At 34.0% G+C, this 71,675-nt stretch overlaps 8 protein-coding genes and 1 non-coding gene across 10 annotated transcripts; 2 read left to right on the top strand and 7 right to left on the bottom strand.

Moving 5' to 3' along the window:
* Positions 1–1,191: 1,191 nt before the first annotated feature.
* LOC116015177 (nudix hydrolase 9) lies at positions 1,192–7,765 on the bottom strand. Of its 2 annotated transcripts, XR_004097562.1 has the most exons (10): positions 7,558–7,765; positions 7,400–7,474; positions 7,081–7,137; positions 6,703–6,785; positions 6,317–6,375; positions 5,943–6,091; positions 5,117–5,260; positions 3,928–4,086; positions 2,875–3,085; positions 1,192–1,626 (listed from the first exon to the last, which is right to left on the bottom strand). XR_004097562.1 is itself a non-coding variant. In XM_031255205.1 (9 exons), the coding sequence occupies exons 1-9, from the start codon at positions 7,627–7,629 to the stop codon at positions 3,002–3,004; spliced, it is 882 nt and encodes a 293-aa protein (XP_031111065.1). In that variant the 5' UTR covers positions 7,630–7,765; the 3' UTR covers positions 2,735–3,001. The 2 variants fall into 2 exon arrangements, 1 of the variants encoding a protein (XP_031111065.1); XM_031255205.1 differs by lacking the exon at positions 1,192–1,626 and having other exon boundaries at positions 2,735–3,085.
* Positions 7,766–12,786: 5,021 nt separating this feature from the next.
* Positions 12,787–14,576, bottom strand: LOC116016612 (3-ketoacyl-CoA synthase 12-like). The gene has a single exon (XM_031256959.1). The coding sequence runs from the start codon at positions 14,358–14,360 to the stop codon at positions 12,960–12,962; it is 1,401 nt and encodes a 466-aa protein (XP_031112819.1). The 5' UTR covers positions 14,361–14,576; the 3' UTR covers positions 12,787–12,959.
* Positions 14,577–20,246: 5,670 nt separating this feature from the next.
* Positions 20,247–22,536, bottom strand: LOC116016611 (exocyst complex component EXO70H1). The gene has a single exon (XM_031256958.1). It carries the CDS (start codon positions 22,259–22,261, stop codon positions 20,396–20,398), a length of 1,866 nt encoding a protein of 621 aa, XP_031112818.1. The 5' UTR covers positions 22,262–22,536; the 3' UTR covers positions 20,247–20,395.
* A 7,169-nt stretch (positions 22,537–29,705) lies between these two features.
* On the bottom strand, positions 29,706–29,777 carry TRNAH-GUG. The gene has a single exon. It is a non-coding gene; the product is annotated as a tRNA-His (tRNA).
* Positions 29,778–30,605: 828 nt separating this feature from the next.
* On the bottom strand, positions 30,606–31,334 carry LOC116016183. Its single transcript, XM_031256347.1, has one exon. It carries the CDS (start codon positions 31,332–31,334, stop codon positions 30,606–30,608), a length of 729 nt encoding a protein of 242 aa, XP_031112207.1.
* Positions 31,335–41,802: 10,468 nt separating this feature from the next.
* LOC116017126 (probable aquaporin TIP1-2) lies at positions 41,803–43,098 on the top strand. The gene is made up of 3 exons (XM_031257657.1): positions 41,803–42,008; positions 42,093–42,343; positions 42,524–43,098. Exons 1-3 carry the CDS (start codon positions 41,876–41,878, stop codon positions 42,896–42,898), a joined length of 759 nt encoding a protein of 252 aa, XP_031113517.1. The 5' UTR covers positions 41,803–41,875; the 3' UTR covers positions 42,899–43,098.
* A 2,522-nt stretch (positions 43,099–45,620) lies between these two features.
* Positions 45,621–46,916, top strand: LOC116017125 (probable aquaporin TIP1-2). Its single transcript, XM_031257656.1, has 3 exons — positions 45,621–45,826; positions 45,911–46,161; positions 46,342–46,916. The coding sequence occupies exons 1-3, from the start codon at positions 45,694–45,696 to the stop codon at positions 46,714–46,716; spliced, it is 759 nt and encodes a 252-aa protein (XP_031113516.1). The 5' UTR covers positions 45,621–45,693; the 3' UTR covers positions 46,717–46,916.
* A 1,193-nt stretch (positions 46,917–48,109) lies between these two features.
* LOC116017021 (very-long-chain (3R)-3-hydroxyacyl-CoA dehydratase 2) lies at positions 48,110–50,678 on the bottom strand. Its single transcript, XM_031257526.1, has 9 exons — positions 50,522–50,678; positions 50,368–50,453; positions 49,932–49,979; positions 49,745–49,833; positions 49,447–49,500; positions 49,271–49,338; positions 49,111–49,160; positions 48,934–49,022; positions 48,110–48,471 (listed from the first exon to the last, which is right to left on the bottom strand). Exons 1-9 carry the CDS (start codon positions 50,581–50,583, stop codon positions 48,367–48,369), a joined length of 651 nt encoding a protein of 216 aa, XP_031113386.1. The 5' UTR covers positions 50,584–50,678; the 3' UTR covers positions 48,110–48,366.
* Positions 50,679–59,321: 8,643 nt separating this feature from the next.
* Positions 59,322–60,854, bottom strand: LOC116015276 (transcription factor MYB59-like). Its single transcript, XM_031255308.1, has 3 exons — positions 60,679–60,854; positions 60,399–60,528; positions 59,322–60,166 (listed from the first exon to the last, which is right to left on the bottom strand). Exons 1-3 carry the CDS (start codon positions 60,791–60,793, stop codon positions 59,593–59,595), a joined length of 819 nt encoding a protein of 272 aa, XP_031111168.1. The 5' UTR covers positions 60,794–60,854; the 3' UTR covers positions 59,322–59,592.
* Positions 60,855–71,675: the final 10,821 nt, after the last annotated feature.

The following is a 71,675-nucleotide window of genomic DNA, read 5'->3' as shown; positions in this document are numbered from 1 at the left end:
TTATCATTTTATTTATTATGAATAAAAATTTTCTGGGCCGACGCATCAAACATAACGTTGGATGTTTACGTTTGACTAATTACCACATTGCCCGCAAATTGAAGTCAATGTTCTAACGAGTATTTAATGCTTCTTGTGTGTATCATTTATTTCAATATTTCAATAATTACCACTTGGAGATTATTATGGTCTTTTTTAATAATAAAATTCTGAAAAATATTAATTTAATATATAAAATGTTCAAATGCTTAATTAAGAAAAATTGAAAACCATGTCAGAGATGTAGTATCAAGCATGTTTATGAAAATTCAAGGGAACAATTTGCCCCTCACTTGTGTATCTTTGATACTCTATATCCATCTCTACATTTTTTGGATGATAATCACTACCTGATAATGTGCTCTGAATAAATTCTCCTTGTAAATTTAGCCAATAAAGGATAGATAAACTAACTTAGACATCCCCATCTTGCTATTGAAGGTGGATGTCATTTAACTTGTTTGGTCAAGATTTATGTGACACAATCTTTATTTTTTATTGCATTGTATACAAAAGAAAAGGAAGAAAATCAAAAAAAAAAAGAGGGAGGAAAAAAAAAAAATTACAAGTGTGGCATTACACTGCTAGACAATTAATGTTTAATCCTCTAATTAAAGGTCGCTTTCAATTGTCAGTCAAATGATACTTTGTGTATGCTAAAAGGGCTAATTTTCCAGTCAAAGCTTGGCAAATGAAAAAACATTTCATTTAACTTATAGGAAAATAAAAACCAGACGACTAGCTGTCTTCGTATGGTCGGATGGTGGCTGTCTCCGTCCATTTGAAAATAATATATTTAACAGAAATACTTTTCATCCTTATAAAAATCACACAATTTCCTTGATGTGATTATTTTTTTCGTTTTTTTTAATTTTAAATCATAACTTACTACAAATTACCATATCATGAATGTGCAGTATTCTCAAAATGGACCATGTATCAAAATATAATGAACAAATAAAAATAAATGTGTATCAAAGTCCATCTTACAAGGTGAACCCCACGGTGCACAATATAATTTGCCCACAATTGTATCACAAATGACAAATCACAACGGTTCGATAAATAATTTATGATAATAAAAAAAAAAGAAAATAATGTAAAAAGATTAAAAAACATGTTGGTTGATCGACTTGGACTGAAATAATTCCATTGGCAATAATCACAGAGCGACTAAAATCATTTCATATGAATCATGCATGAAACATAAAACGCAGAACAGCTAAGTTGACCGAGGAACCTTATCACAATTAAAGAACCAAAAACGTTTGAACTGAAAGGGACATCCACAGACTTACCTGGTTCTTTATTGAGACATTGAGCTGATCAAGCAAATTATCACTAATAAAATTTCTTTCATTTACACTACCCACACTGCACATATAATAATAGCAATAAGAACGAAATTAATGATAATGAAAGCACCTGGTAGTCATCATCATCGACTAAATTCTTGAGAGAGACGTCCTGGATCTGCCTCTATGTGATTCCTTTCACACAAATGCAAATGGCATCCGTTTATTAAATGAAATATGTTCATACTACACCAGCCTAGCTACCACCACTCAAGCTCATCAGTCCAATAACCTACTTGGAACAACAAAGAAATCACAGCTTTAATGAGTCAAAATTTCAGAAATTGTTTAATTATAAATGTTCAATGGACTGACCAATAACCCAACTGTGTGAATTATATATCTGCAATTAAATGATATCACCATTTAACAGTTCTCAACAACCCCAAAATTAACAATTATATATTGTAGAATTGTACCTAGACCTCTAAATGCTTCTGGTTGACCATGATGAACTAACCTCCATAATTGACTGAGAAACAAACAAATCGTTCGGACAACTGAAGCAAACTGCAGTATAGAATGTTTTCCTCATAGGCTCATCCAAAAATGGATATTTGATTATGGGCAGTGTTCACATACTAGTCATGACAAACATTAGGTCCAAAAGGGTTAGCTTAGCTCTGGACTTATCCCTAGATTTGGGGAACTCTCCCAATGCACAAGGTTCAAACCTAATTAATAGAAATGAACAAAATAGCTGAGGGTTCCAAAAAATACAAAAGAGAAACAGATTTATAATTTGTAGATCTGTAAATACCTGCCTCCAACAATGGTGAATCTAGCACATTTTGACTACTCCTGAACATTCAACTTATCAACCAAGAACTATGAAACACAGATTTTCAAGATACCCTCTTTTCACTAGCTTGGATAAACTTAAATAATTGGAAATGTAACATTGAGTTACCAAGATAAAATCAAGAATATAGTCATAACTTATGAGTTTCAGTCGTAGCTTTCTATTTGTCCTAAAAGTAGACCCAAAAACAAAATACCCATGGTAAATGCTCCATAGATTTTTTAGAGAACTCTATAATCCCATTGAACAAAGTTAAATTTCAACATCAAGGAGTAATTACATGTGCTGGGCTCTATAGAAGTCTCTCTCTCTCTATATATATATATGTGTGTGTGTGTGTGTGTGTGTGTGTGTGTGTAGACACACACACAACTTCAGCAAGCTGGGCTCATGAGATAAAATATATCCAATTGCTGAATTGATGTACAATAAATGAATCAATGCTTTTATGACTAAGGAAAGGCACTGACATATACACCAAATAAGTATTTTTAGTAAAATTTTAGTAAATGCATGATAAAGGGCTTGAAGTAATCAATGAATCACCATCTTGACTTTGTCCAAGGAAATAATTAATAACTAATAGCATGGTGCAATTGCATTTGCCATCAATTTATACAGAAGAGCAATAGATTGACATGCCAACATAAGTTTCTGAATTGATGTCATGATGTGTACCTGTTTACCAACTGAGTGGCTGACATAGGAAGAGATTTTCATAGAAACTCACAGTTACATACTAATAGATCAGGCTTTATAGGATAGAAAAACCATTAAGGTTTGATTCCACAACATTAGTTCTCTGTCAAGGCTTGTGCATTAATTTGTACAGTTCAAGTCCTCCTCTGTGGCACCCTGGCATTTTATTTCCCATGCTCTCCAAATCACTCTGATACAAAGAACAGTTCATGAATGAATATTAACAATCCAATAGAGGGAAGACAACATGGCAGGGGAGAAAAAAGAGAAACATGAGCATATTTGTTGTTGTTGTATTAGTTGTTATTATTAACACAATATTAATTTAGATCAAGAGAACTAAGCACTAAAGTGTAGTTCCTTGTCAAGTACAAGTACTCAAATTAACATCAATTAGAAATGGTGAACATGGCATTAAGTTTTTTTTTTTTTTTTTTTAAGGGAAAATTGCATTTTTGGTCCTTCAGTTATACCTGTGGAACAAACTTAGTCCTTGAGTTGTACGCACGACCATCTTTAACCCCTAAGTTATGTACGAAGTGGCAATTTTAGTCCCTTGGGGACAATTTCCACCACCAATTTGTCACTTAATAAAGTGGCTGATTTGGTCCTACAAGGACTAAAATCGTCACTCCATGTATAACTTAAGGGTTAAAAATGATCACGCATATAACTCAGGAACTGAGTCTGTACCATGGGTATAAGTGTATAACTAGAGGACAAAAAATACAATTTTCCCCCCCAAAAAAAAGGATTTAAAAAGAAGCTTTTAAACCAAGTTATAGTTAATGAACTTCAATCACAATGTCTATAATGAGCTTCATTTCCAGTTAGTATTCTTGTATCCAAAAGATGACTTCCTATGCTGGTGTTGTTACCCAGAAGGTGGAATTGCAAACATCTTACTAAAGTTCTACTAGTAGAACAAGCTAAATATGCCATCAAATGTGTATATTGGTTAATAGAGATAAAATAACATCAGAATTTGAGATGCCAAATGAAACACAATTAAAAGGAGATGCATAGATTAACCATTGAAACAGCCTGCAGTTGGGTTGATTCAAAACTGTCTTCTGCATTACAATATAGATGCTGAATTTCCTTTGACTGAAGATTGCATTTTATGAAGAAAAAAGCAGTTGGTCTAACATTCAACACCCTTCGTGATACACCAATAAAGACAGGACTGAACTGCAATCAGAGAAAAATGCATCAGGGACCACTGAAGTTGGAACTTATAACAGCAATCTTGCATGAAAAGTTGCAAAAAAGTATTTTTAGTATGCAGATCTCACAGTCTCCCTACAATAGGAGCATGCAATAAATGTTTCCATAATCGAAACAGAGATCCTTTAATAATTTAATAATCGATTGATCACTAAGTCCATCCATGGCCAGATATCCAGAATTAATTTCCAATTACCTAACAAAGTAAAAATAAAAAGCCAATTTCTTAAAAGCAAGTTTTTGCACTACTGAAATTGGAAAACAGAATACTTATATTATTCTAAAATTAATTTTCATATCCTCTCTATAATTGGAAATATCAATACTTCCCACCCAATTTCCAGTGAAGTTTTAATTCTGCCAAGGTTAGAGAGGCAATTACAAGAAATTAGGTAAATTCTAAGTTGTTATCACCAATAACTGCTGAGGAGCAGGGTAGATTAACACTTGCCTAGGCGGAAGGCATTTATTCAAGGGACACAAGACAGCATCAGGCTTATCACTAATGCATAAGATATAACTTCTTTTCTTAAGTGGGACAAAAAGCCCCTTTTTGTTTAAGACGGTGATGATTACAACTCAACCACAAAGATTATAACTGATGAATGCCCAGCAATTACAATTACTAAAGCCTCAAGTACAATTAAAGTCTTATGCAATACTCCAAATTAAATTGGGATCAAACACCCTAAATGCGGAGGGATAACGTTCAACTCCCATCAATGTTCCAGGTGGGAGTTGAACCCATGAGCTCTCCAAGTGGAGAGGTCATGGGACCTCCACAACCTTTTTGCAATTAGGACAAAGGCCTCATTAGCATAAAAGGGCCTAACATATAGGCACAGTAACATATATAAACAGACACTAGAAAAAATACAAGTGAACAAATTTTAACCAAAAACAGAGTTCTGGCAAGTAAAAATAATGGAACAGCATTTAAAAGGGAGAGAGTGTGGGTGTGTGCGTGCAAAATGAGTTTCCATAATCCACATACAAGATTCACTGCAGGCACTCCTGTTTCTTCTACAACTTCACGGACAATGCTATCAAACATTTCTTGAGAAACCTTCCTGTTAAATATATCACTGTGATTCAGGTCCATATCACTCTTATGGCATGTCACTCCAACCTCATTGGGCTGTTAAATTGCAAAGTACACCTAATCAACCAACAAATATTTGGAGAGCATAGATAAAGCATAGAGAGTGTAGCTAATCTAAGTATCTAACTAGAAGAAGTGAAGAACCCTATAATACCCAGTGCAATTGAGGATTTCCAAGTACAGCATAACACTGAAAAGCCTTTAATCAACTGTGACTGACAAAGTCAATATTTATTGTCTAGCAAATAATTAGATATGGACACCCTTTATAGAGTTAACTCATGAAGAGCGCAGGTACAAGAAACGTGAATGAAATAGAGAACACAAATTCTAAATTAATACGAATAACCATTATTCCAATCCTAAGAGAAATTCTACTACTCAAATTGTTAGTAATGTGCAAGTGGAAAACTACATCAAAATAACTACCAGTAACTATTTTTTGTGGTTACGACTGTCTCACATAGCAAATTGGAATGGCAGCATAGGGAGGACAAAGAAAACCATGTGGGAGGACTGAGGAGAATAGAAGATGGCATGTGAAATAAGTGAATGTCCAGATTCTCCTTAATTTGACAATGCTTTGGAAATTGAGTCCAATATTTTATCTTAGCCACATGGCAAGGGCTGCAGATTCACAGAACATGCATATAAGAGTGTGAGATTCTAAAGTTTATCCTGCAACTAATTCTTTATGACACTAGAAAATCTTATATACCTCTGGATGGCCTCCAGGGAAAACAAGATATCCTGGAAATTCTCCCACCCTATTACTTCTTCTAAGCACAAGTATCTTGTTGTCAGATGTCTCAACAATTGCACCATTGCCAAGAGGACTTGATGTATGCTGACACTGCTTGCAGTCATCTAATGTGAAGGAAGGAATTGTTTTGAGCACATAACTGGATTATATACTTAATAATTATGTCATTCAGAAAAACAAATCATGTGGCATAGGAATGCCACATATATGCATATATCCATCAAAACTGGAAATTATAAATTTGATGCTATTGGGCACTTATGCAATACAGAGATAGAAACAGCAGACTGTTGAAGAAACAAACAACATGAATTTTATTCAGTTTCTACCTTCAGATTGAACAAGAAATCTTTCCCACAAAGGACTCAAGTTGGTGCCCACAAATGTCCTGCATAAAAAGGTCATATTCAGTATAAGAGGATAAGTTCTTTCAAAGTTTCATGATTTTAATGTTGTCCAAGGAAAAGTTGCAGAGAAACATTGTAACATGAAGCTGACCAGTGAAATAACTGTTACAAGTAAAATGCATCCACTTAGACTGAAATAGAGCAATGTAATCCACTTTTACCCTTCTCAAAGAGTACCTCCCCCAAAAAAATACAATTATAAGCTTGCAGCATCCCCACACCCCAACCCCAATATTTATTTACTTGAGAGATACAAAGGGAATGTTAAAGGGGCAGTGAATAAATTGAGGGAAGAGACAAATGAGAACCTATAATCCGTCAGACCAAGATGAAGGGAAACATGGGGCTCTTGCTGAGAATCATTCATGGAATTGAAAGTGAATCCTCCATACTGAAACAATAAATTGTTTTTTTGTAAAGAAAAATAAGGTTTACAAATCATTGAATTGTACACATCCTGTTAAGAATTTTAATAGATCATTCAGGATGCCAAAGTCTTTTAGTCACCATCTCTACTACTCTCCTAGAAATCATTGCAATTGCAAAGATAAAAAAAAAAAAACAGTGGGGATCTAGATGACATCATAATGTTTGGTTAAATATAAAAAATGAGAACTGATCAAACAAATCATCAGCATTTCCTAAATTGCAGGATTTGCAACCAATGGAAGAGAGAAGTGGCATACCCTAAACTTTAGACCATTGAACAATGACGGGCTTTGTTGAACTCTTTGGTCCCATATCTAACAAAAAAACACACACACACTCCAGTAAGAGTTAGAAATCATAATGTGTCAGTAGGACAAAAAGTTTCAGTATGCTTGTACAAAAAAAGAACATAAATGAACTATACTTATGATGAGCGGCAGAATATAAAAGATTATACTTTGCATACTCAATGAGATAAATCAATCATCTTACATTTGTTGCAATAAAAGAGGCAATGGAATTCAAAATTGTGCTTATATTCACAAAATATTCAAGCAAAGAGAAGAAAATTATAACCTCAGAAATGGAACTTTCCAATGCAGGATCTGGATGCAGAATCCTATCGTAAGCTTGATCGAAAGCCACTGACATCTTTAATCATTCAAAATCAAAATCAATATACAAAATTATTCTTCTAACAAAGAACATAAATGCAAACACTTATTAAGCTATACCTGAGCAGGGGAGATACCGGAGGGGCACGAGAGCAGAAGCTTGAATTCGTGACTTTCGATGTTCTTCTCCATTATATTGAGAATTTACACTCTCTCCTCTAAGCTGTTAGATCAAATTTCTGATTAAAATAGAAATACTCCGCTCCGTAGAAATTTGAAGAAGACGAATGCAATTTTAGATATGGCAGACTGGCAGTTGATTGAGAGAGCAACTGATGCACCAAACAAGTATGAAGTACCACTCCGTTTTTAATTATAAGCCCAAAACCTTTTCTGAGAAAAAGAAGCCCAAAGCCTATTTTTTGACAAATTTTACTACGGACCATGGTCCAATACTCCAATGTTACATTGTAGCGTGTGAATCAATGCATGAATTTTATTTTATAGACACACTAGGTACATTATAGTAACTCTAGATTAAAGCATCATTTTAGTTACACTTATTGTCTTAGTTAGTCTGTTATTGAGTTTCATTTTATACATACAATAAGTTCGTTATAACAACACTAAAGTACTCTGTATCATTTTAATTCTAAAACACATTTAGTTGGCAATCTACATACTTGTATAAGTTATGCTATTCAATTTCATTTTATACATACAATAGGTTCATTATAGCAACATTAAAATATTATTTTAATTTTACTATAAATTCATTTAACAATATACATATATGTTTGAATTCTGCTATTCAGTTTCATTTTATAAATACAACAGATTCATTATAGCAACAATAAAGTATTATTTTAATTATGCTACAAATTTATTTCACAATGCAGATGTTTGTGGTTTATCACCATGGTATGCAGAATTGTGTGGGACTCCATAACCTCCATTTTTGATGTAGTTAAATGGGCTAGCATTCTACCAACTTTATTAAAATCGATTAAACAAGTCAAGTTTACTGGTAACAAAAAGTTACTAGTAAAATTACAGCCACTGATAATAAAATCGCCACCACCAAGTCGACTGGGCTGGTTACCTTCTTCCGATAACCAGTTCAGTCACCTTCTTGAAGAGAAAGGCGACTGATGTGATCGGCAACCCGACATGGTCACCTTCTACACGAAGAATGGCGATCGGTGACCATTCGCTAGTCGCCAATTTTATTATAAAAAATTTCTATTAACCTGTTATTTCATGTGGCTAACTGATTATTGTGTCAAAATACACCAAAATGATAAGTTGAACTATTTAATTGTATCTTTTGAAAGTTCAATGGCCTAATTAATTTATCATGTAAAATTCAAGGGTCTATTTGACACTTTTTTCAAATTTATATATAAATATGTGCACTATATAATTTTATAATAAATTTTATCAATTGAACGTTCATGGATTTAAATTTTATTACAAATTAATCCAATAAAATCAAATATTAAAGTATATATAAATTTATATTCGTACTATGTGGTACTTCTTAACATTAAAAACATTATCCACTATTTAAATACGAGTATAGGGGAGAAAAGGACCAAACTCATTGTCGAAAAGTCAATTTTGGTTGCTTTCTTCATGTATTGGACGATCAATGGGGAAAAAAAACAAACAAAACAAAACAAAAATATGTTGTGACCTGTATCTGGACAAATTATAAGTGGATGGTCTATATTGTAAGGTAAATTATTGATACATGTTTATTTTTTGAAAATATACATGTTTATTTTTAATATATTACATGTCATTTTTTTTAAGGTAAAACCTTAATTTATTAAATCATAATTCAAGCAGTTTACAAAATAAGAAGGAGGAATGTCAAATCATTCATCGCAACCTGACAAAGAAAAGGCCTCCCTCGCAACAGTGTAGTAAATATTATACCTAAACATATTAAACCTATTAAAAATGAATATGCAATATTATACACTAAAAATGAACATACATTATACAAAAAATTAAATGAACATGTATGACATTATTGGCTTCTCGATCTTGCAATTCAACATGGACCATAACAATTGTATGTTGTATTTGTGGGTAGTTACATTGTAATTAATTTTACATTTCTTAGAATTAATTATGTCATGCAAAAACTCTCATTGTTTTAATCAACCGTCAATAATTTTTCTTAACATACATTGAATCTTTGCAACAAGCTATCACTTTCTTGATCACTATTGTTCATGTAGATCAAACAATAATCACTTATTAATTGGTTTGATTAGAATAACTACAGTTATTCATTTGATCTCAGCTGCACAAATTTATTGTTGATGAGAATTAATTTGTCTGGTTGGTACAATATAATCCTAACAGGTAGGCTTAGAAATCTTGGAAGCTAGATGCAATATTTGGAAAATATATCATTAATATGAGCGAACATTAATAGATTGGTTGGATGCAATATTTCAAATTTCAATTTTTGGAAGTTTTATGAGCGAAAAAAATATATCATTAATATGAGCGAATATTAATAAGTTGGTTGGATTGACAAGTCTAAAATCGTCCTTTCCTGACATTGTCTTAATTGCCCAAGTTGAATTGGCAAGCTGGCTTTACGTACAAAATAAATACACATGCCCAAGCTAGGGCAGAATATGTTCCTTCAGTAGGGTTAAGTGTTTCCTAATATATGTACCAACCAAAGAGTAATATAATTATGATTTATTTAGTAGATACACATCGCGGTATTTATTGGTACACATTAATTAACTTTCTTTTTTATATAGATGTTTTATCCTTAGATCACGTTTTCATTTGGAAAGCATTTGTCTAACCTCAATCATATCGAATTCTAATAAAAGTTTTGATAGTCACATTTTATCTTGATTCGTTCAATAATGAATAAAATTTCACTTTCCAAACTTATCATCTTATATATAACCTTTTAGCCCATCACAAACATCATAAGCTAGCCATGATATATAGCTTACAACTCAATCGTCAAACTAAATGCGATACACTCCTTACAAACAACTTGCCATGGCTCCTTCAAATTGTCCACAAACATTATCGTCGACATTAATCTTAATGAAGTTAACAAGGCTTACAACATCCAATTCAATGATATATATTAGAGTATTAGACCACTTCACAAAAGGACTCCCAACTTGCCCTAATTATTCCTAATGAACTCGTTGTAGACATACATAGGAGGTAAATCAAACTAAATTAGTTTCGAGACTCAATATCACATTATACACTTCTATGCTCTTCTCGAACCCCTACATTTTCGTTAGAAGCAAATCTTAAGTGAAATTTTTATCCACTAAACCAATATCCCGAAGGTTTTCTTGGTTATTCACACAGCCGCAAACATCATTAGCGAACGACATAACACTCCTAGAGCACCCTCGGCCGGGTTGGGCTGAACGAGTTGCTGCAGCGCGATGCGGCGAGCATTGCATCTAGTAAAAGTCGTTAGCTTCTTATCTTTGGGACCGCATGTCCCTCCCTTTCACCAAAAAAAAATAAAAAAAAAATAAAAAAATTAGCGAACAACATATATTGCAGGCTGGGGGCCGGATGCCATGTTCACGGCACCATAAATGGGATGCTTTAGCACAATCACGCACTGCATGCATGCACTGCTATTTCAACCACCCCTCCCCTCCCCACCCCCCACCTAAAACAAACAATAATATTCATTAAATTTCGGCTCTCAACTAGGGTTCGGAGAAAGTAGGAACGGATAAGGTTATACTCTGAGCAAATCTGATCTCCACAAGAAAACTTCCACTCTATCTACTAGTCCAAGGCAAAATCCAAAAGTTTGTTTTTTATTTTTTTGGGATACATTAGTTTTTCCCAACTTAAGCAGTTACGTACATACACTAGATTAATGGGATTTGAGTCTTCCAATGACCCACATGTCTTCGATGGGAATCGAATCGCTATATATTGAAAATTTTAACTAAAATGACAATTTTGAGTGGTTATTTTGTAGTGTAAATATATGTGAGGTTCACGTCTGATTTGGGTCGGATTAAAGTATATTTACACTCTTCATAGTGAAACAAAGAAATTGATATATTGTACACTCAAAATGAGTAATAGGTGAATAATAAATTAATTCTCAAAATAGACCTATTTTAGAGAAGTGAAAATTTTTGTTAAGCACCTTTCGGTGCTGTGAGATTTACTCTTCGGTGGTATTAGTATATTAGCACTAATCGGTGCTAATTAAAGCAAAGAGCCGTTTGGTGCTTTATTTCACCATTTAGTGCTTAATTAAGCACCTTGTGGTGCTTTAAGAGTAAATGTCTTACTTGCCGGGGTGTGGGCGGTCTTTGGGGGGGATTCAACCTTTTTAAGAGAAAATAAGAGTAAATGTCTAGCCAAGGATCTTGTGGTCCAGTGGCATCAAACTTTTTTTTTTATACGGGAGGTGGTGGGTTCGAGCCTCAGTGGAGGCAGATTTTTGTGCGATACTGCATTGTAATAGAGTCAGTAGTATTCAAAAAAGAGTAAATGTCTACTTACGAGTACTTCTTTCATAGCACCTTTTTGGTGCTTTTTATAACACTTATGAGAGGTGCAAGATTTTAACCTTTTAGATGTGAGTGAAAGGTTGTGACTTCTCGGTTAATTCCGAAAGGTCTAAGAAGTTAATTTACTTCTAGAATCGTATGAGCTTTTCGGGTACTCAGGTATTTCGAAATAAGTTATTAATTGGTTGGTACGAATTAATTATATAATTAATTTAGTAACTATTGATATTATTTTAATAATAAGTATGACCATTTCAAACGTTATAATTCGATTATTAAATTGGATTTGTGTCATACTAAATGCTAAGATTTATTACATCCCCTATATATACCTTGTGCGTGGGCAAAATTTTACAAGGATTGAAAAATCATTTTTCTACTCATACGCAGGGCCGGTTTTTTGATTTGCGAGGCCCTGTGCGAGTAACTAAGTGAGGCTCTATCAAAGCATAAATAAACTGCGAATTGAAGAAAAATTGCAAAAAGAAAAATGCAAAAAATTTAATTTTGGGTCAATATAATCGCAAATACATATACTAACTATTATGTCAGGACTGGACTAGGGGCCCTGTGCGGTTGCACATCTTGCACGCCCTAAAATCCGGCCCTGCTCATACGTTGTCTTCTTTCTCTCCTAAAATCCGATCCTTTGCCCATTCATTCCATATATTTATTTATTTTGTAAAATTGACTTTTTCGCCCAACATGAATATGATGTTCTACCATCTTAACATCACATTTATTGACTTATTTTTCATGGTATTTCGATATGACACTTATTTTGACCATATATAGGATAGAATAATAAATTAAATCCACTCCAACTTTTATTTTACATTTATAATCACCATATATCTCACACTTATAACCAGGCCAGTGAGGCCACTATCATCAATCAATACACTATAATAAAATTGAAAAGTGGGGGAAAAAACAATCGAAATAAAATTTTGGAAGAGAGAGAAAATAAAATCAGGGGAGGCGATAGTAATCTGGGAGAGAAAAGCTGGCAGGATCTGCATTATGAACCCATCCATATTTGTCCAAGAAAGGGTTGATTAGGGTTTGTGGTGGGTAGCTATCAATGCAATCTTTCCAGACATTTGCGTCTTCCAAATCTCGAACCACTTCCCATACACAACTGTTGCACTTGAACCCGGCCCCGAAGCTAATCATGAACACATTATCGCCTTTCTTAAGCCTCTTCTTGGCTTCCATGTAGGCCAGCACGTACCAAAGGCTCCCAGCAGAGGTGTTCCCGAATCTGTGGAGGGTCATTCTGGCCGGCTCGAGATCGTGTTCGCTCAGGTTGAGGCTCTGCCCGATGCCGTTGATCACCGCTTTCCCGCCCGTGTGGATGCAGAAGTGGTGGACCCCGGTTTTGAAGTTTATAACCGCCGGGCGTGCTGTTCCGCTTTTTCCGGAGTTTGTTGGGATTTTTTGGAGGAGTGCGTAACGGACGAGCTCCCGGACAGGTAGGATTTTGGGGGCGATTTCTTTGAGATTCTCTAAGAATGCCACGGTGGCGGCTTTTGGGAGGGTTTTGCCGAGGTGGAACCCGAGTTTCCCTAGCTCGTCCTCCTTTTGTATGCAGCAATTATAGGATTCGTCTTTCGCGCCGTGGTGGGTCCGCACTAGGGTTTTCAGCTTGAACATGGCTTTATGGTGTAACGCCGGTTTGTTTGTCAAGAGAATAGCGCAACCGCCGGACCGGAATAAACAGTTAGCGAGAATCATGGACCGGTCATTCCCGGAATACCAGTTAGGACTCAGGCACTCCGAGGTTACAACTAGAGCGGAGAGGTTTTCGCGAGTTTTAAAGATGTTTTCGACGATGTTAATAGATATGAGGCTCGCGCTACACCCCATGCCGGAGAGGTTATAAACCTTGATATCCTCTCTCATTTTGTACCGATTGATAATCCGCGCGGATAACGACGGCACCGAAGCGAGCATGGAGACATTCACCACCAAAACATCAATCTCCGACCCACAAATCCCTTGTCTCTTCAACATCTTCCCAATGCTGTCGTGGAAAAACTCTTCCATCTCCGATATCCCATCCTCGTACGCCGGACACGTTTCCCGGCCTTGGAACACCATCCTCGGCCCGTACGTTTCCTCGCCGATCCCGGAACTCACGATGGCCTTCAACAGGAACTTGTACTCGCTCAACCCAAGATTCTTGTTCCTGAAAACCACCTCCCCACTAAGCTTCGTGCTCAGCATTCGATCGTCGGTCGGCTTGTAGCACTGATAATCAAGAATGTAACACGCTCGGCGCGTCCTTAAATCTATCATCTTCTTCAGGGAGAAGAAGATACAGAGGAGAGGGAGAACGTAGAGTACTAGAACGGAAATAATGGAATCCATGGGAAACCAAGAGAGATGAGGTTATGTTATTGTTGGGTTTTTATGATAAAAATCTTTGTGGATTTATAAGGGGTACTTCATACTTGTGTTATATTATATTAGGTCGTCACTTTCGTGTCATGTTGCATTTTTGACTTTGGGAAAGCCTGCTTGGCTGGCTAATTGGCTCCATGCCTTAAAAGTTTCAACTCCCACCAAGACTGATGGGCTGTACGTACTGTGCATTATGCATGATGATTACTCAAGTTGGCACTTATTTGTGTTATAATGGTGGAAATCATAATTAGACAAATTTCATTTGGAGAATACCTATATGATCTTATAGTACAGATTAGGAAAGTTGAACCAGACATTTAACAAACTTTTTTTTTGAAAACAGACATTTAACAAACTTAATTAAGGATTTAAGGTATCTAGGCTAACAGGCCGGCAACATATATAAGTTTGAATGCGAAAAGACATACATGTGATGATATCCTACATTATATGCATGTGGCATTATATATATATGCATTGATGCAACTGTGCGCTATTAAAGAGGGGGAGAAATCATAATAAGGGTTGTACTACTAGTAACAGAATTATATTGATGTATTTTGAGGGCAATCCCAATCAAGTTGGTTAGGCTGTTGATTTGGTAACCACATGATTACAAGTTCAACTCCTTGTAAGAGCAGTCGACTAATTTACTTTTATCTGGTCTTCTTTTGGTCCTTTGACCGCTAGAGTTACAAGGCGAAATTTGTCAGGTGCACATCTTCGTAGAATCGTTGTGGGTTCCCTCGACATCTAAAAAGGAAGAATTGCTGTATTTTGAGGCGGGAGGCATTTAAGAACCGCGAAGGGCGGTAGATGGAAATCTAGAACACAAATTTATTGAGGATAGTCAAAAACAGGAATACACTGTAAAGGTTATACGAACCTGTGTGTATATATGACTTTAATTATTGTTTTGAGCTGTTAGCTAGCTAGCTAGACTTGGTATATAGGCGCCCATTGGAATTCATCCCAAATAACTAGTAGGTGGAGAGTCTTTTCCTTAACTTGTAGGATTGTCTAATGGTGGACTGTTTTGCACTAGAGACTGAGTACCAAAGAAATTAAGCATTAATATTATCCTCTTCAATATATACAAGATTATTAATTATTATAGCTATATATATTATATATGGACTGGCTGACAGGGATGGCAACGAGGGGGACGTATATTTTCCATTTTCGAAACCCTCCCTCAGCTCATTCCTAGCCCTAGTTAGGGAAAGGAAACCTTTCATTCCTTTATGACCGTAGAAAATTTTTGGAGACAGAATCCAGAATCCCGACCCCAATCAACTCATCATAATCAAATTACCCAACCCAAAATGTCTAGGACTCATCGGTTTGAATCTCTATTGTATCAACTGATGGTGAAAAGAGAATGTGGTCCACGGAGCTTTTCAAAAAATAATCAATTTGCACACGGATAGAAACTTGACATCACTTGATAAAAAGATAATATGGTCCATGCAATGTATTGAGACGTATTGAACATCATATACATATCATATATCAATAATAAATGTGCATCCCAACTATCAAGTTATGTTGTTAATTGAGACGTAACCATCATTCAATTTTCTCAACAAGAACAACTGAAATGTCAAATATGCAAATAGTCTTCATAAAAAATAGAACACAAATATACAATTACAATATGGCATCAAGTTACTCCCTCATGGGAGATTGTGGGTTCAAGCATCCTTAGGCAATATTGACTCTTTGTACTTCATAGGTTGAGAAAGTAGTTATGAAACAGATATTGCATTGTAATAGAGTTAGTAGTATTAAAAAAAATAACAACTACTACAATTCTACAACACTAACACAATGGAAAAATGCAAAAACTTGTGTGAGACTGTCTCATGAGTCTCAGTTCGTGAGACAGGTCAGATCTTTGATTAATGAGATCAAAGATTCGACCCCTTAATCAGAGATACGATCTGTCTCACGAATATAAAAGTTAGTTAGTTCACATTATTATAATAATGATTATTATACTATATTGTACGCTTGTTGATTGTTGGAGAGAAAAAAATTCTACCCTTGCGGCTCAAATCGATTTGTACATATCCATTTCAACACCTAACTAAATCAACGGTTTTAATTACCCCACTTGGCTACCTTCTTCTACTTTTTTTCTTTTTTTTTTCTTTTCTTTTTAATATTTACCCGGCATGACAAATCTTAGACTTTGGTCTTTTTTTCTAAACTTTACCCCTGTGACCAACTGAACCGTCTATACGGACAATTTTTTTTTCAACTTAGATAATTTCCACCCCACCCCTAAAATCAAAGTCACTGCGGAGATAAATCACGAGTCGCATCATCTTATCGGTCAGATCATAATTTTCATGTGTGCAAAAGAGATCCAATACAAACCTTCCAACATCATTGAACATTTTTCCCATATATGTTTTCGATGGGATTCGAACTCTCACACTATCACATCCCGTTATAACGTTTAAATCAGTTGACAAACCAACTATATTAGGTCCTTGGGGCCCCACTTATTGGCTACTCTTGTCGAAAGAGACTGAAGACTTCTAATTTTATATGTATTAGAAATTGCTATAACAAAGTACAATTATTAGTACAAAATCAACCATTGATCATTCCCAATGGAGGAGGTTCCATGATTTATCTTCCGCATCAGTCTTCAGGATAGAAACGGTGAAGGACCCTTAAGTTTAGAGTTTAAACTTACCAAAGGATAAAATAAGTAGTTATTGCTAGGAAAACATAGCATGCAATTAGTGACTCCATCTAAGACTAGCTCTGATAATGATTTTTGGTAAAGTCGTGGTTCTAACTTTCATTAATACCATAAACTTATTATTTTGAACTTGCTCCGAGTGGCATGAGCATCCGTGTCTTGTAAAGAAAAATTATTGTTATATTATTGTTAGTTATTGAATCACAATCTTTATTAATTTTATGATTGATTGGTCAAAGATTGGACCAACATAAACATATATACAATATAAAAATTATAAAGAGGGCTCGATCAAGAGATGAAAAAATAATGTAGATTGTTGTTTCAAAGTATTTATTGCTTGTACTTTTTCTTTTATTTTTCAGAACTTTATACTTACTAGGGAAGCATGCAAAAGAAATTAGTTTCCTAAGGATCTAAGGTACAAATTATGTAAATTTACACTTCTCATAACTCTTGTCTAGCCTTCTTGGATTTTAAAACACCAACAAAAATATAATAAGATAGATTACTATAAAATAATTGCTATTCATTTTTTTAAGGTAAATAAATAAATGCCGAGTACAATGTAACTAGAGGCCATGTGGGATTATGACAGGCATCGAGTTCAACCATTGTGTTGCCCCGATAGATATATTATCTTTCTTTTTTTTTTTTTTTTTTTTAGTACAAGATAGATATATTATCTAATTTGTCTTTGTTCAAAACTAAGTTTTCTAGCAAGAAAAATGTCAAATCATCATGCTTTCTAACAAGAAAAATGTGTTAATAAGTCTTTAAACTTAGTCACGTCAAAGAGGGATGTTAAATGATTTTTTTTAAACGTGGTAAAAAGAAGTATTTTAAATTACCTTAATTAGATTATTCGTTGGACTAATAACTAACACTGTACAAGGATCATCACTTTAACATTTTGTATTTAACTGCACCCGTGTTTTATTTTGTTCAGAAAGAAGAATTCACATGTATTAAAAATCATTAGGGTAACCTTAGTCGAGTAGGTCGGACAGTTAATTTGATAATTGCAAGATTTTAAATTTGAGCTACATAGTAACCTTTTCAATTTGAGTGTTAGCTAAGGTCACAAAACTACTCTCTTCACCCACATTTAGATAGGTGTTGCAATCTCTAAGAATGGTTTTTGGTAAGAGCTTTTACTACAAGCAAAGTCATGTTTCCACAATTACGGTAAGGGCAACATTATGCTTCACGCCATTCTAACTTGAATTGGCCCATAGACCTTCAACCATTGAAGGACCATTCCCAAATGGCCATTTTGGGTCGAGACCAAAGACCCAATTAAGATGGGTCGAGGGGGGCCTGGCCTTCTCGGACTTATCCAATAGCCTTATATATTTATTACCTTGGATCAACTCTTTCAATCTGTATTCAACATTCTAGCCATCAATTTCATACACACTAATTCTAACAAATTGTTTTAATCGAACCCTTAAAAATATAATCTAAACACCAACAAAAATCTATACATTTTAGGTCAAGACAATCGAATGCTGAATACTACTGGCAAATTATGCTATGGACTCGAGCAACTTTGCCGACGATGACAGACCTGAGCCCCATGAATAATTGTTGAAATATTATTACAAATTTGTATAATATGATATATTTGATAAAATGGTTGAATTTTACTTTGTTATAATGTGTTTTATTAAAAGATAAAAAATAATTTTATCAAGATAGTGTAGGTAACACAATTTAACAAGACTATTTACACTCATATGGCTTTGTTAATTACACGAGTATAAATAACAGAAGCTTAGCAAACTCTCTTTTCTTTTCTTTTCTTTTCTTTTTTTCTCGCCACTTTCTTCTTTCTCCTCGCCTATTTTCTTCCTCCATCTTTCTTTTGTAGAGACATTTTGATCTTTATACTTATTATTTATTATAATTTCAAACTTAACTATACAATAAAATGAATATTCCTAACAATTTCTTTTTCATCTCCCAGACAATAAATTTAATTTTTATAATCACTTTATTTCATGAAATTTAAATTTTATTCCTCAAACAGTCGTAAATGAAAATCATGTACTATAAAGGCAATCATGAGCTATAAATTAAAGGCTCATGTGGTCTCCCACGGCTACCGTGCTAATCATTCAAAGCATATATAAGGGCTTTAAATGTGATGGACGCTAGTCTAATCCTCCCTAGCTTCTACGGGCTTGGCTTGGTATCATGCCACATCCTTTTTTTTTTTTTTAACAAGCTTATAAAGCAATATATATATATTTTACTTGTGTAGCGACATTATTTTGCAAGTCCTATCCTAGCCTTAAAATGGACCATAATCCATAGTATAACAATTGTTATCTAATATACTATCTATATTTCTACTGATAAAAACGATTTCATATATATTCAACCCATTGATAAAATCTAAACGTATTAAGTTATTTACATGAAATATCACATCAATTTGAATATTACATTAAGTAATAAATAAATTAAATAATAAACAACATTAACATAACAGCAACAAGTTAAAAAATTTTGGCAATATAGCAATACCTAGACAAACATGTCAACATTTAATGTGGTTTAGGCTTAAAAAACCACCTTTCAGTGTATAATTGTTGGGATTGAATTAACAAGGCATTGACTTGGTTAAGCTAAACTACCTTACTAATTTCGTCAACTTTTGGAAGATGCAAAAGGCCGAGTTTGAAATTGTTAGAAGTTAGACCACCTAATCTTGGTAGATCCTTACTTGTCTGTTATATGAAATAATAATACTTACTCACCCTTAAATAGTAATTATGTAATTTTCTCCTGTCTTAAGAAATAATAAACAATAATACTCCGTAATGATTAAAGAAATGATCACGACAGAATGGTGTCCCACTTACATCAAAAGCTTCATTCGTTTAGCATTTCTTTTGTGACTTAATTTGTCGTATTTTATCATTGCGTTACGCACTATGGGGGTCGCTTTCGTTTAACCTTTTGCATGCAAAATGGCAGCTAACGTAGCTAGTAGTGGAAGTGTGGAACCAGACATTATTGGCGTTAATGATTAGTTTAATGTTGAAGTTATCTTAATTATTTAGCATGCATTATCCCCAATGAATAATATAATATAAAGTAAAAGGAAAGCCAGTTATAACTGTATCTACATTCGTAAATAAATAAATAATTAATTAATTAATATTTTATTTTTTTAATACAACGTTGCAAATTTGATGTCTTTAATGCATTGCCTCTATTGTTTGTCCTACAGTGTACACAAGATACTATTGGTCGGTTGCTTTGGATAAAAGCGTCATCGGCCGCGTAACGGCGATGTTGACGGTGACGGCGATGAAGCGCCGTTTGAAGCTTTGCTCCCGCCTGAAATACTCAATCCGTGAAAAAGGTCAGAGAGGTAATTTTGCAAATCGTCAGGGGTAAATCTGACCACTGATTCCGCGCCACGGAATCTGCTAAGATGCTCCTCGTACAAATCTCGGTAACCCGGAACTATTCGGTTTGCGAGGGAAATCTTCACTTGGTCGCGTAGCTTCGGGTCGGGTATGACCCACGAGCTCTGTCTCCGGTAGGCCTCCTCGAAACCGGAGTTGAATTTCGTAAAGCAGTCATTTGCTTCCGCCGGAGAAATGTCGGCGGTTGGAATCTCCGGGAATGACGCCAGCACCTTATCCCAGCCCATCCTCTCGTAGTTCGCCGCGTACTGTTTCACCTTCCCTTCGTGGGTCGAGATCCAACCCGACCCGAGAATGAGGTTCAGGTTCGATTGTCGGACCTTGGAAACGACGTAGTTTAGGTTGTTGGCTAAGAACAGGTACGATAACGGCACGTCCTTGTACATCTGTGCCTTGCCGTCGAGTTTGCAGAGGAGGAGGAGAACGAGCCACGCGAACCGCTCGGAGACGGCGGAGGCGCCGGAATCGTCGTCGTCGGGGTGAGGAGTCGAGAAGTAGGCCTCCGGCAACGGCGAGTTCGTCGACAACGGCCAGTCCGCGACGATTTCGGAAACCTCGCCGCTGTAATCGGCGAGGAAAACGAGGTAATTCATCACGTACCGAGTTAACGGATGAACAGCGCCACCTGGCGGCGGTTTCGAGGAATCTTTCTGAACCGCCGTCTCAAACTCCGTAAGCATCGCTCTAACGGCTTCTCCGAGCTTTAGGAGTGACATCACCGCCTGTGACCTCACCGCGGATGTGGAAGTGAAGTCGAAAATGGATTCAATTTCCGGCCATAGCTCCGAAACCGCCTCGTAAAGATCCAAAAAACGGAACATTTTCTCGACGGATAGCTTCTTATATTTCCCAACGGATTCCGCGAATCCCAGCACCGACATCGCGGCGTCTTTTGAGATTGCCGTAAAACACGACTCTTTGATATCCTCGGAAGCCGCGAAAACCTCGCTGCAGAGAATCCTCTCTCCGAGGAAGAGAGTTGTCACCGCGATTTTCACCGCAGACAGCCAATTCTTAGCTCTCTCGTCCAATGTTTCCCAATCCATTTTCTGAATCTGGGAAGTGCTCGAGTTTTCTATTCCCAGATAATACAGAGTCTCATCCACGATGGATTTCCGGATTATGGTGTAAATCTTCATGCACTCTTTTCCGTACCCAGCTCCGATCATGCATTCCGCGACGGCTTTCAAATCCGCAACCGCCGCGTCGGGAACTCTCCCCGTTCGGCCAACTGTCTCTTCATCTTCCTCGGAAACATTATCGTCTCCCAAATCTGAAACACTGGATTTCGCCGATGATGTTCCGGAAAACCTGGTCGAAGGATCCAGAAAGTACCGATTTCCGGATAAAATAGTGTAGAACTCTTTCTGAAGCCTCTTCATGGCGATTTGCATCAAGTTATGAGCTGTAACGAGGTGCTCAGAGCTCGAATTCTCCAGGGCCACTAGTTGCATAGAATGCTGCAAGTCGTTGACGCAGCTCAGAAACTCCATAGCCTCTACCCGATTATCCCGGAAAAGGTAGGAGATTCTCTCGTACGTCGCCGATTCCTCGAGGTCCCATTTCCGGATCATTGGTTCTACGGTGGCAATCGTTTCTTTCATGAGCGTTTCGGAAAACGAACTGCGAGGAGGAGACGGCGATTTTGACGGGAAACTCAGAGGGGATCCAGGCTTGGATGATGATGAGAAAAACCCACCTCCCATTTTCTGTTCTTTACCTACAAATCTACAATTAAATCCTCTCAAAATCAAATCTTTTTTCAGAGTATTGATTTGAAGAAAGAAATTAAAGGAGAAAGCAAAGACTGTGTTTTTAGAAGTAGTTAGACAATGTCGGTACGAGAACGGAGACAGAGAATGGGGTATTTAAGGATTGGGCGACATAGTGAGCAGTGAATTGAACGCGGTTGCCATTTTTTTTTATTGCGATTCTCGTTTTCAATTCCATATTTGCTCGTTCAAACGGGAATTTCCATGGCCCTTAGACCTTGGTTGAGTTTTTTGTAAGTATCCTGGGAATAGGGCACGTAATAACGACAAGGACAAGGTTATTTAATGTTGAGTGTGAGCGTGTGACCTTTACTTTACGTTGTGAAGGAAAATCTACGGAAATATGTGAGTGGGGGCACGGCTGCTTTCTGTTTGGTTAAGGTTTCACAGCTTAATTAGTCCGAATGTTCGATGCAGCTGTTATCTTATGTTGCAATTTTGATTTTTTTTCTGCCAATTGCTTTGAATACACCGTCCTATCTATATGTAGGTATATCCGTATATGTGTACTACTCCACAAGGCCGGTCCCTAGAGCAAATGCAGAGGTAAATCGTGAGTGGTGCAATCAGTCTAACGATCATATCATAGCTTTCATAAGCACATACATAAAGGATCCAATTATTTAATTTTTTATAATATTAAGTTTAGCATTAATATATACGTAGTAAAATTTATATTCCAACATGTCATCTCGATTACTATTCTAAATGATTGGTCATAGACTCATAGGTTGAAACAGATACTACTTGTAAGAATCATGTGTATTTAAAAAAATATATAAAATTTATATATTAAAATACTATTAAACACAAAAAAATATTAAAGAAAATAAACAAAGAAAAAAGAGTTGTTTGATAAATAAACAGTAAACATGAAAAGTACAATGAGACATAAATAAGGACTATATATATAATTAACTAAGGCCCTGTTTGGTAAATAATCAGCCTATCAGCCAATTTTGGCTTATTTGATCACTATTAGTTGTTTGGTTAATAAGCTTTTTGTAACTCCAAAATGCTAAAATTCAAAAGGCTACTCAAAGCAGCCTTTTCAATTAGCTTTTTGAGAAAAGAAATTATACCAAATAGCTATCAGCTAACAGCCAATTTATCAAACAACTTTCTACAATCAGCTAATATTATCAACAAATCATACCTTCTAACTCAATCAGCTAACATCCATTTACCAAACAGGGCCTAAATCAAAATTAAAAACATTTATTATAATAACTTTTCATAATAATTAATTTTATACAATATATATTTTGTAACAAAATATATTGTAATAACACTCTTTAAAACATTAAACTTTTCTTCTCTCAAAACATTAAACTTATTTGATAGGATGATGTCCCACTTGTTTGGAAGATAATAGATGATTCAGGTCACGAGATCAATCACCAATACTAATATGATCAATATTCACAATTACAGCACAACTATCTACAATAGATAATCATTATTTTGTGATGAATGCTCGGAAACCTCAATTATCCTAAAATGAATAGCCATTATCACACCATCACTAATCAATTATTAGACTACCATGATTCCATGAATATTTTCTCCAACTATAAAGCAAGTATATGACCAAAGAGAAAATGAACCAAACAAGTCCGTACGGACTTAACTCACTGGTTCACTAGACAATATTTATAAGAAGATAGAGATCAATGTTCAAAATTCGACAATAGCAATGTGAGGATTAATATATACCCAAATGACTCCCTTGTGCTTGCTCACATACATTTAACTATGTTTGCTAAGTTACCGTGAATCCGTGATACCCAAAGTTAGGAGTAACATCATAGTTTTACAAGTTCTCATTGTATATGCATCCTCACTCCTCAAAATATAATGAATCTTAGCTTTGCTTGGCAAAAAAGGCTAATGATTTTCATCATCTTAGCTTTTAGGTTAAAAAACGTGCAGTGTCATATTTACTTTGGTTTATATAATTCCAACAAATGTATGTCAAATTATGAACACCACCCTTAATTAGTTGACTTATTAGCTCAATCAGTATTAAGTTTTTGGTTCTTAATTTTTGATTATTTAATCCAAAGTCCCTAATTTAATATTCCTGCCCGCAAGTATCTGACTTTAATTTTCAGATTAAACAAAATTCATATTTAAACGGGTGATTATATATTTTATTTTATGATAAGAGCACTAAGGCCAAGGAGAGATCTTGATATATATACATATAACACATAGGGCTTGTTTGGTAATCATCAGATCTGTTAAAATTTGATAGATTTGAGTTTTGACTAACTATTGTGCTTTAATCAAATCAAAATTTTAAAATAATTATTTGATAAACAACAAATTCAATTGGCATTTTGAGCCAAAATCATCAAAATAAAAAAATGCTATAAATAGCAGAATGTTGAATTAACGTTTTGAAAAAATATAATACTTTTACCAATATGCTCTTCATAGGAAAAGAGTTTTTTTTTTTAATTGAAATTGCAGCACAATTCACTATTTAATTAACTAATTACTTTTGTCTGTATAAAGTTTCTTGGATATGATCTAAGATTCAAAGTTACGTGGTTACAAAATAATGTAAAGTGATTCTCTTTCAATCAAGTCCATTGAATAGAATTTTTCTAATGCAATTTTTCTCTTATGTGTGATTTATGAATTATTATACAAGAGTTGGGATTTTTTTTTCCAGTCACTCTAAAATACGGAGTAGTTGTTAAGTTTTTCTCATAAGCACAAAAATAAATTAAAAAATTAAGTTGCATACAAAGTTAATTGTTGTTCAACTTACTTTATGAAACGTGTTTGCTTGAAGCAAAATAATCAATACATGAAGGAAAAGAGGAGAGGATATATTGATCTTTAATCAATTAAGACTCTTTTTGAGAGAATAGTGAAGTTAGAGCTATGATAATAGTGAGATTGACACAAACACACAAACCAATTATTCAAATTATATATCTTCTATTGAAGTCTTATCTCACTTGTTGAAATATTTGTGTTTGGAGTGTTGGACCATTACAACTACAATTTAGTTAAACGACACTCTACAAAGCAATAAGAACACCCATCCGATCCACTCTAATTGCCCTTCCATACAACTCCTAAGCGATAAAAAGGTTTTTGGTTGGAGTAAAGTATGATCGAGAATCCACGTACTATAATTGAGGAAAGTCGGTCAAAATGACAGTTTAGGTATTGTGAGAAACAAAATATTAGAGTTGTGAGAAGTCACTAGACCTTGTGGATACACTCATCATTTCAATAATAATAAAAACCCAATAAAAGTACATTTAAAATTTAATTGAATAACAAATTATACTTCTTTGAAATCAAATTTTACTTTAAAATAAAATTAATGCACCAACAACGATGAAATAAATAAAAGAGAGTACTACATTTGATTTGCACGAGGCAAGCAATTATAATACTATAAACTGAAAAAAAAAAAATTTTAAAAATGGGGACGGCCAAATTAAAAACAATTTCCTCTTATCTAAGGTCATAGTCATATATAGACATATAGTTATATATATATACCATTAAGACTAATCATTTATCCCAGCTACTCTTAGTCTATTACACTACTAGTTAATAAATTGGTTCACGTACGGGAGAAATTGTAAAATAAAATAAGGAAATATTTTTATTTTAAAATTAAATTCTTTTTCTTCTTCACATAGAGTAAAATACAAAAATTAAAAAAAAATACATAAAGCAATATCATACAACATCAATAACGTCCAATAGAGTAAACTAGTTTGAAGTACTCCATGGAAATTGTCAAAGAGACAAAGGCCAAATTGGTAGTTGTCGTAATATAATGAACTGTAATCCAATTAACAACGACTAGTTCTATTTATCCTATTTGTATCACATTTTATATCATCACTTTTCATGATATAAATAAAGTGAGAAAATTAATATAAAGATTGATCCATCCTTTTACCAGTTAAACTACTAATTAATAAGAGAATTTTTTTAATAACTATCACTTGCTATCTAAGCACGCAAATTAACATAAAACTTGTACTTAGTATAAATAATCTTTAAAAAAAAAATTGATAATTATTTATTCATTCATTATTTAAAATTAACGCATTGCATTATAAATAGCATGTTACTTTTTTCTTTTTTTTTTTTCCTTTTTAGGGCGAACTATACACTTTCACATTCTTGGGTGCAAAACGCAAATGCTCTCCTCAAAGGCTTGTAACACTACTTAGTAGTCTTTTAGGTGAGAGGAATTGTATTTGGTGCCCGAAAGGAGCCACCACCAAAAAAAAAAAAAATCTTATTAATCTACGACTACTAATATTCGATTATTTCGATCATCTATCTTTAAGTATAATCTGCCACCCAAAAATCAATTAAGATAGGAAAGATTTATAGACTTCCATGCCCTGCAATTGGTCAGATGCATGCATACTCGGAATAAAATACTAATAAAGAAGCATTCTCCGCCACAATAACATAACGACAAAAAAATGATATGGATCGGTCGACCTCCTTTCTTTACATGTATATAATATTACGACACAATATTACACTTCTAATAATAATAATAATAATAATAATAATAATAATAATAATATTATTATTATTATTATTATTATTATTATTATTATTATTATTATATACGTGATATCTTCAATTCATTAAAAATCCATGTGATGCATGAAATATGCCGATGAAATATCGTTGAATTTGACTATTTCAATTCTATACTATCTTGAATTGATATAAATTTTTATTTTTAAAAACCAGTATTGGAGTACGTAAGTATGTTTGACGAATGACATTTTCTACTCATCTCCGGTCATTTGGGGTAGATTTTAGTATTGTGATTGCTGGAAATAGAATGCAATGAGAAAGCAACCCTTCATTTATCAACATCTACATTTTCTTTAATACTTGGGTGATTTCAATATTTTCAGACTAATCTTAACTCTACAGGGTCACAAAAGTTCACCCTAGAGCCACTGTAAAAGTAAATTGCGAGTCGCATGCTATGCTATAGTGAGATTCATCCCTTCCATCATCCTGGACCTTTTTCCATTCATGTTTCTAGTGAGATTCAAACCCAATACTGCCACCTTAATTAGTGACATAAGTCAAACTACGAACCACTACAAAAAAGTTATATAACTTTAGAATAAACTAACACCCGCAATATATATTAGTTTATAAAAATAATGCTTAGTGTGACAGGTTCAACCTAAAAAGTATTAGGAAAAATCAAATTCATGACCATTTAATTAGCATAATTATACTCTATCTTCTCAGTTTAATTTCTTCTTTTGAGAATGCAAATTTCACTGTCTTCAATAAGGAAAGAAGACTAGGCAAGAGTTCAGAACCAAAACTGGGAACAAATCCTTGAAAGTCATCAAAAAACAAAACATTAATAATCCACATGCTTACCTCTATACATATTTTTAAATTATGCTCCATTTTCTACTCTTTATTTCCATGATGTACTTTGATTCGCCCAGAAAATAAAGAGTGACTTACAATTTTTATTATACTCTTCTTCTCTTTTATTAATAAAATCATTATACGTGACATGAATTTTACCCCATATGAGTCCCTATATCATTTTCTTACTATAATACATGTACAGTAATAGAGCACTACACTGGCCGGTGGCAATCCTTACTTTATTAAAGCCATGAAATAATAATTAATCCACACAGTTCTGAGAGGCCGGGACCGTTAAAATTAAAGAATTATGTGTATTATGCGTTGAATGAGCATGAAGAGGTAGCCCCACTGTCACACTAATGTTCATCATCACGTGAATAATCCACATCGATCTCTGATCAATAACAAAACAATATGCTAATAACATTATCATATCCATATTAAATATCATCAACATAACTAGCTTCTTCACTTTTGAAACCTTCTAACCATCAATGTTGGGTAGGTAACCTGTGAGCTGAGGATTTAGATCTATCCTTGTTTCCAAACAAATGTTCATTTTCTTGATGACCTAATAAATGACAGCTCCACCGCCGGCCGGCCATCTCCTTCATAACATGAAATTAAAATTCTCGATTGGTTGGCTCCCCGTCGGCCATCATTAAATCATTAATTAACATCCCTTCATAAAAAGTATAAAACTCCTAAGGAAAGGGCGGTGGACCCGTGAAAGCTTATGTCCTATATAGATCGATGTGACACAAGTTTGTGTTTGTGGAAAATGATGTTTGAATGTTTGACCAAACCGTCCTACAAGAGTTGCGAAGGTTGATGATTGGGGTTGGTACCGAGGCCAATAATGTGTGCGTTTGTTGAATGGAGCAATTGAATGGAGCCCAAAATGGTGGTCCGAATAATAAATAAATAAATAAATAAGTTAGGAAACTAATAAATAAAATAGAACTAAATATGTTACCAACTAGACTCGAATTCTGTACCAATGGACCAAAAGGGGTGCCTTTTAAAGGGAGGGAAATGTACATATTTATATTGTTGTAGGACTCACGGATCGTTGACAAATGGACGACATATGACAGCCTTCATTCTTGGCCACACACGTGTCCCCCAGTACTTTGCTTCCAGCGCGCTTCCAAGCATAAATGGAGCTTCCTACCCTTTAGTACATAAGATCTTGATAGCTTGGGTGGTTTATCTTTGTGTTGTTATGTGGAGGTTGTGTGTTTGGGTGGTTAATGATAGCACATCTTATATTATTTTGCTCTAAGCCTGATTCCCATTATTCTTATTGGGCCAACACCTCACCCATAAAGATGGACACTCGACACCCCGCTTGGGCGGTTGGGCCAAGACTTTCCCAATAAAATAGACCCCCGGGTTCCAATGAATCAAGTTTCATAGAATATGGTTCACACAGCTATGTGAATCATAAATAAAAAGTACATTATTTATATACGTAAAATACATTATACAAGTACTGAAAGTACATTATTTCGTATACTATGAAATAATGTATAATCAGTACACAAATAATGTACTTTTAGTATATTAAAAATATATTGTGTATTAATAAAAATATATTATTTAAATACTAAAAGTAAATTATTTTGTATACTATGCAAATAATGTAACTTTAATATTTACAAAGTACCTTATATCCATGGTCCATAGAGTTGTAGTAGAAAAATTTGTCATGTGCTTTGATCACATATTGGATTTACAAATTGTTAAAGTAATTCTGAGCCCAATTCAACGTATTGGGCCGAATTTTAAAATGTCCAATCAATTCCCTCAAACATATTTTTGCGAGATAGATTTGGGCAGTAAAGATTGGGTTTACAAATTGTGAAAGTAATTTTGAGCCCAATCCAAAAAATTAGGCAGAGTTTTAAAATATCCAATCCGTTTTTTGCGGGATAGATTTGGACAATTTAAAAAGCTGAAACTATGTGGCTGCTGGGATTCGAGCCCAGGTCTCCACGGCCACAACGTGGAATTCTTACCACTAAACTACAGCCACATTTGTTAACAGCTTAGTAAGTTTAGCTATATAACGTATGCAATTGTTTTGTAAACAATTTTCCCCACAGTACCAAATACCAACCTCAAATTCTCTAATGCAACTGTTTTGTAGCTTTATACCAGCTTAATTAACGTGAGTGACTGTGTACTTTCATCTTTTAAAATAAGTTGAGAGGTTAACTTTATCTTATATGAAAAAATCAATATAGCCCGCACTTTACCTATTAGTTGGACCGGTCCGGTCTGAATAAAGATTAATCTGAGTATAGTACGTGGCTTAAAGACGTCTCCTATAATTAATTAAAGTAAGCTAAGATATATCATGTTCTAACCAAAAAAAATTCTCTCATGCAAACTGCACATTTTTTAATGCTTGGAGGCAAGAATTCATATGGATAGATTTGAAATTCTGAAAAACGACACATAATATTTTATAGCCTTCTTAAACCCAAAGATTACAACAAATTACGTGGTAAATAGCTGTTATTGGCTATCTAGATTCCCTAGGACAAACGGCAACTCCAGAATTAGACCGAAGTTTCATTGCCAATTAAAATAAAAAATTCCATCTTTTACTCGGATCACTGATCTTATGGGACTAAAATATGCCAATAATGGAAAATGATGTAAAAAGACTATTACCATATTGACCGAAAATGGATCAAGTTTCGTAATCCCTAACCTGATAGGATTGTCTAAAAACCTGAACTGTATTTGATAAAATCAAGAAAATAATATATTGTAATTCAAGTTATTCAGAATCAATATAATGTCGTCTTTTATACAAATTAAATTAAAATCAGTGTGGACCTATCATTCAAATTGTTCACAGGAATCTTTGGCGCTTCCCTGGATGCCCATAATTACCTGCAGATATCATCATCTGACTACCAAGAAGAGTTGCCGAAGGAAAATTTCCGACATTATTATTATTTAACATAGTATTCGACATCTCAAAGTATGGGTGTGGGTGTGAAGTGACTGATATACCCTGAACTGAAATCTCAGCTTTATTGGCGGCTCTGATGGAAACCGGTGGGATGTGGAACGGTTTAAGCTGCGGCGGATTGCGCCACCGAGGGAGCGGCGCCGCCACAATAAGCGTCTGGAGCAGCGGCGGCGCTTCAAGAACGGCCTGCAGAAATTTCCCTTTCTCCGGCAAAGGCTTTCCCTTCACAAGACTCTCAATTTTTACATTATAATCGGCATTCAAGAGCTCTGTGGAGGGACCCACTTTCAAGAAGGACTCAGGCGCCGGCGCCGGCGGGGAAGAACCGTGAGAGTGGTGATTATTTAAGGTTTCGGAGAAACTGTTTGATTCTGTAATATTATTATTGCATGAATTATTATTGGCGGTTATGGAATAATTCACATTCATGAACATGAGCTTCTGAAGCTGATCTCTAGCTTCATCTCTTTCCCTGCAAGCTATCTTCACAAGATGAATCAGTTGCTTCACATACTCACTGCTCTTTCTTGTTTCCTCACACGCTTCAATCCTCAACTGTTCCAGTTCAAGACTAGTGTACAATAGCCTTTGCTTCAATTCATCCATAGCCTGCAGCTGATAATTTAAATTTTTCGTATTTAAATTTTTATTCAAGTTATGTTAAGTTATATTTATATCTAACAAGGCTGCTGTAAATGGAATTTTTAGCAGAAAACAATTATAATTGTGGAGGATATGATATGATCACTAGTTTTAATTAAAGCCGTATTTCAATGCAATTAGTTGACTGGTTCCTAATCATTTGCATGAACAAGCTAGAAATTAAAAGTTTGGAGAAGCAGCAGGATGATGAGGTGGGACCAGGAACAAAATCATTATAAATGTCAGTCAAATGTTAAGATTCTAAGTTGGAAATTTTAGTAAAATGATTCCATGGCTTACCTAGATTAATGAATAAAGTGGCACAATGGGCCCTGCAAGGATAAATATCTATTCTTGGAAACCCACTACTTCACCCACATCTAACAAAGTTTCTCCATTTCGACTCAAATTTGTTACACTGTTAGTTTGGTAAACATAAAATCCAACTTTTAGTAAAAGCGATTTATTGATGACTTTATTAATTTGAATCAGTCGCATTGTGATCTTTTGTCGATTAGGGTCAGAAGACAAGATTTTACTTAATACATACCTTCAAGTGGTGGTTACCGACTTCCATCGTCAACCAAACCCAAATTATTTTCCCCAAAATGTGTTCTTGCTGACAGCAACATACATGTTCCTTCTTAATTTGGAGAAATAGAATTGTGACAGTAGTTTTACCAAACACACAAAAACCTAATTTACTATATTCTACTCAGAATTATTGATATTATATTGGTGGAGTTCCCTCTCCTCCCCCACCAAAAACTCTCTATTTCACAGACAAAACTGTCATATATATAAAACAGCATGCACATTAAGAAACATCCAGTTCTGTCATATGAAGCAACAGATAGATACACACGTACAAACAACATAAAGAAACATCATAATGGAAAGGCAAGAGAAGTGCAGATGAAATGACACAAACCTCTTCATAGTTCCATAATGAAGCTATTTCCTCCATTTTTTTCACTTTATAGTACTCCTAAATAGCTGAGTTTTGGAGGAAGAAATCTTTGGAGATCTAATGTGTTGTGAGGGAAGGAGATCTGTAATGGGTTTGCAGTGAGTGTTTTATAGAAGGGAGTTACAGGTCACAACAAGGCAACATCCAATCCTTCTCATGGAAAGTCAAAGGATTTGACGTGGGTTTTTAAATATTTTTGTAATTTCATTTTCTTCATATGGAAATCTTGCACTCATTCAGCGCCGAATTCCCTCTTCTTACTATAATAAACATACTCCTCTCTGGCCATAAATATGAGTGTGTTTATATATGGTGCATTTATCTTTCTTTATCTTATGGTCAAGTGTAAATCCTATTAAAATTTCTTTAATTATTTCATTTAGTTAGTTAGAATAAACAATTAATCATTTTTATCTCTTGAATACAATTATTTTCTTCCCATAGGGTAAATACAATTATTGTAACTCCAAAACCATGTTATAATCCACAAAAGGCCAAATTTCTAGCATAAGAATTGCAAAAGGGTAAATAATAGGGACTTAGCATAGGATTGTAGCTCCCGCAGGGCAGGTCCTGAACAAGGGCTGGTTGGGCTACCGTTCAGGGCCCATGCTTGAAGGGGCCCTCTTTGTCGTGTTTGATGGTTTAGGTCGCTGCCCACGGGATCCTAGTATTCTACACTGTTGCCCGTTGTAACTTGTAAGCTGTAACTTGTAAGCTGTTATTCTATTTTTTTCTGCCTGTATTTCCCCTTTGAAATTCTGCACACGAACACCTATACCGCTATTAATCTATAATCGTAATTTAATGTTTATTTGGATAATGTTACCTAAAAAGCATTTATCTAGAAGTTAATTGAAAAAGAAAAAAAAAGTAGAGCCGCTAATAGAATCGCAATGAGAAGCTATGAAAATTTATTTTGTAAATTGTTGGCTCAAATTTATCTAAGTTTCAAAAAGATCTTATGAGCAGTAAATATTTTACGAAAATAACAAAATTCTTAGAAGGTTTAAGAATCAACAAATATTTTAGAAGATTTAGAATTTCATTGGAGCAGCTAGTTTTAAAAATGTTTTGTTAGTTTTTTTCTTTTGATTTTTGGGCAATTGGTATATGCTATATTGCTGTTATACGCAACCATAAATTTTATCGTATACTCCTTATTTATTATTTTTCAATTTTCATAAATTACTTGATTTTACCATAATTAATAGAATAGGATACACAAATTTATAGAAAATATTGTATTTTAAAAGTAAACTGTGACAAGTATATATTTGTTACCAAATTTATATATATTGCATCTAACATTATCCTAATTCCTATACGGTTAAGCATTTAGTAGTGTGAATTATTCTTTTGCAATTATAGTTCATTTTTGCACCGCATTAATACTATTCACACATGCATACATGGTTCATGAAGATAATCAAGGCATCGATTTAGCTCTTTTTTACAAGATCATGTACTTATTATTATGCCAAAAGTTAATTCTTTTTTACAAGATCACACGCTTATTATCACGCCAAAAATTAGTTTTAATTTCTTGACCAGATCACACATTTATTACTACGCGAAAAATTATAACTAATAGTGAATGTACAACTTTATTCTTTTTTTATACTTGTGTAGTAGGATGTCTCATGTTTCGATGGCAAAATACTGGACTCGACTCTCTAAGCATATGTCGTGACACCTTTCTTCTCTTTAAACAATAATTTAGATGTATCAACTGTCAATTATACATGAAAACTACTATAACAACCTTTGTGCGGCAAGAAATAATTTCCCATGAAATTTTTTTAGTGTGCCTATGCCACAAGAGATTCTGAGTTACCCCTTTACACAGTAATTACTTCTCTAGAAGAATGTTTCCGGGAACACACCCAGTCAGAAGATACTTCTATGGTGTTGATCAAATTACAATTGTGGATGGTCATTATTTTCATTTTGAATATAAATCTTGTTTAAGCATGCATCCTTTATTCAACATATTATAATCTTTACTCCGTATAATTTTAAAAATGCTTTTAAATTATTGCGTAAAAGACCAAATTGACCAATTCAAAATTAAAGCTTCCTAGCCTAACCAATACTTATATATCCTGTTACGTTCCAACTTTTCTAGTTTTACTTATAATTTTAATTTATTTTCTTTAAAATGGCTTTTTGAGCCAACCAAATTAACGGTCTTAAAAAGCAAAGACCAACCTCTACTTTACCTCCTTTTGCTTCCTAACAAGTAATGACTTTACCTGTCAACCCCACCAGGCTTGTGAAGCACCACATTCATCATAGCAACAACGTAACAGTACTAGCCAAATTAAAACTAGAAGTACAATTATACTCCTTCCGATGCAAAAGCTATGTGAATACTTTTAGTTACGTTTTAGTTAATTTTTTTTTTAGTATATCTCAATTTTAATCTCTAGTTAAAGATTATATATGATCATATTTTTTATTAAGTTTTACCTTTTAATTTTATTGCATTGCATTTTTTTTAATACATTGTAATGAAAAAGAAATATGAACTAATAAAAACTAAACGACTTTACATTTGGCAAACGATTAGTATAGGTTTGATCCCTTCAAGAGAAGTTCTGAAAAGTTTACCAAAAGACCATATGGATATGATCATGGGAGTTAGCTAGCTAAACATCACAAGCATTGGCTATCATACTAAATATGTCTAACCAAACAATTCAATCTCGATAAAGCAACATTCTAATTGCCTCCAAAATGAACTTATGAGGATCTTAAACCATTTTTTAATATCCTCATTGATCTTCCTAACATTGACATGCAAGTCACTTTCCAATTCAACACATCCAAAACCCTTATCCCAACACATCTAATGACATGAAAAGTTACCTATTATTTCGCACACAATTAAACTCGAAACAATTCTCTAAAACTTACCATGCCCATTTCTCATCGCTCCCAAGCTATAGTTGGTCCCTGTTACCACTCACTATGCATTACATCTTCAATTTCAATTATTTTTGCTATCAAATTCAATATATCTAGCTTAATCAAGTACTGAACCTAATAATTAAAAAAAAAAACAAAAAAAAAGAGTTTAAAAGTCGGACTGAATTTGTTAGGATGGATGGGGAGGACATTTTCATAGATCAAAACCATAGTTTCGAGAAGATGATTCCTTTATTAGAAAGTTCGTTGGTCACTAGATTTGCCATAAACGCTTTCTAGATTGATATGATGTTTGGTCATAATTAACCTGCATGTGAGAAGAAGCTAAGGAAGGGGTACGATTATAATTAAGGATATATGATAGTGAAATAGTAGGACGTTGAAATAATATTTAATGATCCAGTCTTTATACGCAACTTGCTTGTGTTTTAAGGGAACATTTTGATTGGTCCACGACAACAATAAATTTCAAACGGAGATGACAAATGTACAATATTCATACTAGCTTGTCTAGCTACAGTAGGTATAACCATCATGACTAAAGTATACCTTGTGAATTGCATGCTAGTCGTCTGGTCCATTCCGCATGCTAAAGTACAGATCGTAGTGTTTACTTTATTTGATCTATTTATTCTTCGAATATGAGACTTTTTTTTTAATAAAAAAATTATATATTTACATTAAACACATTTGTCTTGTCTCATAAAATATCAATGTTATGAATTGGTATTGATCATGTACGTCATCTTTCAAAAGAATTTGTGTATTGAATATTTTAAAAGGATGAAAGTATCTTGAAGCTGATTAACTTATACTCTTATAGACATGCCACAAATATTAATTGTGTACCAGTTAGTGATGTTCTTAACCTTTTAGTTGCATGAAATGATTGAAGTGTGAATATATGTCAACCTAAAAGAGAAAAAAATGGAACCATAATTATATGGGTTATTGGATTCATAAAGATCAAGGAGACAAGGACTACATACATAAATACTACTAATGTACGTAGTACTTATTATGGAGTACTATCTTTTACAAGAGAATTTTAACTCAAGATCACATATATATATGTTCTTATACTAAGATTTTGAGTCTTAAAGATTCTATTATCAAGTAATATCAACTTATTATAATTTTAGATTATAAGGATGTCAAATTTGATTGAACCACTTTACCTAAATTAAAGAACTACAAGATTTTGAGATGTTGATGGAACATGATTTTTTTTTTTCTTTGATTTTTACATGAAAACCTACAACCGCTAATCAAAAGTGTTGTGTGAAGTCCACTACGCCATGTAACTCTAGTTAGAAAAAGATTACAAGGAAGTAAACTAGCTTGCAGGTTGCCCATAGTTGATCGGCTCAAATTAAGAAGGTTAATAGACAACTCTTACAATGAGTTGAACTTGGAACCTTATGGTTACCAAACCAACCGTCCGACCAACTTGATTGGAGTTGCCCCGAACGTGATTTTTCTAACCCATGCATGTATTGGATTATCCATCTAGACCAATACAAATAAATATAATATATAATAACAAAATAAATGGATTTTTATGAAGAAACCCGAAAAACAAAAACGACTTTCCTTTTTGAAAACAAAAACGACTTTCCTTGATTACATGTAGAAGTACAAAATTACATAGGGGAGGGATTAGAGAATATCCGATCCATGGAGTTATGAGAAAGATATGTAGATCTTAAATTTTAAATGTCTTATATTGTTATAACTATCCGTATTTATAAACGATGGAAGTAAAATTCTTACATGACACTACATCCAACTTAATTACTACATATAGGACCTCTTTGGTAACATTTTTTTTGAATACTACTAACTCTATTACAATGCAGTATCTGTTCATAACTACTTTCTCAACCTATTGAAACACAACCTCTTTGGTAACATAGTTTAACTTAACAGTTAATTTTGGTTTATTTGATCACTATTAATTGTTTCACTTAGTTAAATATTCAATATATAAGTGTTTGATTAATTAGCTTTTTATAACAGCTTATTGCTCCAAAATGCTAAAATTCAAAAAGCTGCTCAAAGTAGTTTTCAACAAACTTTTGAAAAGTCATAATTTTGCATGTAATTAGCTATCAGCTAATAGATAATTTACCAAATATTTTTCTACAATCAATTAATATTATCAACTAATAAACTCACTAACTCAATAAGCTAATAACTAACAGCTATTTACCAAACATCCACCTCATAGCCTTTTAACTTTATTTCTTAGTAATTAGCTTCATAGTACTTAAATTGTACTGGGTGAGGTTATCTCATACGATTAAGCTAAGCAAAATTAAAAGCGACTGCACATACATGTTCCCCAGAACGTCATACTACAAAGGTCTCCATCCTAACCTAAATAGACCGGCTTCCATCTCCGACATAATTCCAATTAGACTGCGATCAACGAAATACCAACCCAATTAGACTGCTATTAATGAAAAAGATATGTATATTTTTAGATTGTCAAGTTGAAAAGTACGTACACATAATAGATTAATCTTCTACTTGCGTTATTATAAAGAATGAAAGGAATTAATGCATGAAAGAGTACGTGTTGAAATTATGAATTGAAGGATACTTGGGGGGGAGTTTGGTGTATGAGTAGTTGTATGGCGGCATAAAAAAATGAAGAAAAAATTTTGATTTGTAAGGTAAAAGGATGACTTTTGTATGAAAAAAGAGTCTTAATTAATCAAAAAAAGGATAAAAGATTGGACTGTGGGGGAGAAATATATAACGCGGTTTAGGGTTTAGCTTTCATTTTCATGTGCCCCACTTGAACTACAATACCACCTAACAAAAAGTTGTGGGAAAAGGGTTGAAAAGTATACTTTGTGAGTTTGTGCACGATAGGGATCCACTTGAAAAAACATGGATTGCATAGGGAAAAAAAAAAAAGAAACTGATCAAGTTAAGTAAAAACTATATATATTACCAATTAAAATTTTACCCTAATTCATAACAATTAGACCTTGGTGTTACCACCATATAGGAGACAAAGTAATGTATATTGTATAAGCATTGCCGTCTTGACATATTTCAATTTGAGTGTTGACATATTTCAATTTGAGTGTTGTAGATATTAAACGGAGGTTTAAAGGACTGAGTCCAATATCCTGCAATCCAAACGTGAAACTCACTATTATGAAAGTATAAGAAAATAAAGTTGTACATCTGTTACTGGTTATAATTAACTTTAATTTTGATGTAGTGATAATAAATACTTATTTTTTACCCTTAATCTCAGAACAAATCACAATTTCGAATCCATTTAGAGATCGAAACACTATACAGCAAGAAGAAACCTTGAATAAACTCAAGAAAAAAAATATTATATTATAATTATTTACAAAATTCGATAGCAGTTCTATGTAGCCTAATATATTTCTATATAAATCTATATTATATGTTTTAAGTAGTCAGTCAAAGTCAAATATATAGGCCTTTACTCGAACATTATTTCTAGATTAGTAATTAGTCAAATAATTAGGGATTACTTTTTTATGGCCAAGCACTTGCCCTCATCATTAAATTAATCATTACAAATATCTATAGACTTCACTTTATTTATTTTTGGTCCATTTTATTATGAGTCGAGATCAAATATCTTTTTAACTATGTTTTTTGAAATGTTTATTTTTTTTTCTTCGACTTCTATTACCGAATAATACGAGACACCATAGTCAATGTAAGATTCACATTGAGATAAAGACTGCACTGACCGAGGAACAAGAAGTCATCACCATTTCAGACTTTCACTATACCTTCTTGCCAGGGGCAATGTTCAGTGCGTACAAGTTTTTGTTGTATTATTCCATATGTTGTAGACGTGTAGATTAGTAGTACGTAACAACTCACCATGGTCTATCGCCATTGATTATGGGTCATTTCTCTTCATGTGTCTATGTTAAGCATAGTTTGTTTTTAAATAAAATACTTGCTCGGACAAAGTAATTGTGTTTGACATGATTTTTAAATAAAATAAAATATGATATTATTTTTGAAGCTGTCATTCTAAATGGACCCACTTAGTCAAATAATTTAAAGAGTTAAAAGGTAAAATTGAAAAGTTAAAAGTTAGCGATGTTTAAATTTAAGAAAGTGAATGTAACAACACTTTTAAGAAAACTACCCTTTAGATGTAGCATGATCAAGATTCAATTAGATTAATATATAGCGGTACAATATTGGGGAGTGAACATTATTGCAAGGCATATAAAAAAAAAAAAAAAAAAAAAAAAAGAAGGTAGGCCAAATATTGTAAGAGTGATGTAGTAATTTAGAACAAATACCATTACAAAGTAAACAAATGGCATAGAGTTGGGCCGGCTTCTTATTACTTGGGTGATTAAAATACTCTTGGCCCAAACATAGTCAATAGTTAACTATGGTCCAAGAATCCCATCAAAATTAACCTAACACAACACTACATTTTTTTTTCTTCACACTTATCCAACATTAATTAATAGGCCTACAACAGCTCAACACCTAACAACCATCAATCCAATTAAGGATGTCAAAGGTAGCCCGTACTGATTTAACTCACTGATTTAGTAGGTGATATTTGGAAGAAGAGACTAATGTTCAAAACTCGATAACAACAGAGTGGTCGACATTTGACCCTGTCTGTTGAGCTATTGAGTTGTCGTGATTTGCACATGTTAGACTAGAGTGTGGGGAGACTTTGGGGTTGGGGATTCAACATTTTGGGGAAAAAGAGATGTCAAATGATAAAGTACCTATTTGTTTAAAATTTTAGAATGAATACTCATATTCATTTTAAACTTATTAGTTGTCTAAACTTGTCTAGAAATACATACATTTCAAAGTAATACACATAGACACATACATAGTACCACATAATAGGTTTATACTACTACAAAAATCTCGTGACTAGTATTATTCAACCCGTTACCATCCCCACACCCAATTATCCATACATGAACTCACAATTAAGGTTTTCACATTTAATTTCTTTCCAAAACTGGAAATTTTGGTTGGTTAGTTTGTAAGAAGGATAAGCTGAAACGTAGGGATATTCTCATATTCTCTGTAGAAAAAGTCTAAGCAAGGAGAACACAACTGATCTGTTATCTGTACATTGCAAACAAAAAGGAAATTTGTCCCTTTAGCCGTCCAAAGCAATTTAATTAGTAAACAGATAATATAAACAAAACATGTCCAACTACTGAGCTGATTAAAATTTAATTAATGGTACTCTAAAACAATATAAATAATTCCCTTAAATTTTGACATATTTGCTTCTTGGGCAAAAAGTGCATTGGATTATTATTGAGGGATTAGTTTGCTAATCACTTTTTAATTTTTTAAATAAATTTGTGTATATTTATTAGTGGTGTAGCACCAAGTCCACTACCTGCCACGGTGCACTCTCAATATTTTATTTGGCACTAACAACTCAATTATCGTTGTTAAATTGTGATTAAGTAATGACACATCACCACCTAGATTATTTTAAAGTTTTGATTAGCCACCATCTTCCCTCTCTCTTTTAAACAAACAAAATTTTGTGGCTATGGTCTTCTTGCCTGCACCTACATTTGTTCTTTACTTTAAATAAACATGTAGAGTTGCATAGAAATCGATGTATGTATAGTTAAATTACTCAATTGTTTTGTAGATATGACAACATGAAGAATAATTTCTATCACGGGCAACCTCAATTGGATGATTTGGCAGTTGGTTTTGTAACCATGCACAAGGTTATAAGTTCGACTCATCATAGTGTCAATTGGCCCTTTTAGTTTGAACTAGTTAATTAGTTATGGGCACCATGTACAGGGTTCTAAGTTCGACTCCTCATGAAAACTGCTAATTGGCATTTTCAGTTTGAAACGGTTACTTAGCTATGGGCAAACTTGACTGGTTTACATGCATCCTTGTAGTCTTTTGCCGGCTAGAGGCATAAGGCACTCTTCATCTGGAGTGCACTTTCAAATAGCAGTTACGGACTTTCCTGTAAATCAAATGAATAATTCTACCTGACCTCAAATTAAAAGAACAATTTCTATTCTACCTCCCATGAGCACCACAAATTAATTTGCAATAGGGTGGGAAAAAAAAAAAAAAAGCTTTATATTTTAGTTTAATCTGTTAGTTTTACTGAAAGCATGTTTCTAATACGGAGTATCATTTTAACAGACCTGTTTTTATTGCTCTTCATGTACGTAAGATAAAACAGTAACTGTAACAGAAGTCTCTATTAGACATACCTCACCATAAGGTGGTCGGTCGATTAAATTAAATTTGTGAGCAATGATTGAGAGGATGGGCCCCATAATTTTCCTACTTTATGTTTTACCGGTTTCACTTTTCATATATCATCGCATCCATGGTGGATGCCTATCATCACGTTCATTGCCACGTGGCCGTGTAGTAGAAAATTGGAGGCTAGCCAACCAGGCAATTACAAGTGGCTCCTTCATCATCCGCTCCTTCGGGTACTATAAATACGTGCCCATGAATACGAGGAAGAACAGGGCAGTAGTGCAACTGAACTACGACTAAAGTAGTGTTCTCTGTTTAGAGTTTAAGAAATTTTGTAAAATTTGTAGAAATGGCAGTTCCGAGAATCGCTATTGGAAGCGTGGGCGAGGCTACCTCGCCGGATGCTCTCAAAGCCGCCGTGGCGGAGTTCATTTCCATGCTTATATTCGTCTTCGCCGGCTCCGGCTCCGGCATGGCTTTCAGTAAGCGCTTTAATTAGTTTATCGGTTGGTAGTTTCAATTTTTTGTTCTGACAATATAATGCAAATTAAATTGTTTGTTGACAGATAAGCTGACGGATAATGGAGCCGCCACCCCCGCCGGACTCATTTCTGCGGCAATAGCCCACGCTTTTGCACTCTTCGTCGCGGTTTCCGTCGGCGCCAACATTTCCGGCGGTCACGTAAACCCTGCTGTCACATTTGGCGCCTTCGTCGGAGGTCACATCACCCTCCTCAGAAGTGTTGTTTATTGGATTGCCCAATTGCTCGGCTCTGTCGTTGCTTGCTTGCTTCTCAAGTTTGCCACTGGTGGATTGGTGAGCAATCTGATCTAACAATCGTATCAGAGCTAGTCATGAGTTTGAATCTCACCAAAAGCAATTTTAGACAGCCCAATCTAATATCTTACCATCTAATAATTATAGTAAAATATTGGACTAGACTTTCTAAACTAGTTACTGATGTGATATATTATTACATTGATGTCATGCATGCAGGAAACACCGGCATTTGGGCTGTCAGCGGGAGTGGCGCCGTGGAACGCGGTGGTTTTCGAGATAGTGATGACATTCGGGCTGGTTTACACGGTGTACGCCACGGCCGTTGACCCGAAGAAGGGCAACATTGGGATCATTGCCCCGATCGCCATTGGTTTCATAGTGGGTGCCAACATTCTGGCGGGCGGGGCGTTCGACGGTGCATCTATGAACCCCGCGGTGTCCTTCGGGCCTGCCGTGGTGAGCTGGAGCTGGGAGTGCCACTGGGTTTACTGGCTCGGCCCGTTCTTGGGTGCCGCCATCGCCGCCTTGGTCTACCAAGTCATCTTCATTTGCCAGAACACTCACGAACAGCTCCCCACCACAGATTACTAAGGATTTCGTCTCTGTATCATTGTGTGCCGGATCCTAAGGGGTTCGAGGATGTTCGTTGGTCTTTCGTTGTCTTTTCGATCTTTTGATTCCCCAATGTTTGTTTCAAGCTTCTTGGCTTTGCCTCCTCCACTGTAAAAGCATGTAAAATTATTGTGTCTTCTTCCTGTTTGGAATCAATTGTTGACTTTCATTATCTTTAATTTTTGCATAGTCGTCTCTCATACTTAAGCATAACCACTCCGATTAATTAACTTCATCGTATGATATCATATGACCCTACATCTAATGAAACTAAGGAGACAAGGACCCCAGAGCATAATCTCTTAATTTTTCTCAGATTCTTTTCTTTTTTCCCCTTTTACTTTCTGCAATAAATTAAATGATAATGTTCAAATAGGTTAGGGAACTACAACAAAACATATAATTGGGTAATNAAAAAAAAAAAAAAAAAAAAAAAAAAGAAGGTAGGCCAAATATTGTAAGAGTGATGTAGTAATTTAGAACAAATACCATTACAAAGTAAACAAATGGCATAGAGTTGGGCCGGCTTCTTATTACTTGGGTGATTAAAATACTCTTGGCCCAAACATAGTCAATAGTTAACTATGGTCCAAGAATCCCATCAAAATTAACCTAACACAACACTACATTTTTTTTTCTTCACACTTATCCAACATTAATTAATAGGCCTACAACAGCTCAACACCTAACAACCATCAATCCAATTAAGGATGTCAAAGGTAGCCCGTACTGATTTAACTCACTGATTTAGTAGGTGATATTTGGAAGAAGAGACTAATGTTCAAAACTCGATAACAACAGAGTGGTCGACATTTGACCCTGTCTGTTGAGCTATTGAGTTGTCGTGATTTGCACATGTTAGACTAGAGTGTGGGGAGACTTTGGGGTTGGGGATTCAACATTTTGGGGAAAAAGAGATGTCAAATGATAAAGTACCTATTTGTTTAAAATTTTAGAATGAATACTCATATTCATTTTAAACTTATTAGTTGTCTAAACTTGTCTAGAAATACATACATTTCAAAGTAATACACATAGACACATACATAGTACCACATAATAGGTTTATACTACTACAAAAATCTCGTGACTAGTATTATTCAACCCGTTACCATCCCCACACCCAATTATCCATACATGAACTCACAATTAAGGTTTTCACATTTAATTTCTTTCCAAAACTGGAAATTTTGGTTGGTTAGTTTGTAAGAAGGATAAGCTGAAACGTAGGGATATTCTCATATTCTCTGTAGAAAAAGTCTAAGCAAGGAGAACACAACTGATCTGTTATCTGTACATTGCAAACAAAAAGGAAATTTGTCCCTTTAGCCGTCCAAAGCAATTTAATTAGTAAACAGATAATATAAACAAAACATGTCCAACTACTGAGCTGATTAAAATTTAATTAATGGTACTCTAAAACAATATAAATAATTCCCTTAAATTTTGACATATTTGCTTCTTGGGCAAAAAGTGCATTGGATTATTATTGAGGGATTAGTTTGCTAATCACTTTTTAATTTTTTAAATAAATTTGTGTATATTTATTAGTGGTGTAGCACCAAGTCCACTACCTGCCACGGTGCACTCTCAATATTTTATTTGGCACTAACAACTCAATTATCGTTGTTAAATTGTGATTAAGTAATGACACATCACCACCTAGATTATTTTAAAGTTTTGATTAGCCACCATCTTCCCTCTCTCTTTTAAACAAACAAAATTTTGTGGCTATGGTCTTCTTGCCTGCACCTACATTTGTTCTTTACTTTAAATAAACATGTAGAGTTGCATAGAAATCGATGTATGTATAGTTAAATTACTCAATTGTTTTGTAGATATGACAACATGAAGAATAATTTCTATCACGGGCAACCTCAATTGGATGATTTGGCAGTTGGTTTTGTAACCATGCACAAGGTTATAAGTTCGACTCATCATAGTGTCAATTGGCCCTTTTAGTTTGAACTAGTTAATTAGTTATGGGCACCATGTACAGGGTTCTAAGTTCGACTCCTCATGAAAACTGCTAATTGGCATTTTCAGTTTGAAACGGTTACTTAGCTATGGGCAAACTTGACTGGTTTACATGCATCCTTGTAGTCTTTTGCCGGCTAGAGGCATAAGGCACTCTTCATCTGGAGTGCACTTTCAAATAGCAGTTACGGACTTTCCTGTAAATCAAATGAATAATTCTACCTGACCTCAAATTAAAAGAACAATTTCTATTCTACCTCCCATGAGCACCACAAATTAATTTGCAATAGGGTGGGAAAAAAAAAAAAAAAGCTTTATATTTTAGTTTAATCTGTTAGTTTTACTGAAAGCATGTTTCTAATACGGAGTATCATTTTAACAGACCTGTTTTTATTGCTCTTCATGTACGTAAGATAAAACAGTAACTGTAACAGAAGTCTCTATTAGACATACCTCACCATAAGGTGGTCGGTCGATTAAATTAAATTTGTGAGCAATGATTGAGAGGATGGGCCCCATAATTTTCCTACTTTATGTTTTACCGGTTTCACTTTTCATATATCATCGCATCCATGGTGGATGCCTATCATCACGTTCATTGCCACGTGGCCGTGTAGTAGAAAATTGGAGGCTAGCCAACCAGGCAATTACAAGTGGCTCCTTCATCATCCGCTCCTTCGGGTACTATAAATACGTGCCCATGAATACGAGGAAGAACAGGGCAGTAGTGCAACTGAACTACGACTAAAGTAGTGTTCTCTGTTTAGAGTTTAAGAAATTTTGTAAAATTTGTAGAAATGGCAGTTCCGAGAATCGCTATTGGAAGCGTGGGCGAGGCTACCTCGCCGGATGCTCTCAAAGCCGCCGTGGCGGAGTTCATTTCCATGCTTATATTCGTCTTCGCCGGCTCCGGCTCCGGCATGGCTTTCAGTAAGCGCTTTAATTAGTTTATCGGTTGGTAGTTTCAATTTTTTGTTCTGACAATATAATGCAAATTAAATTGTTTGTTGACAGATAAGCTGACGGATAATGGAGCCGCCACCCCCGCCGGACTCATTTCTGCGGCAATAGCCCACGCTTTTGCACTCTTCGTCGCGGTTTCCGTCGGCGCCAACATTTCCGGCGGTCACGTAAACCCTGCTGTCACATTTGGCGCCTTCGTCGGAGGTCACATCACCCTCCTCAGAAGTGTTGTTTATTGGATTGCCCAATTGCTCGGCTCTGTCGTTGCTTGCTTGCTTCTCAAGTTTGCCACTGGTGGATTGGTGAGCAATCTGATCTAACAATCGTATCAGAGCTAGTCATGAGTTTGAATCTCACCAAAAGCAATTTTAGACAGCCCAATCTAATATCTTACCATCTAATAATTATAGTAAAATATTGGACTAGACTTTCTAAACTAGTTACTGATGTGATATATTATTACATTGATGTCATGCATGCAGGAAACACCGGCATTTGGGCTGTCAGCGGGAGTGGCGCCGTGGAACGCGGTGGTTTTCGAGATAGTGATGACATTCGGGCTGGTTTACACGGTGTACGCCACGGCCGTTGACCCGAAGAAGGGCAACATTGGGATCATTGCCCCGATCGCCATTGGTTTCATAGTGGGTGCCAACATTCTGGCGGGCGGGGCGTTCGACGGTGCATCTATGAACCCCGCGGTGTCCTTCGGGCCTGCCGTGGTGAGCTGGAGCTGGGAGTGCCACTGGGTTTACTGGCTCGGCCCGTTCTTGGGTGCCGCCATCGCCGCCTTGGTCTACCAAGTCATCTTCATTTGCCAGAACACTCACGAACAGCTCCCCACCACAGATTACTAAGGATTTCGTCTCTGTATCATTGTGTGCCGGATCCTAAGGGGTTCGAGGATGTTCGTTGGTCTTTCGTTGTCTTTTCGATCTTTTGATTCCCCAATGTTTGTTTCAAGCTTCTTGGCTTTGCCTCCTCCACTGTAAAAGCATGTAAAATTATTGTGTCTTCTTCCTGTTTGGAATCAATTGTTGACTTTCATTATCTTTAATTTTTGCATAGTCGTCTCTCATACTTAAGCATAACCACTCCGATTAATTAACTTCATCGTATGATATCATATGACCCTACATCTAATGAAACTAAGGAGACAAGGACCCCAGAGCATAATCTCTTAATTTTTCTCAGATTCTTTTCTTTTTTCCCCTTTTACTTTCTGCAATAAATTAAATGATAATGTTCAAATAGGTTAGGGAACTACAACAAAACATATAATTGGGTAATCTAACTAAAAAAACACCACAATTAAGTTCATGAACAATCTCAAATTATACAATTAAATTAAAATTTACTTGTTCATCTCGTTATTGGTCGTCCTATTTAAAAAATATTATTTTAATAAATTTTTATAAACATTTTTTTATATATATAAAAAATCACCCCTTCCTGGTCTTCGTCTCGACCAGGGCGAAGAAATGAGGACGTTCAACTCCGACCGGGAGAAGAAGAGAAGGTCATTGTGTCCGCCGGAGATTTTTTTGAAATTTAATTTTATTTAAAATTATTAAAATACATTAAAAATAATATAGAGTAATTTTTAATAGAATGATCAACACATTAGCAATAACCGGAGGAATAGATGAATTTAGGTTTAACTGCATAATTTTAGAATATACCGGGACCCACCCAATTGCATTTTGCATGTAGTTCGGTGATCTTTTTGAGCATTATTTCTAAATCAAATGATGTGCTCCATCAAATTGCACAGGTTGGATAGTGTCATAGAATGTTAGGGTGTGTTTGGTAACTTGTAAAATGACTTCCGGAAAATGTTTTTCGAGTTTTCAGTGTTTGGCAACGTCCGGAAAATGTGGTCAAGGGTTTTCCGTTGACAATCAGTTCATTTCCGAAAAATGACTTACGAAATTTTTTTTCCGTAAGTCATTTTACGGAATCGCAAGAATAGCTGTTTAGCATGTTTTTGACCAAAACCAAGTCATATCACCCATGACCATGGACCAAGGAGGTGGGAAAACCGTCGGAATCCTTTGCTACATTTTTAATTTTTATTATTTTTATTTTTTTATATAAATTCTATTTTTTATTAAATACCATTATTTTAATAACTATTATAATTTTTTATATTTTAAATAAAACAATTACAATGCTTAATTATACAATTCTATCCATTTTTCAGAAAATGAACCAAACACAAAGACAGTTTTCCATAATACATCCAAACACTAGAAATGAAACTGTTTTCCGGAAAATGACTCATTTTCCAGAAGTCATTTTCCTGCTTTCCAAACGGACCTCAGTTACCATGATATGCTTATATGGGGGCATAATATGGATTAGAAATAGGTTTCCATTGATTACATCCTGTTTGTCTGAAATCTGAATTACTACACAGGCACACATGAGACTAGAGTGGAAGATAACCTGGAAAACACACACACAAGGCTACATTGGGATTACTTTGCAAATTTGCAGCTTCTCCTTCAACCTCTTTTGGTCTTCTGGTGTTTACCCAATTTTGAACGACGTTGCTTAAACAAGTGCAGGTAAAGTTTCAGCCACAAAACTGGGTATAAGAGAAGCACCACCTGAATTTACATAAATACTGAACAGTTTAATTGAAAGGAAATATATAAATAAATAGACAGAAATAATCAACAAATAAGTGGGAATTATGAAGTCCCATTTTGTAGAAATTGATTGTTTAGAGTCATATTAAACTGTCAAACACTGATTGAATCCAAGTGGTTAATGTCAAATTGTTGAGCATATATAATATATAAACATAAATGTGCAATCCAACTATTAGCTTAGACTTTTAGTTGAGATGAGCACATGCTTCAATTCAGATTGATATGATACTGCGGGAAACAGCTAACCCGAATACTATCCCTCAGATTAAGTAACCCAAAAACAATATAGTCAAAGACATGCTTTAGATGTTGAGTAGACAGAGCAAGTAAGCCAGCCAAATGGTTTATTTCACATGCATCAGATATAGCAACTAAATCTGAACGTATGGTCATTTATAATTTCATACTAAAACATACCAAAACAAAGTTATAATAGCTGAAAGGGAGGCGATCTGCGTATAGGTTTCTCTCTTTTATAATCGGAAGTGCCTGGTACATGAGCCACACTACAGAACAACATAATCTTTGCAAGTTTAGAACAAATAAAATGGATTATGCACATCTGTTATATACAGATTTAACGTGTTAGCTTACTTTCGCCAGGACCAACTCCAATCGGATACAGCACGATAAAAGCAGTGTACCTGATGAGGATAAACGATGCGGCCACAAATCAGACAACAGGTTCCAATTATACAATCCCCGGCCTGAACTAATCAGTACTCCTATTCTTTCAAGTACTAAAAAATCAAACCTGAGGTAAGTGACCAAATGTGGAGGAGTGCTAATGCAATTCAAGGCATAATGAGAATATCTAATTACCTGCATCAAACAACACAACATCATAATCCCACGAGTGTATATAATTACAAATTTACAATACAACCAAGATTCGGGGTTCAATATGATTAAGAGAAGAAAGCAACTAACTTCTGATATGCTCCAAGCAGAAAACGTTATGAAAATTGCTGGCAATTCCTGGACCTATAACAAGCAGCAGCAAAACTAAGTTCACAGATATTTCCAGTAAAATAATTCATACCCGGAGAGGAAAAATCATATGACATTAACAAATTTTGAAGCAATTGCATCCATTGGGACTTCTCAACAAAACAAACAGGTACAATGTACATGGAAACTCTGAAAAAACACAAAAGTTTCCCAACATCCAGGAGGACACTATTGATTAATGAAAGTTTAATTTAGAGAAGTAATATAGGATGCAAACCTCACTGATTGAGCGAACAATAGCAAGTAAAAAATGAGTTCTCCCACCCCACTGCATCAAAGGGAGTAGCACTCCACTAGGAACAATCCCTTAATTAAAGCTCAAACATTTCAATTCACAATCAGCAATTAACTACACAATGCCATTATATAACGCAGAAAAGTGAAAACCCATATCGCAAATTCACCTATAGCGCCATGTAAGACTTCCAAGAATGCCAGACTTTGCAGGAAACCTTAGCCTCGAACAAAAAACACACAAACATAAAACAGATGAACACAAATACAATGGCCCTGATTGATAAAATAGTTGTTAGCTGATTGGGTTAGAGGGTATGATTACTTATAACATTAGCTGATTGTAGAAAAGTGTTTGGCAAATTAGCCAGATAGCTGTTTAATATAATTTCTTTTCTCAAAAAACTAATTGAAAAAGTTATTCAGAAACTTTTTAAATTTTAACATTTTGGAGTTACAAAAAGTTGATTAGCCAAACACTTATATTGATTTTTAACTAGGTCAAACAACTAATAGAGATCAAATAAGTCAAAATTGACTTAATAGGCTAACTATTTTACAAAACAGAGCCAATAATTTACAGAAAAGAAAATGTTCAGTACATACAAATCAGCTGTCCAGCAGAAGCGTAAGCCCCAGTGATTGACCCAGTGGAAATGAAGCTGATCAAGAGTCTCCATAGTGAAACTGCCCTGCATATATGGAGTTAAACCATTGCTTAACAGCATGTGATTCGAAAGAGAAGGGGCAGAAGAATTACCATCCAAAGGCCTGAAGAGAATTGTAGAGGAAGAGATAGGAACTCTGCAAATTAGCAGGCATTTGCTCCTTGTTTGTATTGTACGGCGTTCCCAACTTCAGGGAATCAGGATAGCTTTGGTGTGTCGTGCAAAGAGAATGGAAGTGATGAGGAACTAGACGGGCCTGACTTGAATTTTTCCATTCAATGTTGGGCTAACCCGATGGATGAGCCTTCACTATCAGTCCAGCCTGCTATTGATGAGGATTAACTTTTTTTATTTTAAAGAAATGAAACCTCGAACTTGCCAATTTAACAATTGACAGTTCTTATGTGGTGAAAAAAAAAAAAATTATAGTCTGCACGAGTTTAGTTCATTGGTTCAGTAGATAGTATTTGAGAAAAGAGACTAATAGTCGAACCTCGATAGTGACAGTGTAAGGATTATGCCCAACGTGGACAGATCTCTTGTGTGAACCGGCATTTGGCTCTATCTGCTAAACCATTTGTCGTGATTTACATCATCCCAAATACTCTGTCCCGCTAACCCTATCATTAGCATTTGCTTTTACAAAGGATGTTCTCTCAATACTAACTAAAATTCATGTTCGACCCATTTCATTTGCTACCTTCAGACTACTCTAATTTTTTTATTTTTTATTTTTTATTTTGTTTTCATATTGACGTTGTCAGACTGGCTTTTAATTTAATATAATGGTCCCTTTGTTTGTTTTGTTTGTTTGTTTGTCATTTTTTTTTACTTAGGCGATCCCTTTGTTTTTTTTGGGGCAATTAGATGAGGTTGTCAACTGTTGTTACATTAGTTACTATTTAATGGTCACATGACATTATTTAATTGTTTTGTATTGTTTCCAGTATGGCTCAAGACTTGGCCTTCAATCTCAGCTCTAAGCTAGTATATATGATATCATATATCAGGACTTCAAAATTCTACATTTTCAATGTATAAATTTAGCCCACTTTAATATTGCCTTAATATTAGAAAATTCTAGCCTTCAAGGCTAGCTGGAATGTTAATAGACATTCTAACAATCTCCTTTAATTTGATAGTTGATAAGTCTTATTTTATCTTATATTTTTTCTTTTTAATTAGTGTCATTTGTGCATTAAATAATCCGTTGTTAAGTTGATGAGTTTTGAGCTTAATTACACATGTATTTGCTTATTTTTGGTTAGTATATATGTTGGTCATGACAATGTAGCATTGGTAAATTGAATATGAAAGTGGGATGATTTGGTGTGATTTGTGGTTACTTTAAGTGCATGGAGAACGAGTATCTTGATCAAGGCGTCTATAGTAGATTAAAGAGTAATCACGGTTATAGTTACATTGTGACTACTAATGTGATTAGCTAGCAAGCTCTTTGCAAATGGGAGTTATTAGTTCATCAACTCCATTGCAAGAGAAGAGTTCAAGATTTTTTCTTATAGAATATTTATGTTCAAATCTACCATAAAACACCTCTTGGCCATCCTCAAGAGTTGCAAAGCTGATAAATGCTTTGCTTGAACCCCAACACTTCAACCTCCACCAACACATTCATAATTTCATATTATAAATGTGTATATAACATTTACTATTAAATTTCCACTAATAATTGTTCATCCAATAACCACTCAACAATCTTTTATGGTGTCTTAGCTGCACCATCCTTTAAAAATATTCACTAATTAAAAAAAAAGTATATATATCAGTTAAGAATCATAAAAACAAACATTTCATGAACCTAAAATTCCAAAAATCATGCACTCCTCTATATAAATTATAATGTATTTAGTTTTACAATATTTAATTTTAAAATCGTTGATGAACACCAGGCCAAGAGTGCTTAGGACAACCAACATATCAGATCAGATGGACTGATGGAGGAGTAATTAATTCTAAAAATGTCTCTAACGTCGTTGTATACGGGAGTAATCCGTCGTCTTTGGCCTCTTAGCCATTTGAAATTCGCAAATTAAATAATAAAAAATACTCCGTAATATATAGGTTAATAAATAAAATAAAATAAAATCAAGTCAAATTATTGCACCAAAAAAAGTCAAATTAGTGCACCAATTGCATCATTGATATGGGAGGTCGAGCCCCATGCACTGAGTAGTGGCCCTGTTGATCTGCCACTTGTTAATTGTCTCACATGATTAGAGATGAAAATAGGTCAAATTCCTTCGTAAGGCGATCATTATTGAATAGACCATAATTCACACAATTATGTTCGTATAGTAAACTATGGTTTAAAAATATATAAAATATATTATTTTATCAATAAATTTCATTCTAACACATAAAATACATTATTTTAACTCATAATATGCATATCTTACCTTAAAAAGTTCATTATTTTAACATATAAGCTCATGGAGCATGAATTATTATTTTGTTAACATAAAAACGACGTCGTTTTGTACCATGGTCAAAGCCTATTTAGGACTTACTTTGAATTAATTTTGAGTCATCAATAGAGGTCGAAGTGAAACTAAGAAGATGGATACAACACTCTTTATAGAGCGCCAAAAAGTGGTGATTTAGATGATCTTAAAACCATAACAAAAGGGCATGAAATTAAAACTTTTGCTCAAAATGACTCTGGCTCAGTATTTTAGTCATAAATCAAGATAAAAATGTGGGTATTTCTTACACCATTGTAAAGCAACTCAAAGAATTAAAACTTTCATAAAGCTATCAAGCTTAATTGTGGAATTATAATTGTGCAAACGCCCAACCGTCTAATACACATGCTCTAGAAATTCTTTATTCCAGCAAATAATTCATTCGCCTACCGCCTACGTGCGGAATTCTCTCCCGCGCGCTGTGGACGGTGAGATTGATTTTGATGATTTGCATATATTTCTGCCCACCTTAAAATCAGTACTGGAAAGGAGACTAATAATAATAATAATAATAATAATAATAATAATAATAATAATAATAATGGCAACTTCATCATCAACTAAGGTATTGACGAAAGGCAAAAGCCAACAGTAGCACCCATCATATCTATGTATCTCCAGCAACATAATTATTTCCGAATTTCTTTGTGGATAAGTTTTAATCTTGCAAGAATTCGCCCCTACAAAGTGGAATCCATTAGATAGCTATCTCCTCTTTTATTTTTCTTTTTTCCTTTAAATTATCAACTCCATGCCAGTAAAGGTGGCCATGTCAGCAAAAGAAATGTGCCACATCATCACCCCCTGCTAAATTCGTAATGTTTTGATTAACGCTTACACCAGATTAATTTGAATCTCAAAAGCAAACACGCCCACGTAATCCACTTAGTGCTTGGATTCCTAATCCTAGATTCGGATCTCATCATGTATTGTATTGTGAGAATATTAAAGGAATTGAAGTTGAAAACACTACTTTTTGTTAGTGTTCATATGCATGTTTGGTTTTGTTATTAAGTAAACTTGAGTTGGTAGCACTGTATTGATAATTTTAATTTAGTTAGATTTTGAGTGATAGGTTGCAAGCAAAGACGCATAGTTAAGGTGGTCGTTATGGTGTGGAAGTTTCATCTGTAGAGTGGCTCCATGATACCTAGTCCTCTTACTTAATAGATCATATTATTTCTGGTAAGATGCTGAACTTTGTCTAACAATTAATAAATACATGCATCAAAACTCAATTTTTTAAATTAAATAGCATAATATAAATATTTTAACATAAAAACTAAATTTTTTTTGACTCTATTACAATGTAGTATGATGCCTTCACTTAAGGCTCAACCCCACTCCCTTTCATATGGAAGTGTATACCGACAGATTGTAAGTGTCTAAGTACTTACAAATTTTCAGTTGAGTGTATAAGTGTTTAAGTGTCCAAGGACTTGGCCAAGAAATGCCGCAACGAGGTGCGGACTTGGTCACGGCCGCAACATGTGCGGACATGGGTGAGAAATGCCGCAACATGTTCGGACTGGCCGAGAAATGCCGCATCGAGGTGCGGACACGGCCGCAACATGTGCGGACATGAACGAGAAATGCCGCAACATGTTCGGACTTGGTGCGGACTTAGCCGAGAAATGCCGCAACGAGGTGCGCACTTGGCCGAGACATGCCGCAACGATGTGCGGACTTGGCCGAGAAATGCCACAACGAGGTGCGGAGGTGGGCGAGAAATGTCGCAACGAGGTGCGGACTTGGCCGAGAAATGCCGCAACGATGTGCGGACTGTGCGCGGACACAGCCAAGAAATGCCGCAACGATGTGCGGACTGTGTGCGGATACGGCCGAGCCGCTTGACCACAAGGTCTTTGGCACATAAAAACTAAATTGTTTATTCTTTTAAAGACAAAGAAATATCCATTAAAGTTCCAAATTAAATGAATTTCATCTATCCAAGACTTTTTTTTAAAAAAAATTATATAATGTATTTTATTTTTAAATATTGAAGTTTGCTAAGGTTTTCCAACTTTCTTTATTGCAACTTTTCCAATTATGGATAACTAACTTAGAAGTTATAACTATCTCTCTTTCTCTCATAGTAGGCCTTCGGCCTTTGAATAAAACATATCCATTTATTCAGGTCTCTCTCTTCCTTTCACTAATTTTTCTTCTTTTCCACACATAATACAAATTTTATTTTCCGTCTTTCTTTCCTTCGTCACTTTTCTTTTGCCTTTATGGCTTTATATTTTCTTCTCCAAAGTAGTACTATTCTCGTGATTTTTATACCTAAAAGTCACGAGTTTGATTTTTTCATCATTCTCTTAATCGAGTTCGTCGCAGATATGTGATCTTCTTAATGTGATTTATAAACTATTACACATAAATTGAGTTTACTCAACGTACAACCTCAAGTTAGGTTTCTCTCGTTACTCAGAATATAATTTAATTAATTGAAAGATTTTTTAATCTCAACTAAAAGTCTAATTAAATTGATAATTCTACACATTTATTATATATATATATATATATATATTATAACATAATTTAATTCTAGTTGCTCTATTTTTTAGCAAAACCAACACACACACACACAATGATTGAGGACCACTGCATTGGCAAACTCTTCTCGAAATCACCCATAATGCATGCTATAAGTTTTTTAAAAAAATTATTTTATAAGAATTTTCAGAATTCCAGGTCCATGCCAACTGTATATTATATAAAACTATTAACAGAACCAATCATACATCACCCTGACCCGGCTACTTTTTATTGGGTTCCATCCACATATCAGCATACCAATGTATCCGGCTTTCCCTCTCAGCTAATCAGAATTTAAAGTTAATTATACAACTCATTAATCCAAGCATATTCCTATCCACAAAGATAACTTTCTTTAACCAAACTTAACCTCCAATAATATGCTAACAAATGGGAACCTTAGGAATCCGTGTGTTAACGACTCAACGTTTATTTGGAACATCCGTTCGTTTAATACAAGATTTCCATTTAATTTGCTTTTGAGTTTTGATGGCTTCCGAGATCATATCATCTAATATAGTATATTACCGTCACACTTTTTTTTTTTTGTGTTGTTGACGTATATATTAATATATTCGAATACATATAAATTTATTAATTTGATTTTAGAATTTATATAATAGTTTTTAAAAAATTTAAAATTTTAGTCCTATATTAAGTCTTATTTAGTACATATAGATATTTTAGTAATTTATTATCTTTCTTATTTATAACCTATTGAATTTCCCCTTCGCCAACCTGTTGAAATTAAGTTATTTATTTTACATATGAAATGTTGAGGCTAAAGGAGGTTTAAATTAAAGAAGAAATAGTCTGATGGATTTAAACAATTCTGTTGTTTGAGAGACTAAAATTATAACTTTTGGGGGTAACCTAACAAAGTTGATCAAACTATTGAATTGGTAATCATAAGATTACAAGTTCAACTCTTAGCAAGAGCGGTCTTATCTATTGACCTTCTTGGTTTGAGCCGGTCAGCCATGAATAATCTAGGGGTGTGTTTGGTTGGTGGATGGGTTTAGGCATAAGGAATGGGTATGAAAGTGATTGCTTGTATTTGGTTGATAGGTTTTGTGAATGCTACTATGAGTTTGGAATACCTCATTAATGACAAAACACATACCCTTATTAAATAAGGGTTTCATCTCCCTTCCTCATTTCTTCCCCAACTATTAATAATCATTCACATGCCAACCAATTACCAAACATGCTAAATACTTTCACAAAAACCCATTACTATTACCAAGTATTTGATACCCATTCCGATTTCGATTCCCATGTGCGAACCAAATGCACCCTAGGTTAGTTTACCCCCTTCTGGTCCTTTGCTGGTCAAGGGTCTTCTTGGTTTGAGTCGGTTAGCTATGAATAATCTAAGTTAGTTTACCTCCTTCTGGTCGGCCTTTGCTGGCTAAGGGCCTCGGTTAGTTTACCTCCTTCTGGTCCTTTGCTGGCTAAGGGCCTATAACTGGACTTCTTGTTTGAGACGGTCAGTTATGGATAATCTAAACTAATTTACCTCCTTCTAGTCATTTGTCAGCTAAGATCACAAGATGGAATTTACCTAATACACACTCTCAGTAACTACCAAATTGTTTTTTCCTTCATTTTAATAGATTGTTTAGCTAGGAAACGTTTGGTTTGACGAATTGGACGTACATGAAAAGGCTTATAGGAATCTTGAAATAAATAAAATCTTGCATTATATTAACATATGATGATGATCATTTTCTCCTGGTCCACCTCAACTCCAACTCTGATCTACCTCCAAACCCTTAATTATTGCATGAATAATTTCTGTCATCAATACTAAATTTCTGTAGATTTTTGGCCATGAATATAATATTTATTATCATTTCAAGTAGTCAGATCAAATTTTAATTTATGTATTTATTCGTAGACTTAATTGAATAAATTGGCACGTAACGATCAACGAATCTAATCCACATACACTGGAAAACATAAAAGGTTATCATCTACCAATTCCATTAAGACCGGCGCCACAAAATTAAAGTTTATTCAAAGATTAATCATTAATTAAGCTTGGTTGAGAATATAATTAATTAGTCTACCCCATACAGGAGTACAAGACTAATAAAGGCAGAGACTATTATTTACTATTCAATGTGATTATCACAATTCGAATCATTCCATCACTGGCTAATAATTAAGGTGGCAGGGGATGTGCTTCTTCTTCTTCTTCTGTTTAAGTTTGTTTTAATTCTTTCATTTTTCTGGTTTCAATTTCTTTTGTATGTTAAAATTATTTGGAAAAAAAAAAGAGAAGAAAATACATCTGATCGAGGTTAAATATGCGACGTTTAATTAATGTTACTTAACACATGCAATAGCTACATGAATGTATGTTCTAGGTGAAACACATCTTGTAATCTTAGGCGGCAAAGCACCATAAGAAGTAAATCAACTCAAATTGTTTATAGCTGATCAACTCAAATCAGGAAGACCAATAGAAAACTTCCACTCCACAATGAGTCAAACTTAGAAGGTTACCAAATCGATCATAAGAATAAATAAAACTATTCAGGATCGAGTTTCGACAATCGTAGGGTAAGGCTGTCATTATCCCTGCAAATTTAGCATTGGCAATGTGACATGGCAAGAGAGATAAATATTTTTTTATTTTATTTTAAGCTGATGTGTATTGACAAGGGAGAGAGAATTGGCTAAATTAGCAATAGGAGAGAGAATTTGCTAATTTGTCATGATGCACCTTTTATGCTGCCAACCCACCTTTTGTTTCCTTTTTTATTTTGATTATTTCTGTTAATATTATTTTAGTATTATGTTTATAATATAATAGGAAAGTGAGACCAATATTTGAGAGTGAGAGAGATTTTCAGGGATGTAGAATAAAAAATGTATACTTTACAAATTTGATGATGTGGAAGTGAGACCCATTTTAGAAAACGTGAGGGATTTGCAAGGATAAGGATAGCCCATTTTAGAAAACGTGAGGGATTTGCAAGGATAAGGATAGCCTAAGAGTGTCACCCTCTTGTGGGACGCAAATTATATCGTGGACCGTGGTCCACAATGCATTGTGGATCGCGGTCCCAAAACGACGTCGTTTTGATTAATGAAAACAGACGGATGAATTCGCGCCACTCACTTTCTTTTCATATATACTGCACTTTCTTGTCATATATACTGCAGTTACATTTCAACAAAACTGCAGTTACCTTTCAACACAACTGCAGTTACTTTTTGATATAACTACAGTTTCATTCGATAATATAAAAACACAAAAGTGAAACTGTTATTCAGTATCTGTTCATATACATTGCAGTTACATTTCAACACAACTACAGTTACATTTTGATATAACTACAGTTTCATTCGATAATATCAAACACAAATGTGAAACTGTTATCCAGTATCTTTTCATATACACTGCACTTTCTTTTCAACACAACTACAGTTACTTTTTGATATAACTACAGTTTCATTCGATAATATCAAAACAAATGTAAGGCAGTATCTTTTGGAATGAACTGTAGTGTAAATTACGGGGCTCCGTCTCCCACTTACTAAAACGACGTCGTTTTGGAACCGCGGTCCACAATGCATTGTGGACCGTGGTCCACGATATAAGAACTGCTTGTGGGATAGCTCTTTATGAGCACCAAATATTGGCCCTCCTAGTCTCTTACCTAATGAATCGCTAAATCAGCTAATTTATCCGTCTATATTGAGTCGTGTCCGAATTTTGCGTTTGAGTGCAAGATAAAGCTATTGAAGCCATTAATAGCGCCGCATGCATTAACCTACGAGCTTGTGTAAAGAAATGTAAATTTGAATTAAGAATACATATCATATCTCTCTATCAGACGTATTAAATACACGTATCTTACACTAATATATATTAAAAAGAGTGCATATTTATATATATAGTTTCGTGGAAATACAGTCATCATACAATCTGGGAACATGTACTGGAGACATAAAAATATAAAGAAAGTACGTAATCTAACAATGATCGACGAAGACAAAGACGACTCAGAGAGATGGAGGCCATAGAAGACGATGGATGAGCAGCATAGCTACTATGCACAGATCAGAGTTAATTAATTAACTACCCAACAACGTAACAAATACTAATTAATTCAACAAATGATTAATTAGCCAGTCAAAAATATGCTACCCTGGTTGTCAAAGCTGCTATAAAATTGATCGTTGTTAGTAGGAGGAGGAGGAGGAAGAGGAAGGGGAGGAAACGACACCGTCTTACTTTCTCCGCCGCCGTGATTATAGTCCGCCGTCGTCATCCATAATGTCTCCGCCCAATAATTCCACATCGGAGACGACGTCGTCACGCTTCTCTGTTGGCTATTACCGCAATAAACATCTCCCAACTGTTCGATATCTTTCCATATCTCATCCATGGTGTAGGCCTTGGCGGTGGCGCCGCCGTTTTCCTGAACCGGCGGCACCTGCGTCGTCTCCTCGTCGATGCCGCCGGTGTCGTAGAAGTCCCGCTCGTTTGCCTCGTCCACCTCCGACTCCACCGCCGCCGGGCTGTTGGCGGAAGAGGAGTAGGAACAGCAGTTTGTGAGCGAGGACGAGGATGCAGATATGCACGCGCCGCCCTTCTTCTTCTTATTCTCCTGAGCCTTCTTCCTCATGTGGGTTCTCCAGTAATTCTTGATCTCGTTATCCGTTCTCCCCGGCAACTTCCGAGCAATTCTCGACCACCTACGTTAATTTAATTTGCCAAAGGTTGTTAGGAAATTTTCATGGAAAGTGTGGGAATTAGAATTTGAGTGAGATTGACAAGGATCTTGTGGTCTAGTGATACCAAGTTATTCCCTCACGAAGAAAATTGTGAGTTTGAGTCTCGTGGAATCAATATTGCCACTAATAGATTAGTTAGTAGTAAATATTCAAAAAAAGAATTTGAGTGAGATTTAATTTGTACTATACATACTTGTTGCCCCATTTGGAGTGAAGTTCAAGAATGAGGCGTTCTTCTTGAGGAGTCATCTTGCAACGTTTGAGGCCAGGGTGCAAGTAATTCACCCACCGCAGCCGGCAACTTTTTCCGGTCCTTTTCAAACCTAGGAATAATGAAACCCAAAGTGGACCCAAAAAACACGGACACACACACACACGAAAACAAACATTGTTAGTACTATCTCAACGGAAGAACATATCCATGCCCAAAACAGGCCTACCTATTCAGTTTGTCTCCCGCCAACCTTCCAAACCTGAAACTTTGGCCAGAAAATCCCACCGGCGGTCGCCGAACAAGTTCACATAAAATACCAGCTGAACATCTTCCTGTTCCGTCCAGGGGCCCTTTCTGAACTCTTCTTGAACCATTTTTGTTTCTGATCTCTTATTTGCTCGCTTAGCTTCAATTCTCTGCTCTGAGTGGATGATATGATGCAAGTTAATTTGTGCGTTGTACTCATATTTATACTGGCCATATATTTTTGTCAATTTGCCGTGTAATGCCCAATATGAATTTAAAAAAAAATAAAATTATATTAGAATAATAATATGGTGATTTTATCTTGACCACCCAGTGGTCCGCGTGTGCGTGCTTAGTGAGAAGAGCCATGGGTGAGTGATGCAAGCCACTAAACCATGAAATAATAATTATATTATAGTGCAGATAAGAGACTGATAGGTTGATGTAACTCTCGTAATCTGATGTCCGTTTCATACCATCACTGTTTTATTTTTAAATCCCTCTCTCTTTCTTTCCAGAATCATCCATTTGTTGATTGGGCCTCCATCTTAAGTTGTCTTTTGTTTGGCTAAACATAAACAGGCAATTTAATGTGCGGACCATGGTTTCTTTCAAAAAAAAAAATGTGTACCATGTATCATATAGTTGTGTGAAGTATAAATGCAATATACATTTTTAATATATTAAAAATATATTATTTGTGTATTAAATATACATTATTTGATAATATATAAAAAATTATATATACTTTTAAATAATATATTTTATGTATACAAATAATGTACTTTTAATACATTAAAAATGTATTTAAGAAAGTAGAGTTCACATAGTTTGACTTGATTGTCCTTTCATAGATATCAGATTGTCAAATAATCACCTTCCTTTTAATGCTTAGCTTGATCGCCACCATAAATATTACTCCATAATTTTGACTGGACTGTCATACATATTTAATTTGGACCTTCACGGAGCACATGCCAAGTCTAACCGGTAGACCACTCTGAGGTTGACCGCCCAAGCCCTGGTACCACCCTCAACAATTGTATTTTGTTATTATGTTTGTATATCTTTTGTATGAAAAAAGATTGTATGTTAATTAGTTATATTATTTTTAGTGTTTTGAAAAGTATTTCATTTGTGGAAAAAAAATACAGTAGTAAATATTAGTATGTAAATAGTATGGATTAAGATGTAATATTTGATAAAAGGTTTAAGGATAAAGCAATAGTGTAAGGTAATCATACTGGCAAATTATGCTGTGGACCTGGGTCCAAAACTACGTCGTTTTTGTCTTTTTTATTTTATTTTAGTAAACATATTGCTGAATATAGAGTTGTCCAAAAATGTGTGAATGTAGAGGTTTCAAAGTGTGAATGTAGAGTATAGAAACCGTGAATGTAGATTTATGATTGTATGAATGTAGAGTTGCCCAGAAATGTGTGATGTGGAGGTTTCAAATTGTGAATATGGAGTATAAAAATCGTGAATGTAGAGTTATGCATGTGTGAATCTGTAATAAAGTTAAGAAGTTATAGCAACTTGTAGCACTGTAATGTGTGAATGTGAAATTCTCAAGTTGTGAATATAGAGTATAAGACCTGTGAATATAGAGTTTTGAATGTGTGAATGTATAACAGTGGTAATATAGTTACTAAACATATAATCCTGTAATGTGTGAATGTAGAGTATAGTGTATGTGAATGTAGACCCAGGTCTACCTTGCAAGGTGGACCTGGGTCCACGGCATAACAACCCCTGATTATTGCCAAGTGTTTAGGGGTAATTGGACTACAAGACCCAGTAGCTTAATGGTAAAATAACGGTAAAGAATGTTTAGAGCATCAATAGCAGTGGATTTTATTGAGTTTTTACTTTTTAACATATGTGAAGAGAAGAGAGTGTGAGGGGTTGGGAAGAGAAAGAATAAGAGATGAAAGGTTTTTTAAAAAATGAAATTTTTTAAAAATATGAACACAATAACTATCAGACGATCTGCAGATCAGATCAGGGTTTCAATAAGTTTTACTGAATTGAATTTAAGCCAATTCAATCACCAATATAGGATATTGTTAATTCTTTTAATCATATAATTGCTATGTCTCAGTTAAATTACTAGATAGATCTTAATTCTTCTTTGATCTTTAAATTAATCTGGAAGCGCTATATCAACTGGTTCAGTGGCCCTTGACTTCAGCAAAGGCCATTGGTACGTTGGTAGTAGTATGATGCATGGGGTATTGCAGACACACTCAAGATTGGGAATAATAAATAATATAAACATATAGCCCACAAAGAAACTGAAAAGAAAGGTCAACTATGAGTCTGCAGCCTTGGAAAAGCAGAATGGCTTTGCAAAGTGGCAAAGCTTGAATTCCATGACTTAAATCAGGAAGCTAGTCGGCTCTTATTTACGTCAATCTTAAGGAACTTTTCAGCACAGCTCAACTCGTCAATCAATCTAATAGAAGTTGAGGGAATTAGTTGATGGAATTTGTTTCGTTAGCAGTCACAAAATACAGCACTTGAATCCTACCAAATACAAAAAACAAATGGCCGTATAAATTTGTTTTTTATGAACATTAGTATATAAATATTTGAGAGTTTAGAGACACATTTCGTGATTTACCTCTTTTACCCGTCTCCAAACAAGTATTACAGGGTACTTTTTATATAGAATGATGTTAAGTATTGTTTATTTAAGTGTATTTTACAAGTCATTATAAGTTATATTTATGACTTTTAAAAATCAATAAACATGGTATATATTATACTATTATTGTATAAAAATTAAGTTTTTCTTCTTTATACTAGCTGGCCTTCCATATGAGTTGGCTTTATAAAGCTAAACTATTTTTAATATACATAAAAAAAAAACAAAACAAAACAAAACAAAACAAAAAAACGAACAACTCCAAACAATGGGAAGATATTACAACTTAATTTTCCAAAGTTCCACTGTAGAAGGTTCAAAGTACGTCAATAAATTAAACGTCTAACACACTTGATAATGATCAAACACAATTCTATCTCCAAACATTCATATTTATGTTAACCTAAATTTGCCAAATGAATGTTGCATTTATTATATACTTTTTAACGTGTGAGATCCTTTTAATCAATTTTTTTTCGATAACTCCTTGCAAATTAATAAGCCAAGATCGGTCAAATAGCTTATATAGTTCAATGGCACCTCCGTGGCTCTCATAAAAGATAATTTATTTTGAAACACTACCACAAATAGTGTTTCAAAATAAGTTTTTGAATTTTAACTTTTTTTTAAAAAAAAATTATTAGCTTATAAAAATGACACCATTTATCCTTTATTAATCAAAATTCTAATATTTCAGTTTATCCTTTTATTTCTTTTACACTTATCAACTTATTATTCAACAACTAAATTTAATAAATACTTTAATTTCAATCAATTAGTTTATTATTAGCTACTAGTTTTTCAGCATTCTGGTTTTAGCTAGCTTTTCAGCTAGTGTGGCAAACATAGCCCTAAACATTATGATAATAAAGCACAAAACATTAACAGAAAAAATAAATTAAAACGATAATTAGATAAAAATTCCATAAATAATATTTATACTCGACTACAATGCAAAGAGCATGACACTGTGAGGTATATATTTCTAAATTTAGAAAGCTAACTTCCACTATATGTGCCGGTCCTTAAATTGGGTTATCTCAAAATAGTACACCCACTAATTGCATAATTTGTATGTTCCACTATGAAAAATATAAGAAATATGAGACTTTTGATTTTTTTTTTTTGTGTGCTTGAAGAACTAGAAATTGATATGTTAATTATTACAAAAATAGAACAATTCTTAGTCTTAATTCTGGCTTAGAGGATCATGTGAGTTTAGACTAAAATTTCTATATGCATCTCGTCAATTCCTTGGTTAGTTAATTCTCTCACAATACTTAGCTTGTGTTTTGTATCCAAATAATTATACTTCTAACTTGAGTCCTATTTCTTTTAATAATTTGTGTTTATCTCTTGTTGATAATTGATATGTGTTTGTTATTTTATTTAATTGTCATTGCCTTTGAGTACTTGTAGAATGCTTAGCTTTTTTTTTTTCTTTTTTTTTTTGGTCATTGTTTGTATTATTGCCTAGCTAGCTAGTTCCTTGTTATTGCATATTATATGCTATAAACCCAAATCACTTGATAACAACATTACACTTGTACACTCCTACCTTGCTACATAGATTTTTTAAAACAAGTTTTTAAAACTAATTTTTTTTCCTTGTATGTTGCATCACTATCAATCATCGAATGTGCTCCCAAATAGTCCACCATCCAAAAGAAAGAAAAAACTAAGAGAGAAATATTGTTCAATATTAGTAATGATGACCATGAATATATTTATTTGAATATCATTGAATATAATAATTTTTTAGAATTCTCAATTAGTCAATTTGATTAGTTTATTGTATTAAATATTTGTATAGTATAAATAAGTTTGATAAAAATTGCAACTAATTATCATGCCTCAAGGATTTTGGTGGACTTCTCTCAATGTGACTTGGTAGACGACCTTGAAAAAGAAAGTTAAATAGCAAAAAATGTGTAGATTCGTGTTGAAAGTTGTTTAAATTGGGATTGCCACTTGGAAGTGTATCAAGTAACCTAGTTAGCTTGATATGCAACTAATGGGAAAGGCTAAGTGATTCACTTGTATTCAGCCAATACTTGTGAATCCCCCTATGTTAAAGAGAAGAATAGATTAGAGTTAACTCGAACCACTATAAAAATTATGATTCATTCTCTCTCTGCCCTAATTAATGTCTTTACATTTCTATTGGGCTTAATATTCACACACACTCACGCTAGCTTTAACTTAAAGTAGCTACCAAAATTTCTTTAAGACAAGCTTAAAGCTAGGCTTCCCCTGCGTAAACACTCTATTGTTTTCAAAAAGTTTTAAATTGTTAAATGTCTATTCCGTCCTTCTTCTAGTCTTTTACTTACATTGTCTCGGGACCAGCATTGTGTATATATATTTGGAGGTGTCTTTAGTTTCTCCCTTTTTGCAAGGTCATTTAATTTATAACTTATCACCGCTATAAGCTTATGTATACATTAGTTTGGCTGGAACTTTAATACCCCATTAATTAAAGAGGCAGAATCTTTGAATTTCTTTATAAAGTAGGGTGTGATATACCATACATTCTTACAATAAAAACTTAAAGAAGATGATGACTTTACAGTTCAAATTAAAGCCTAATCTCTCTCTCTCTCCATCCATCCCTTTCTCTCACGTAATCACATTTGGTGTGTGGCAATTCCCTCCAGAGATAATCCAACAGCACTGAATCGAAGAACAATAAGATAAGAGATATTTAAAAGTGGCAAATGGCATCATCTCTGCCAATGTATTTCGTTATAAAGCACTAATATTAATACTCATAATCAAGTTTGGAATGATCATACCTTCTCCAGGGAATTGAATAGTGCAGTGCATGAAAGGATGACTGAGTAAATAAAATATGATTCTTGTACTTAAATGGATAGTCATGAATTCAATTATTTTCAACACACTTTTAGTAGAGTCTATTGCATAGAATTTTTCTAGTGCAATATTGGGCTCAACCGGGATTGGCTAGTGGAATTCGCCTTCCGGGTCAGCCTACGGAGTCAACCAACCAAGGTTGACCGATGCATCAGGTTGGACGAAGACCGAGTCTTGTGGAGCATCCTCTTCGCGCGAGATGGTTAAATAGGCTAGTTTTTGAGTCTTGTGAAGGCCTTACTATTCTTGTTAGAAGTTAAACTTGTAACTTTGTGATTATGAAGTTAATAGTTTGACCAACTTAGTTGGAGTTGCCTCAATAGGCCCTAGTTTAAATAGTGAAATCCTTCTCTTAGTAAAGACATGCATGATATTTGTCCTATTATAACATCATTCTTGTATTACACAAGCAATTACTCGTATTTTGTTCTTATTACTTGCAATCGATTGATTCAGATCCATTTTAATTTGTTCCATCATGCGGTAAACTAAAACACAAGAGCGAGATTTATTATTTTTTTCTTTTTAAAGAAAAAAAGGAAGAAAAAATAGTGCAGTGCGCTTGCTTGTACTGTACCCAGCACCCTACAGAATTTAATATGCGATTTGTCTGGCAATAAACAAATTGCCACACGCCGTGTTATGCCTTCCTTCTTTCGCTTATCACTGCCTTTGTCGTGGTGCAGCGCCAGTTAGTGCCCAAGTGGGGCGTTGGAAAATGACGAAAAAACAATATAAAGAAAAAAAAAAAAAAAGAGGAAGAATTTTAAAGAAATTAACCAAAATGAGGTGGATTACACAATTTGTTTTCATGGCCCCTCCACTTTGGAATTTTTTTTTCTCCCATCCAATTAATAATTAAATATTACATTACATAAATCTTGAAATGTATTGGCACACATGGTTCATATTGGCTGCGCCTTTTTTATTTTATTCAAATTAAAGCATGGCCCTTTAAATTTCCTCCTATATATTGTCGGCAAATTATACCATGGTCACAGTCTACCTTGCATTGTAAACTTTGATCCAAAAATAACCTTATTTATAGTTGACAGATTATGTACCTGCAGCTGACAATTTCTATACATGTAACTATCATGGTATGTGTCAACAATTATCAAGCTATTTGTTTACATGTACAAAAATTATTAATTGGTGGTACATAATGTATTAACTGAAGGTACATAATTTTTATATTAAAGTTAACAATGTTATATGAACCATGGTTCATAGTATAACAATTGCCTATTGTCCCAAACACGATGATTATATATAATAATTAAATATTAAATATATTTAATGTTGAACATTTCGTTTTTCAAAGATAAAAATACAGAGTAATTATATAAACTCATATTGCTTTCAAATAACATATATATAAACTCATATGTAATTAAAACTTAAGTTACGTGTACATAATGAAATTACAAAATTTAATATGAAATTACTTTGATGGGAATCCAGTACGTAATCCACCTAGACATTTTGATTAGGGTATTATACACGTGTGTAGCTCTGTAGGAAATGACCCTTCATTCATTCTTTCTTCCCAACTTGCCCATTAATCTAGTATTGTATTTGATATTTCTTGCCCATTCATTCTTATATGATGTTTTTGTTGTCAAATTCGTCACTTCTTTTGATACCAATTACCAATTATATATGAAGATTAAGTATTTATCGTCATGTCAAATGTTATATTTAGTATCGAAGACGTAACTTCAATATCTACATAACAACTAGCTAGTGTTATGTTTAAAAATTAAAAGGCTGATAAGATTCTAAACTTGACCATTCAGGTCCCCGCTCAACACGAGTAATTAAATATGACATATATATCATTTTACATTATTTTTAAAGCACCTTATTATTCGATTATTTGACAATTTATAATAATTATTTCACATATGAATCAGACGTAGATTAAGAATTCACGAATCGAATCATGACACACATAGATATATGGCATCCAAATCATGGTAGTGCTGTAGAGTAGTCATCTATTGCACCAAAATTGTGGTAGCTAGAAAGGCAAATGGCACCACTCCGGATGGGACAAAACTCAGCATGTAGAGCTAGGGATGGGGCGCTAGTGAATCTTGGCATCATGCACTGCATATAATATAATATATATATAATATATTGTATCTGCAGAAGAATGAAGAAAAAGTAAAAGAAATTAAATTATAAGGTGGGTGATAAGTTATAGATGTGATATAGCATGATAAGATATTAAATTGTTACTGTTTACACATGTATAGTGTATTGGTCATCTTGGAGAAATTAAACTGTGTAGTGTTGGCAATGAATGGCGGAGAAAGCAAGACGTGACATTTGCATTTATTTATTTATTTATTTATTGTTTGATGTTACACTTTGCACTACTTATATAGTATCATTAGTATGTAGTGGTGGGGAAGAGGGCTGTCTTTTATGTTGTTGTAAACATTAACAATAAGATTAAAAAAAAAATATTAAAAAAATGTAAAAATATTTGTCCCGATCGCCATTTCTTGCTTAGTGGGAAGTACTGTTTAATGATATACTAATTATAGGAACTTTTTTTCGTCTCTATTTCCTTAGTATATGACGTAGTAAATATACAAATTACATGTGATTATTATAATTTATAAATAATCATAATAAATTATTGAGAATGCTATCTACTTATTATTTTATATATTCATATAGTATCATGATTTCTCAAGAATATTGGTCAAATGATTTGTGTGGGTAGTTGAATTTATATGCGATATGAGATAATTAAGAGTGGATGGTATGATTAATTAAGACGTAGATTAAGAATTCACGAATTCAATCATAACTGGTAGAATCATATATATGTGCATAGATTCTTTTTATATAAACCAAAATAAATAAATAATTAACTGTATTACTTTGTATTTAACTTTAATTTTAATATAAGCTAAAAACATGGAAACATTTAATATATATTTAGTACAGTACATGGTTAATCAATTAAATATTTAAATGGGCAGCGCTGTTTAATATTACTTGTATTACTAAAAGTGATTAAGATAGCATTAATCAATTGAATTCTAAGTTGTCCACTTTCATTGTATTTGGTCGGAATTTATTATTACAACCCTTTTAAATTACACCAAATTTTACTGGACCTTGTTGATAAACATATCACTTATCAGAGTAGACACATTTTTGGAAAAGTTATATTTTATGCTCATCACAAATATGTCCGACTGTGCTGTTTTTTTTTTTTTTTTTTTTTTTTTTTTTTTTTTTTTTTTGTTTCCTTCTATTGTTCATGTATTACCGTCTGACTTGATTTTATGGAAGTTTATTTGTTTTTCACCTATTTGGACTTCAAGCTAGTTATTGCATTATATAACAAAAATAAAAATGTAATAGAAGTTTTTTTTATCAAAATATAAAGTATAAAAATTCAACAAAGAAAAATATGTAATTCAATATTTAATTTAAAAGTGACATTTTTGGTACATATTTAAATACATAATTATTCACCAAAATTTTGGTGTCAATTTATTCTAAAATTTTATTTTCAATTGCAATTAAAATTAATTTATACATTCTAACGAAATAATTATCAAGTATACAAATAATGGATTATATATAAAATATTCTTTTTCTAAAAAATAAATACCCAAAAATTGAAGACCATGGGTTATCGCTCTGACCGCACATGGCCATAACCAGCTCTAATTTACTTTTTTTTTTTTTTTTTTTTTTGTGTTTCTTTATCGACTAGATTAGCCAATTCAAAATATTTGCGATGCGCTGTTCATGTGAGTGATCATATCATGATTAGAGTGCGAAAGCAAAGTGCAATAACTTTAGTAAGAATCTAGCTAGAAGATACACTTATCTTGGGATCTAATGAAAAGAAATTTAAGGTCAAGAAACAAGAGCCTTAGACTTGCTTATAATGGGTTTGCATGTTGGTACAACTTAAATGTTTGTTTTAGTTTCTTTAAAACATTATGGCCACACCGCCACAGACCAACTTTACCTTTGGTCGGAAGAAAAACAATAATTACAAAAGGTGAATTGAAGTTGAAGGGGTTGTAGTGGTTGGTGTTTAGACTTTTAAGCGTTTAATAGAATTTGCTAGAATTTGAATACTGCATAATGAAATGGGTGATTTGATGAGTTTTGAAAATGATAGTATTAAATATTAATTAAGGAGTTAAGACCTTATGGTCTAGTGGCATCTGGTTGCACTCTCATATGGAGGAGGGTTGGTTCGAGTCTCAATGGATGTAATATTAACTCTTTGTCTTTTAGTAGGTTGGAAAGTAATTATGAACCGATGCAATATTGTAATAGAGTCAGTAATACAATAATGAATTGGGACTTTGGGGAGATAAAAAGTACTTCGTAACAATTAAAATAAAGCCTTTATTATCTACTAAATATAATAAAATCCAACAACGTTAGAGTTATATCAGAAATAAAAATGTGTTAATGTAATAGATTGCCTCTTATAATCCCTTTCTTATACTAATACAAATAATTTTCAATGTTACCCTTTCTTTTAAGTTTTTCCAACACCATTAAATCTCACCGTTAAGTCATAATTAATTGAAATTAAAACTATGTCAATATAATTGACTGCATTGATAACTATACATTGGACTTTAATCTCTTTATTATACATTTATAAAAACTTAATACTTTTACCATTTAATTTTCTTCTCAGTTTTGCCTACAACATTTTAATTCTAAGAATTTGTTAATTGTTTAAAAACCTTTCTATGGTTTTTGTTGTAATTTATTTTCTAATAGTAGCTTCAATATGAACGTCAATCCATCCAATATGCCACTATCACTGTTAACTTTGAATCAAACTTTTGGTGCATCTACAATTGCATTAACAGTTACCTATGTCTTTTTCATCATTTCTTTTTAATACATTGAATATTAATGAGAATCAAGTATCTAACCTCTAAAAATTAATGTATATGTTTATGTTTATCAAAATATAATTTGCAACAGGAATAGGAGGTCATCATTTTTACTTAATAAATGCTATAAGAGAGCTGTTGGCCAAATATTGGATGGGTACCCTTTGTACATGTATAAAGAAACTAACTTTTGTGCAGAGTAAATGACAACTCATCATGATCAATTTCGATTAAATTTATAATTTTGAAGCGTCCTCAGAGAGGTTAGGCGTAATTCTTTTTTATTTTTTTGAAAATAAGGTTAGGCGTAATTCTATTTGCTAATGTTGTTTGGCGTAATGTGTGCTGAGATTTTTGTAATTTCAGTACTTTTCTAAGTTTTCTTATTTCCCTCACATGAAGGAAAAAAAAGAAAAGGAAAAAAAAAATTACGAATTAAAACCTTTGCATTTTTCTGCAATATAAATATATGGATCAATCATTATTGCATGAACCATGGTCCACACAGCTGTGTACTACATTATTTTTATATTGAAGGTACATTATTTTTATACTGTAGGTACATTATTTTAGGGTACATTATTT

The sequence above is a fragment of the Ipomoea triloba genome, chromosome 4 (assembly GCF_003576645.1).
Source record: "Ipomoea triloba cultivar NCNSP0323 chromosome 4, ASM357664v1".
NCBI classification, from domain to species: domain Eukaryota; kingdom Viridiplantae; phylum Streptophyta; class Magnoliopsida; order Solanales; family Convolvulaceae; genus Ipomoea; species Ipomoea triloba.
This window is presented reverse-complemented; position numbering and strand designations above follow the sequence as displayed.

What these genes read in the sequence shown, in the direction of transcription:
- LOC116016612 (XM_031256959.1), bottom strand. Translation starts at nt 14,360, where the DNA reads ATGGATTCCATTATTTCCGTTCTAGTACTCTACGTTCTCCCTCTCCTC.
- LOC116017126 (XM_031257657.1), top strand. Translation starts at nt 41,876, where the DNA reads ATGGCAGTTCCGAGAATCGCTATTGGAAGCGTGGGCGAGGCTACCTCG. An exon ending in CGGCTCCGGCATGGCTTTCA is followed by an intron (nt 42,009 to 42,092) that starts GTAAGCGCTTTA and finishes GTTTGTTGACAG; the next exon opens with ATAAGCTGACGGATAATGGA. An exon ending in AGTTTGCCACTGGTGGATTG is followed by an intron (nt 42,344 to 42,523) that starts GTGAGCAATCTG and finishes TCATGCATGCAG; the next exon opens with GAAACACCGGCATTTGGGCT.
- LOC116017021 (XM_031257526.1), bottom strand. Translation starts at nt 50,583, where the DNA reads ATGCCTGCTAATTTGCAGAGTTCCTATCTCTTCCTCTACAATTCTCTT. An exon ending in CATTTGGTCACTTACCTCAG is followed by an intron (nt 49,161 to 49,270) that starts GTTTGATTTTTT and finishes TATCCTCATCAG; the next exon opens with GTACACTGCTTTTATCGTGC. An exon ending in TGGAGTTGGTCCTGGCGAAA is followed by an intron (nt 49,023 to 49,110) that starts GTAAGCTAACAC and finishes GTTGTTCTGTAG; the next exon opens with TGTGGCTCATGTACCAGGCA.
- LOC116017125 (XM_031257656.1), top strand. Translation starts at nt 45,694, where the DNA reads ATGGCAGTTCCGAGAATCGCTATTGGAAGCGTGGGCGAGGCTACCTCG. An exon ending in CGGCTCCGGCATGGCTTTCA is followed by an intron (nt 45,827 to 45,910) that starts GTAAGCGCTTTA and finishes GTTTGTTGACAG; the next exon opens with ATAAGCTGACGGATAATGGA. An exon ending in AGTTTGCCACTGGTGGATTG is followed by an intron (nt 46,162 to 46,341) that starts GTGAGCAATCTG and finishes TCATGCATGCAG; the next exon opens with GAAACACCGGCATTTGGGCT.
- LOC116015276 (XM_031255308.1), bottom strand. Translation starts at nt 60,793, where the DNA reads ATGGTTCAAGAAGAGTTCAGAAAGGGCCCCTGGACGGAACAGGAAGAT. An exon ending in TTTTCTGGCCAAAGTTTCAG is followed by an intron (nt 60,529 to 60,678) that starts GTTTGGAAGGTT and finishes CATTATTCCTAG; the next exon opens with GTTTGAAAAGGACCGGAAAA. An exon ending in CACTCCAAATGGGGCAACAA is followed by an intron (nt 60,167 to 60,398) that starts GTATGTATAGTA and finishes AAATTAACGTAG; the next exon opens with GTGGTCGAGAATTGCTCGGA.
- LOC116016611 (XM_031256958.1), bottom strand. Translation starts at nt 22,261, where the DNA reads ATGGGAGGTGGGTTTTTCTCATCATCATCCAAGCCTGGATCCCCTCTG.
- LOC116015177 (XM_031255205.1), bottom strand. Translation starts at nt 7,629, where the DNA reads ATGGAGAAGAACATCGAAAGTCACGAATTCAAGCTTCTGCTCTCGTGC. An exon ending in CCGGTATCTCCCCTGCTCAG is followed by an intron (nt 7,475 to 7,557) that starts GTATAGCTTAAT and finishes GAATGATTAAAG; the next exon opens with ATGTCAGTGGCTTTCGATCA. An exon ending in TGGAAAGTTCCATTTCTGAG is followed by an intron (nt 7,138 to 7,399) that starts GTTATAATTTTC and finishes TTTTTTTGTTAG; the next exon opens with ATATGGGACCAAAGAGTTCA.
- LOC116016183 (XM_031256347.1), bottom strand. Translation starts at nt 31,334, where the DNA reads ATGGATGAATTGAAGCAAAGGCTATTGTACACTAGTCTTGAACTGGAA.